Raw genomic sequence first — 72089 nt, 5'->3', positions numbered from 1 at the left:
GCCCGAGCACTGCATTCCTTGATTTAAAAAGTACCAGTCTGGGACATCGTTCTGTGCCACTTTGCAGTATGCTTTGGGTTTCTTTACAGAACACTACACTGCAACTTTTGTCCATGTAAAGTGACGTTTAAAATGTTGATTCTCTTTAGCTGAGCCTAGAGCTTTGGGTTATTTAGAAGTAATTATTTGAAAGGAAATATCAAAATATTTTGAGGATTACATCTACTATATTGCTTTCCAAGACCATTAGAAAGATAAAAAAATATTTATTTTAAATATAGGACTACAGTATTTTTTTTTTTTTTAGAGCCAGATTTTTAAAGCCATTTAGGTGCCTACTTCCTATTGATTTCAGTGGGAGATAGATACCTCAATTAACTTTAAAAATCTGGCCCTGGATGCACTGCATTTCCCAACTATAATAAGCCTTTATTCTTTATATGAATTGCCAATTTATTTTTAAGAGAAGATGAAGTTATTTTGCATTCTAAGACCTGGATCCAGCAAAGCACTTAGGTGCATGCCTATTTTGACTTCAATGGGATGACTCACATGCTTAAAATGAAGCACCTGCTTAAACACTTTGCAGGACTGGAGTTTAAGGGGCTAGCTTTACTAGACAAGGACATCCTAGCAGTGCTGCTGCATGAATCATTGGCTTCAGGGTTTGTGCCTGTAATTGTAGTTGTCACACCCCAAATCTCCAGATTTGGGTTCGTGTTGATCACTGAACAAACGTAGAGTAATTTCCCTGGGCAACCACAGCAATTACTTACATGGAAAAACAACGAGGAGTCCTTGTGTCCTTCTTTTGGTAACCCTCAGTGGGATCAGAGGGTAATGGCCTGTAGAATGTGGTGTCAGAGAGTTGCCTAGCAGCCTCTCGTTCATATTCTGACCTATTCATAATGACTACAGCTCCTTTGTCAGCCTTTTTGATTATAATGTCAGAGTTGTTTCTGAGGCTGTGGATGGTGTTGTGTTCTGCACAGCTGAGGTTATGGGGCAAGTGATGCTGCTTTTCCACAATTTCAGCCTGTGCACATCGGCAGAAGCAATCTTTGCAGAAGTCTAGTCTGTTGTTTCGACCTTCAGGAGGAGTCCACGCAGAATCCTTCTATTTGTAGCTTTGGTAGGAAGGTTTCTGTGGGTTAGTGTGCTGTTCAGTGGTGTGTTGGAAATATTCCTTGAGTTGGAGATGGCAAAAGTAGGATTCTAGGTCACCACAGAACTGAATCCTGTTCATGGGGCAGAAGGAGAGGCCCCAAGATAGTACAGACTCTTCTGCTGGGCTAAGAGTATAGCTGGATAGATTAACAATATTGTTGGGTGACTTAAGGGAACCACTTGGGAGACAGGCCAGTCCTTGCTTACAGACAGCCCCCCAACCTGAAGCAAATACTCACCAGCAACTACACACCACACAACAGAAACACTAACCCAGGAACCAATCCCTGCAACAAACCCCGTTGCCAACTCTGTCCATATATCTATTCAAGGGACACCATCATAGGACCTAACCACATCAGCCACACCATCAGGGGCTTGTTCACCTGCATATCTACCAATGTGATATATGCCATCATGTGCCAGCAATGCCCCTCTGCCATGTACATTGGCCAAACCGGACAGTCTCTACACAAAAGAATAAATGGACACAAATCAGACATCAAGAATTGTAACATTCAAAAACCAGTAGGAGAGCACTTCAATCTCCCTGAACACTCAATAACAGACTTAAAAGTGGCAATTCTTCAACAACAAAAAAACTTCAAAAAGAGACTTCAAAGATAAACTGCAGAACAGAAATTAATTTGCAAACTGGACACCATCAAATTAGGCCTGAATAAAGACTGAGAGTGGATGGGTCACTACAAAAAGTAATTTTCCCCTCTGCTGATACTCACACCTTCTTGTCAACTGTTGGAAATGGGTGACGTCCACCTAGATTGCATTGGCCTCACTGGCACTACAAAAGTAATTTTCACTCTCTTGATATTCACCCCTTCTTGTCAAATGTTGAGAATAGGCCACTTCCACCGTAATTGAATTGGCCTTGTTGGCACTGACCTCCCCACTTGGTAAGGCAACTCCCATCTTTTCATGTGCTGTAATATTTATACAGCTTACTGTATTTTTCACTCCACGCAGCTGACGAAGTGGGTTTTAGCCCACGAAAGCTTATGCCCAAATACATTTGTTAGTCTCTAAGGTGCCACAAGGACTCCTCGTTGTTTTTTATGATACAGACTAACGCGGCTACCCCTGAAACCTTTTTACATTGAAAAGTAATATCAGGAAAGGATTACTTGTATTTCAATAGTCTTCAATGTAATAATTCACTCTCCCCGCAAAATAGGGACAAAGCACTTCCCACGTTGTCTATTTTGGCTTTTCATTTAATCTTCCCCTGCCCTCCTCATCATGTGTTATCCCCTGGACTTCTAACAGCAACCAGAACAACAGCAGGTATTCCATGGACTGCAGACTGGAAACCAGTGGTCTAGAGATTGGATAGGACTCTGGAGTCCGTTCGGGAGGGATGGAAGCTGGGTGCTGAGTCTTATCTTCAGCCGGGGTGCCAATGCACTTAAGACCAATTTTCATAACATCAGAGCCAAGATTGATCTCAAATTCAGCCAGAAGACTGACTGCACCTCGCCAGGCTATATTGCGTTGCTTATTTATTGGCTTTTTTCCACCTCGACTGTTTTTATTATTATTTTAAATAATTAGCTATTTCCATTCTATTTTTCCCCCCCACAAAGTGAATGCTCAATGGATTTCATTGTGCAGGTCATTTGATTCAACAGGGGACAAATTTTGCTTGTTAGACATAGTTCAAAAGGGACAATGCCAGTCTAAATGTATCAGGTTTGGCAGCTTACAAATCAATTCTTTCTGTTAGATAGCCTGCTGTCTTGACCAATTGGGAAACAGATTATATCAGATAACTGCACTTTTAATTAGCTGATTGTGACAGTCAAGGTTTGAAGGAAAAAAAGAAAATCAATTGGAAGCCGCCAAACTTGGCCAGCTGAGTACACAGGGGCTTTATTGAATTTTACACGTCGTCCTGAAGTGATGCTTTAGTCTGTTGGGCTCCAACAACGGGACCTGTCTTACACAGAATTGACCATTCTGGAGACCGAAGGTTATTTCAGGAGCAAGGGTAGCCAAGTGTTTGTTATCAGTGACCTGTGCCAATGTCCATCATGAAAAGTTGAGGAGATGCTTTAAGACATATCAGCCAGTGTCCTATTGTCTGTGATAATGCAGTTATAATTTTACCTTTCCATATTAATGGTTTTATGACAAGATAATTCTGCCAACCAGAATAGCCTGCCTAAAGAATAAGATTTGCAGGTTACTGTCTTAGGTTCTGATTTTCCTCTGTCTTGCACCTCATGTTATCATTTACATCTGCCCAAAGTGGATCTAAAATGCAACTGCATCAGAAGTGTTTTACACCACTATGCCCTGGTATAAAAGACAACACAAGGTGAAGACAGAGGAGAATCAGGCTGTTGGGCTCTAAGCATATTGTGTTAGATTCTCAGGACCAGTCAAGCTTGGATCATCATAGAATCCAAGAAGGGTGCAGAAGCGTGTTTACAGTCCCTCACTTAGGAGGCTGGATCAGCTGCATGCTCAATTTAGAGCAGCCTCAAACCTCATGGCTGCTCTAAGTTGTGTAGGGCTGACACAAACTTTAAAAATCAGTTCCTGCAGCTGAGCACCACAGGAGCACAACAGCATTGCCCTGATATGCCAGTGGAGGTGAAGTAACTTGTTATGCCAGCTCTACACCACCAGAGGATTTCCCTACACCATTCTCAACTAGCTTATGCAGAACTAGTTGTGCCAAGGATCTGGCCCATCCTTTCCACTTCTCATAGGGCTCAATCCTGCAAGATTAGGGGAACATTCTGGCCCTGATCCAGAAAGTATTTACACACATGCTTAATGTTAATCCTGTGAATACTCCCATTGAATCTAATGTTGATTTGCATGTTGGAGGTAAGCATATTCTTTAAGTTTTTGTTGGATCTGGACCAGAATGCTAAGCACCTTGCAGGATCAAGCCCATAATTGCTAATTACTTAACTAACATTAATTGTGTCTAATAACTTTTGCATCTTTAAAACATCTTATATTTGCATTGTAAAGGATTCAGTAAGGGGCTAAATCCTGCCATCTGTTATACATCAGCTTCCCCATTGGATTTTAATGCTCAATTTGCTAACCTCTGAGGAAAGGCTGTTTAGCATTGAGCTCTTTTTAACTCATTGCATTTGATGATCATTTAATACTTTCTTTTTATTCTGTTTCTCCTTTTTAGAAAGCTGTCCTATCATGAGTATAAAGCAAAACATATATTCTTTCATCATAAATACAAATGCTGATTGCCACTTTGGTGCATACTGTGAACTGCCCTTGATATTTGGTATCCAGTAGCTCTGCGTGCAGGTTTCTATTTTGTCTGGTCTTGCTTTGCCTTTCATTGATTAGCTGGGTACAGAAACAGAACTTCTTTGTCACTTCACTGGAAGCTGTCTGGATGGCTACAAAGTGTATCATAGATCAATTCTACTCAGAGGACTGATTGCAACAAAGTCAATAGCAGAGCACGAAAGCACATACGGTATTACAGGAGCAGGAATGAAAGAGAAAAGCAGCACTTTAAAAAAAAATCCAGCTGAAGCCAAGGTTTGTCAAATATACCATGTTTCAGTACAAGGCCATGTTCCCTGCTTTCATCTGCATCATCTTGTTTTTTTGATGTGCTATCATTTAACAAGACCAGTAACAATCTAAAAGCATCATTAGAGTACTTTTTAGGGACATGATCTCTGGCAGTTCATAGGGCATCAACTTGCTTAAGCAAAGCTGATTTGTCCAGTTAACCTTGCTGGGCTGTTGCTCTGCACATCCTTCTGGGATGACACTCTGGGTTTATATACTCGCAGTTCACAGATTTCTCTTCCTCCCTGCAAACCTTACTTTCTCCCAGTATATTGTTATGATTATGGACTCATTCCAGAACTGTTCCTAAAATACTAATGTAAATACCACGGCTGGAATTAATTAAATATATAAAGCAAATAATGTGAATAGGCAACTAATTTTTGTTGTATTTTTGCACATAGGCTAGCACGGGGGGCCTGGCTTCTGGGCACTACTCTAACCCATACTATTAACACTACTGTTATTATATACACTTCTCTTTCTCCCTCCAGTCCACATGCCCTAGAAATAGCAAATTTCGTCTACACCCATCACCTTGAATAGTTAAAAAGAAGGGGAGGAAAGCAGAGACAGGCTGAAAGGAGAAAAAAGGTCCATACAGCTGGATGGAGGTTGAGGTTTTTTGTTTCGTTTTGAAGGTTTTAGTTTTGTGTGTTGTGAACTTTCTGTGTTTTCTTTTTGCAAGTAGCTGGAGAATCACTGAGGATCCATTATATCACTGGAGATCACAAATAGCTGCTGAGTCGATCCCATACCTACATGGTTGTACAGCAGGCACTCCTGGAGAGCTTGCAAATGTTTGCTGTAACCAAGATACAAAAGAAAATGTTCTGTGATACTTTCAAGCAGAGAAGCTGTACCCAAATATTTTTCTGTTACGAGGCAAATGGAAGAAAGCAAAGCTGTGGCCCCATGAGACACATTGTGACCTGCAAGTAGGTTTATAGCGTGAATGCCAGGGACCTTGAGGATTTAAGGCTTTCATACACAAGCTCAAGGCCTGTCTATAACGCAGATAGAAGATGAATACCATCCAATTACCCAACTGTGTATGCAGGAGGGTATCCTTCCTGTACAGCACGCATTGATGCTCATATTTAGAGACCAACATATTTTCAGTGCAAAAAAAAAAAAATCTATCAAAACAAGCAGTAGACAAACACTACAAGCCAATTGCTAAAAATGGACTATGATGAGTCTCCATTCAATAGCTCATGATTTAGAAAAGTGTTCACCTTGAAACAGTCAATATGTGCCCTACCCATGGATATTTAACAGAATACCTCACTTATAGATTAATTAACTGTACAAACAATTAACTGCGCTCATATGTAAAGACTGAATATCCTCTAGATGGCTTCAATTAAAATACTCTATCGTTCTCCATAAGTTAATGTTGTGAGATGAACAGCTCCACGGATTATGAAGAAATCCTTTATGCATCATTTTATAAATGTCACCAAGTGCAGATCCTCACTGATATATATATGCATTTCTAACTGAAAAGTTGCTGAAGGAATACATGTATAAAATATAAAAGAAAATAATACACTTGGTGGCTGTTGAAGCTCAGAAGCATGAGATACATACTGATCTACAGTAAAAACCTTTCACTCATTTTCTGGAAGGCAAATGAGGTTCAAATTAAAGATTTTAGCCTTCTGTGCCTTTAGCCTTTACTAAGATAACAGCTCTGGAGCTATACTAGCATGAAGGTAACATCTGTAATGTTATTCCTCCAAAAAGTGTAATATCCAATATTATTTCTAATGAAATACTTAAAGACTGGTTTAAAGTGGTTTTCCCCCAGCCATGCTTCATCTAGTCTATCCTTAGGTATGGCAAAGCTCTGCCCTGGGGGAATTGAGAGAAAGGTGGCTGTACATCACATCTACATTCCCTGCCCTGATCTGGGGATTAACCAGAGTTGGTTCAGTCTTCAAAATAAGTTAATATGCTGCTTGAACTCATGCTTGGCTGCATTAGTCCCAAAGGCGTCATTGCAGTAGAGAGAACTCACCGGAGTGCAGTGATGCTCCGACTCTGCTCCCTCACTCTGTCATGCTCCCAACACACACCACTACACTAGGACGGGGTGACATTGGCCTACTTATACTGGCCCAGTGCCATGCAGGGATTCTCATATGATAAGGGAATTCTCAGATGGTTAGCTAAGCTGGCTTTGCAGCTACTTTGCACAGCCTGATTGATGCAATGCAGCCACAGTGGGGGCCAAAATATCCTTGGTGTTTCTTTGTAGCTAATGAACACTAATCTGGTATTATACATATAACACAAAAAACCCTCTTAACGATTTAATATGAAGTTAAATAGACACAGAATGCTAAGACAGAGCATCCTAAGGGCAATGTTAGAACACTGCCACAGGTCAGTGAATTCTCTGACTGGGGGCACCACAGTAGTGGATGGACCAGGGAAAGGTGCAGAAGTGCACCTAAGGTTATTACCCCCAAATTCTAGTGTGTGGAACAAAGGAGAAGGCTTGCAGATTCAGCAGTGGGAGGAGGGGGGCATTTCCTTGGGAGTGGTGTTGCTAAAGGTGCAAAAGAAGACTTTTACTGAAATAATGGGGGACATGGATCAGTGTTCATGATGCATTCCCTATCAGTACCTGGCCAAAGCCGGAGAAGCTAATGATCCAACCAGCAGACCAAATTTGGTGATGAATCTTGGTCCTAACCCTAACCCTAACCCTGAGGCACGTAGCACTAATGCTAAGAAAAAGACTGAAATAACATCTTAGATTACTCCTCCCCCACCCCAACAGAATACCAGCTTAATTCAGGGCTGCTTCTGTGAACGGAATCTCAAACCACCAGAACCAAGGGCTCTTGCAACACCAAACTTCTTGGAGATTTTTCCAAAGTTTCATTTGAGAAATGTTTTTCCCTTGCTGTTTTTACATTTTTTTCTTCTTGTTGTTTTCCACACACAAAAAATCTTGATGTTTTTGCTGCCTTTGGGTGTTACAGAAGACTCAGAAATGTCCAAAACAACATAATTTGTTGCTTCTTTTTAAAGGAGGCAACACACTTGGGTGAGAATGCCCTCAGGGCTAAAGTTTGTCTCCAAGTGAGCAAGCTGAACCACTAATGCACAAAAGGTTTTGTTGTTGTTGTTTTCCCCATCTTTAGCCATGCTGGGTATATCGCCCAAGAAGTAATAAGAACTGATTTGTTCTAAAAATTTTTGCAAATATGTAACAGCAGTAGTTTTAAATTTTGTTTTAACTTAAAATTAATTGAGTTGTGCGTTCTTAACGTCTGTTAACATCTGAAAGGTTTAATTACATAAAATATTGCAAATCCCAATTTCAGGACAAGAAATTTGTGAAATTTAAAATATAACCAAGTACACCTTTTTCTTTTCCTTTTTTCTATATGTTTAAACTATAATAAGGTTTTCCTTTGTCATTGTGATTTTATGAACAAATATCAAATCATAGGAGGAGTTAGTTATTAAAAGAGAGGGAATATGTTGTGATAATTGGCCCTATAAATTTACCCTAGTTGTGAGTTCAACTCTAAAAAGTATGTAAAATTTTGTGAGGCATCTCAATTATCTGTAATAACAAATGTTGATGTGAAACAGTATGAAAGGGAGATAGAAAAACTGAATTAGTCTAAATAAAAAAGCCTAGGTATAACTCAAGGACGGTATTAAGATCATGCTTGGAAAACAAGAAAATGTGGGTCTAGAAATCAGTGAACCAAAACTGGTGTTCAGAAACTAAGCCTCATTGGTAGACAAAATAATGAGGAGATGGTTGAGAATTTAAAGGTGGAAGACAGCTTGGGTGAAAGTGATCATGAAATGATAGAGTTCATGATTCTAAGCAATGGTAGAAGGCTGACTTTAGAAAACTCAGAGAACTGGTAGGTAAGATCCCAGGGGAAGCAAGTCTATGGAAAAAAAAGAGTTCAGGAGCATTGGCAATTTTTAAGAGACTATATTAAGGGCAAAAGCGCAAACTAACCCAATGCACAGGAAAGATAGGAAGTAAGATACGAGACCACTCTGGCTTACCCAAGAGATATTCAATGACCTGGAACTCAAAAGAGAGTCTTACAAAAAAGTGGAAACTAGGTAAATGACAAAGGATTAGTTTGAATAAAACCTACAAGCATGCAGGGGCAGGCACAAAATGAGATTAAACTAGCTAGGGACACAAAGGGTAACAATTAGAAGCAAGAGGAAGATCAAGGATATGATAGGTCCATTACTCACTGAGGAGGGAAGAGAATAAAAGAAAACACAGCAATGGCCAAAATGTTAGATGCCTTTCTTATTTCAGTTTTCAGCAAAAAAAGGTCAGCAGTGATTGGACAACTAATACAGTGAACATCCATTTAAATGGTGTAGGATCTTAGGCTAAAATAGAGAAAGAACAAGTTAAGAATAACTTAGGCCTTGTCTACACTACGAGAGTACTTCGATTTTAGTTAATTCGACTATGTGGAATCGATATTACTAAGTCGAACGTGTGTGTCCACACTAAGGACAGTAATTCGACTTTGTGAGACTTTGTGAGTCCACACTAACGGGGCAAGCGTCGACATTGGAAGCGGTGCACTGTGGGCAGCTATCCCACAGTTCCCGCAGTCCCCCCCTGCCCATTGGAATTCTGGGTCGAGCCCCAAATGCCTTCTGGGTAAAAAAATGTGTCGAGGGTGCTTTTGGGCGCCTGTCGTCATCCGTCCGTCACTCAAGCCCTCCCTCCCTCCCTCCCTGAAAGCGCCGGCGGGAAATCAGTTCGCGCGCTTTTCTGATTACTGACAGCGCGGACGCCACAGCAGTGCGAGCATGGATCCCGCTGCGACCATCGCTGCAGTTGTGGCAGTTCTCAACGCCTCGCAGCTTCTCCTCCACCTGTACCAGAGGCAGCTGCAGATCAATCATGAGAGGAGGCTACGGCACTACCGTGACGGCATGAAGTCGGACACTAGCTCCGACCTCTCTGAGAACATGAGACCCAGCGCCCAGGACATCTCGCTGTCACTGGGTCTTGTTGATACTGTTGAACGGCGATTCTGGGCCCGTGAAACCAGCACGGAATGGTGGGACCGCATAGTGCTGCAGGTCTGGGATGAATCCCAGTGGCTGCGCAACTTTCGCATGCGGAAGGGGACTTTCCTCGAACTGTGTGAGTTGCTGTCCCCTGCCCTGAAGCGAAAGGACACCCGGATGCGGGCAGCCCTGACTGTCCAGAAGCGAGTGGCCATAGCCCTCTGGAAGCTCGCAACGCCAGACAGCTACCGGTCCGTCGCTAACCAGTTTGGCGTGGGCAAGTCTACCGTGGGGGTTGCTGTTATGCAAGTAGCCAGGGCAATCGTCAAGCTACTGCTATCTAAGGTAGTGACCCTGGGAAACGTGGAGCTCATCAGAGATGGCTTTGCCGAGATGGGATTCCCAAACTGCGGTGGGGCTATAGATGGGACTCACATCCCTATCCTGGCACCGGACCACCAGGCTAGCCAGTACATCAACCGGAAGGGCTACTTTTCCATGGTGCTGCAAGCACTGGTGGACCATCGGGGACGTTTTACCAATATCTACGTTGGATGGCCTGGCAAGGTTCATGACGCTAGGGTGTTCAGGAACTCTGGTCTGTGTAGACGGCTGCAGGAAGGTATTTACTTCCCGGACCACAAAGTAACTGTTGGGGATGTGGAGATGCCTACAGTCATCCTCGGGGACCCTGCATACCCGCTAATGCCCTGGCTCATGAAGCCCTACACTGGCGCACTGGACTCAGGGAAAGAACTATTCAACTACCGGCTCAGCAAGTGCAGAATGGTGGTGGAGTGTGCTTTTGGCCGTCTCAAGGGCAGATGGAGAAGCCTACTCACTCGCTGTGATCTCAGCGAGACCAATATCCCCATTGTGATAGCTGCTTGCTGTGTGCTCCACAATTTGTGTGAGAGCAAGGGGGAGACCTATATGTCGGGGTGGGAGGTTGAGGCAAATAGCCTGGCTTCTGATTACGTCCAGCCAGACAGCAGGGCGATTAGAAGATCACAGCGGGACGCACTGTGCATCAGGGAGGCTTTGAAAGCCAGGTTCCTGACTGAACAGGGTCTCCAGTGACTTTTTACTTTGTGGACAGAGATGCTGAACCTGCCCCCGTTTCTTTACCCAGTTACTGTTGACTATCCTTCCAAGTTACATACCCCCTTCCCCACCTTCCCAACAAATAAAATCTGTTCTGTTCTGTTAATGAAGAAGGTTCTCTTTTTTACTGTTTTCGCGGGAATGTTTTAAACCGGGGACGCAGACTGTGGCGGGGGGCGGGCTTAGTGTTTTGATGCAAATGATGCTTCTAAAGTCCGGGAATGACAGGCTCCGCAGTGCTGGATTGGTTTTTTCAACGCAGCCTGCCAGCAGTCCTGGGCGGGACTGGATGTATGTGTCGGCCAAGTGACTTTCTGGCAGGGGGCGGAGGGTAACAGATCCCCTGCTGCGTGGCTCTGTGATCCAGGATAAGGACCGCGGCATAGGATCTCTAACTGCCCTCCCCCGACACAAAGTCACAGATCAATCCCCCTCGCACCCCAGAACAAGAAAACCGCCTCCCAGACTGACCAGGGTAACTGGTGACTGTGCTGTGTATGTGTCCTGATGCTGGACCTGCCCCCGCCTCTGTAGCGTGCTACAGGTGACTGTCCTGTCCAAGTAACAAACCCCTTCCCCCCCTTCAGACAGAATCCCCTCCAAAAGACACTCTCGGAAACAGTACTTAACAGAAACCGATGTTTTATTACGAACCGCACATGAAAAGGGGGGGGGGGAAGGAAACTTGGACATGGGCTAGTGTGAGATGGGTAGGAAAGGACTTTTCAAACTTTGTGGAACGAGAGCCTTCCAGTGCTGCAGCAGTGTGCAGGGGCCGACTGAAAGTTTTAACGGCCCTTGCCGCCCCTCCTTCTTTGTACTTTTGGTGAGGGGGGTGTGGGACTTGGTGGCGGGGGAGGGCGGTTAGAGATAGACAGCAGCAGTGCTCTGTCCTCCTGCCTCCGGTCTTGCAGAACATCCACTAGGCGCCGGAGCGTCTCCGTTTGCTCCCTCATTAGTCCAAGCAGGGTTTGAGTAGCCTGCTGGTCCTCCTGGCGCCACCTCTCCTCCCGTTCCATGACTGCTCTGTGCATTTGTGACAAGTTCTCCCTCCACTGTGTCGTCTGGGCTGCCTGCTCTCGTGAGCACTCCATAAGTTCATAAAACATGTCTTCACGAGTTTTTCTCTTCCTTCTTCTAATCTGCGCTAGCCTCTGGGAGTGTGATGCCAGGCTGGGTTGGGAGACAGTCGCAGATGTGTCTGTTGGAATGGGAAAAAGGGAGTAAATTCCTGAGACAGATAAATGAAGTTGCTAACAAAGAGCATAGTCTTTCTCTGTGAACAACACCATGCACTGCACCTTTCACATGCGCACTCAGGACAAGGTCGAATTTTCGGCCCTCGCCTTATGTGTCTGGGGTCCTGCAGTTGCGATCAGAGAAGCGTTGCAAGACACCTCTACTTCTGCTGCGGGAAAACATGGTAAGCCGTAGACTTGTGGCAGCTTAAACATGTAATAGTAGCACTGGGCTCCTTTCGCACTGAATGCAAGGCCACTCTCTGCTGGCAGCAATCAGGGAAGCATGAGCTCTGCCCCTGTCCCACCACCTCGCGGCTGTCCCCGGGAAAGATCCCTGTATGCTGCCCCTCTGCCGCCTCCACCGCGTGGCTGTAAAGCAGTCCAAATACTAACATTCCCCTCCCTAATTTAAAGCAGGGCGTCATGTGTGACATAACCCTCATGAGGATCTCGGAGACCGAGAGGGGAAGGATGCTGCGTGAATGCATGCAGAGGCCTGGGCCATATGCCGCCATGCTGTGCCGCGCACTGATCCCCGACTACCTCATGGACTCATGGCGTGGGAACGTGTGCTACCACGGGGGACCAAACAAGATTGCCCTGCCGTTGAACCTCGTGCGCATGCTGGAGCGGTACCTCCAGGAGAGCTATGCGGAGCTATCACAGGAGGACTGTCTGTCCATTCCCGGGCACATTGACCGCCTTTTCCTTTAAGTTGAGCATAACGGACTACAGAGTGGAGGGGCTGTGTTGTGGACTAATCATGAATATCCGGACAGTACTTGATTTTCTATACATAGTTAGTAGAAAAAAGTTTACTAAGCCAACTAAATCATGAACAACAAATTACTGATATAGTTATTATTCCTGTTTTGTTATTAATAAAAGTTTCTATGTTTAACTGAGTGACTGAAAAGCCCATTCTTAACAATATAAATATTCCACTTATGTTAAAATGAAATGTTTAGATGTTTAAAGCACTCACTGCTTGATCCTTCCCCTGATTCGGTGTCCGGGGTAAGGGCTGTGGACGGTTGGTAGGGGATCTCGGTAAGGGTGATGAAGAGCTCCTGGCTGTCGTTGAAATCAGCGGTGCAAGCGCTGTCGACTGCCTCGTCCTCCTCATCTCCTTCCTCATCTTCCCCGTCACCTAACATTTCCGAGGAGGAACCGGCCGTGGACAATATCCCATCCTCGGAGTCCACGGTCAGTGGTGGGGTAGTGGTGGCGGCCGCACCTAGGATGGAATGCAGTGCCTCGTAGAAACGTGATGTGTGGGGCTGGGATCCGGAGCGTCGGTTTGCCTCTTTGGTTTTTTGGTAGCCTTGTCTCAGCTCCTTGATTTTCACGCGGCACTGCGTTGCATCCCGGCTGTATCCTCTCTCTGCCATGGCTTTAGAGATCTTCTCATAGATCTTTGCATTCCTTCTTTTGGAGCGCAGCTCTGAAAGCACGGACTCATCGCCCCACACAGCGATGAGATCCAAGACCTCCCGATCAGTCCATGCTGGGGCCCTCTTTCTATTAGATTGCACGGCCAACTCTGCTGGAGAGCTCTGCATCGTTGCCAGTGCTGCTGAGCTCTCCACGCTGTCCAAACAGAAAATGAGATTCAAACTGGCCAGACAGGAAAAGGAATTCAAATTTTCCCGGGGCTTTTCCTGTGTGGCTGGTCAGAGCATCCGAGCTCGAAGTGCTGTCCAGAGCGTCAACAGAGTGGTGCACTGTGGGATAGCTCCCGGAGCTATTACCGTCGATTTCCATCCACACCTAGCCTAATTCGATATTGCCATTTCGAATTTAGCGCTACTCCTCTCGTTTTCGAGGATTACAGAAGTCGAATTTAAAAGAGCTCTATTTCGAACTAAGTAGCTTCCTGGTGTGGACGGGTGCAGGGTTAATTCGATGTAACGGCGCTAAATTCGATATAAGCTCCTAGTGTAGACCAGGCCTTAGACAAGTTAAAAGTCTTAAAATCAGCAGGGTCTAACGAAATACATCTTAGAACATTTAAGGAACTGGCTGGAGAGATCTGAGTCATTAGTGATTATCATTGAGAACTTGCGGAGGATGGGAAAGATCCCAGAGACTAGAAAAGTGCAAATATATTACCTATCTATAAAAAGGGGAATAAGGACAACCCACGGAATTAGAGACCAGTCAGCTTAACTTCGGTACCCAGAAAGATAATGGAGGAAATAATCAAACAATCAAACCCAGAAGATAAGGTGATAAGTAACAGTGAACATGGATTTGTCAAGAACAAATGATGTCAATTCAACCTAATATCCTTTGTGTAGGTAGGCAGGAAGCAATAGATGTGATATATCTCGACTTTAGTAAAGCTTTTGATATTGTCTCACATGGCCTTCTCATAAGCAAACTAGAGAAATATAGCTTAGATGAACCTGTTATAAGGTAGGGGCACAACTGGTTGGAGAACCATATTCAGAGAATAGTCATCAATGGTTCACACTGATATTGAATAGAGCCAGACCCAGTGCAGATCTCTGTGGGACCTCATTCAATATGCCCTTCCACTCAAACTGGTTTAAAGGTCTAGAAAATATGACCTATGAGGAAAGATGAAAAAAATTCGGTTTGTTTACTCTGGAGAAGAAAAGACTGAGGGGGACATCATAATAGTCTTCAAGTATGTAAATGGGTGCTATACAGAGGCGGGTTATAAATTATTCCCCTTATATACTGAGGACAGGAGATGTAGTAATGGGCTTAAATTTCAGCAAGGGAGATTTAGGTTAGAAATTAGGAAAATCTTCTTAACTGTAAGGGTAATTAAGCACTGGAACAAATTTCCTAGGGAGATGGTGGAATCTCTGTCACTGGAGGTTTTTAAGAACAGGTTAGACAAACACCTGCCAGTGATGGTCTAGATAATACTTAGTCCTGCCTCAGTGTAGGCGACTGGACTAGAAAACGTATCAAGATCCCTTCCAGTCCTACATTTCTATGATTCTATCATAGGCTATACCACGCATCACTCCTTTTTGGGGTCTTTAAAGAAAGAGACTTTGTGGGGGCGGAGAAGATATGGAAGAATGCACATAAGCAACTGGAGTGAACTTCACCATCGTGGCTACCACCCTCACCATTTTCTGGGACTCTGGGCCTTCGTCACCCTGATCCTGAGTTGTCCTGACCAGATGGAGCTAAAGAGAAAGGGACCCCAATAATATCATCGCCCCTACCAGCCCCATCTGAATCCCAAACATCACCTGAGATGACTTGGGATTGGCCTTTAACAGCAGCAACAGCTCCAGCTCAGCTCAACTAGCTCCTTCTTTTTTACCCAAAAAGCCAGATATTTACCATCTTTGATACCATCGAAGAGCCTGTCAGACAAGGGGTTTTGTCCTTCTAAAACTCTCTCCAGGGAAAGGGAAAAGGAACAAGTGTTGTCGTTAAAACAACAGCCTTACTTAATACTTTACATTTCAAATGTTTTAACTATGTTTCCTTCTTTTCTTTATCTTTATTAAAGGGTTTTAAAGGATTTTCATAGGCACTTGCCATGCTACTAAGCAGGCTGAGAAATGTGTATACCAAACCCTGAACCTTGTTTAGCACTGTTTAATGTTGGACACTGACTGGGTTATGTTAACACTTTTGGCCCATATATTTCATCGGAATTAATACAATAGCGCATGTGAAGGAAATTTTACCCTACATCTTTTTTTAAAATTGCCATTTCAGGAAATAAATTTGCTGAGAGTAGCTAAGTGTTCATTTTATATTGCATTAGCCTTTTATTTAAATCCATCTTCTGTGTGCCTTGTCTCAATTCATATACCAGAACACAAACTGCAAGGTGCCAGTTCATATTGGGAAGCTTGTAATAAACGAAACCCCAAAGTGCAATAACAGAGTAGTTTCAAGGCAAGCTTAGATGACTCTGTATCAACGGGGCTCTAAAAAACAGCTAGTGAGAGCACAAAAGGGAAAAATTAGCAACTGTAAATCAGACACAGCAGTGCCTATGTAATTACTTTCATAGCAGCTGATCTATAGGAAAACCTGCAGCCCAAGTAACAGAATCTTGGACGTGATTCAAAGTGGAGAGAGCCTGGTTCAATTTTCTTAACCTTTGTCAACTAATTTATATAAGTTTAGCTGAATCTCACTGTCTCCTGTGGATATATGAGAAAGATGTGTCAAGTCCTGACATACACGCCACGTGGGCAAACATAGAGCTCTGCCAAAGACAATCACTGTGATACATAATACGTTCCTCTTAGCTCCCTGGCCTCTGATGAAATTCTAATTAAAGACAGTTTCTGTAGGAAATTACTGTTCTATGGTAATTTTGTCACTGCTGAGCAATGCTGGTGAGCAATGCTTGGGAGAACCCAGAATGTTTAAGTCAGAAAGGTGTATGACCTTTAAAATTATCTTAGCAAGACGAGCACAAGAAAATGGGGTGTTTAGCCATGTGATATCTGGGGACCCTTGGGCAGTGGTATATGCATAACACAGACTGCAGTAGTTTCTAAATGCCTTTCATCTCTGAAAGGTCGAAATGGAAAGTATTTGTGTCTCTACTTATCTGCATTACAGTGAAAATAGTCACACTACATGCAGAAAAAGAAAGCAACAAGCCCCTCAGTGCTACCAAAGGAACTGTTTTTTTTTCATTAGACAAACAAACTATTTTTCAGAGTGAAAAGGAACAGAGCAAAAAGGGAAACACCACTGGTCATCCCATGAACATCACCTTGACAATGTAGCTGACTAAAGTTGTCCAAAATGAACGCTTCAGTTAAAACAACAACTGCAGTTACTTCTTCTTGTCCTTAGGGGCTTAAATCATGACTGTAAAATGAACAATAATACATCACCAACTTTATTTTGGAATATGTTTAGACAAATGCCAAATAAATCATATTAGAAACTGACTCTCACTCGAAAGCCTCAGAGGTAAATCAATGCCTATCTGCACCCTTTTGTAGGACAATTTACCAACAAAGCATTGTGCTAGTCTTTATCAAGTGTTACAGTTCATTAACTCACTTCCTTCTCTTTGAATCTCAGAGATTTGAATGGTTTTAAAATTAGAATATGCAGTATAACAATACCCAGTCTGAAAAAGTCATAGAGCTAACTAAATGGAACTGCGCTTCTGGGTAATTCAATGTCAAGAGGAAATTGAATGAGACCATGGCAGCTTCATCGTTTCACTTGAGAAGCAATACCTTGCTGGACACTTTGATTGTGCTCTGAGCTATAATTCACAAAGACAACTGAACAAAGACAACTGCCACTGGACACCTCTCAAACATATTGCAATGTCTCCCTGTCTTTATATTTAAATAGCATTCACATATAATAGATAATAAGAATAATCTATGGGAGAAAATTCACTCACTAAACAAACCTGTCAAAAATGATGCTTTTCCCATTTGAGTTAGTTTTTCGGTCCAAATACTCTCAGGCCTTTCTTGGAGCATCCAGAATGACACTGTCATTCCTTATGTGAATGCCACCATTCTCCTGATGGCCATTGACTTCTGGGGCAGAAGAAGGCATCCTCTCATCCCACCACCCAGTCAGTGAGATTCAGGCTAAATGGAATAGATTTAAGGTACACCTAGGAAGGGCTGAGACCTTCTCCACTCTATCCACCCATTCACTAAATTGTTTTCTATCTATCTGCATGTGTTGTTCTGACAGTCTTGCTGTGTGTTAGTCTTACTGAGGGGTGTTTTTAGCAACTGAGAATGGAAAATCAGACCTCAAAGATAGTTGACCTTCTGCTTGAGGCTATCTAGTTAATGGGAACCTCCAGGCCTATGTCTCCTTGGCTGAAGTGCAGGTGAAGGACCCTCCAAACTATTTAAGTCCTGTGGTTTCCCTCTATGTGGTGTACCTGTCAGCAGAGCAACTACATTACAGGGCTGGTTATGTCCGTCTAGTGGCTCTAGTGGCCCATAAGCATAAGAGCCAACTAGGACAACTCCCAGGCACAGAAGGGCTGAGCTGCTGTCTGTGCTACAGTTTAGCAAGATGACTTGGTTTCCCCATTAGCCCTGCTAAGTTCACTGAACAAAGCCCCACTACTCACTTCTGCCAACAGTAACAGATGCAGCAGAAGATCCTGTGTACGATCAAGAAACACCACAGCAACAGGAAGATGTAGATCTTATGCAGCAAGAGCAATTCATGAGTACAACAGGTTTGACTGTGACTGACATTGGAATTATTGACAAGAGCACTGCTGCCCAAATGCAATCTTTTCTTCAAATTAGTTGTTTTGAAATTCCAAATAACATTCCACAAGATGCTGATAATCATGCTTTCCCTACTCGTCTGCTGACAAAAACTCTTCCAAATGGTGAGACCTGCACAAGAGACTGGTTATGCTGGAGTACGGAAAAATAATCTCTGTACTGCACTCGGCTTCATTTTGAACAAAAGTGCTGCAAATGCATCAGTTCTCTTTGATCAATCAGGATGGAGCATCAACAGAGGTTGGAGGAAGTTGAAAGACAAAATACCGTCACATGAGAGTTCAACATCACACAAAGAAAACTATGTTGCATGGAAATCAGCCAGTAGGGCAGCATCAGCTGAAAGTTTAGTTGAGAATTTACTCTTCACTGAACTCTCTACAGAAAGTAATAACTGGAAAAAACTTCTTGAGAGCATCCTGAATGTCATCCTTTTTCTTTCTGAGCGGGGATTGGTTTTCTTTGGTTCCAGTCAACGTATTGGTGATTGTGCAAATGGAAACTTTGTAGGCATAGTTGAGCTACTCAGCAAATATGACCCATTTTATCAGAGCATGTTAAATGTGTTCGAGAATTGCAAGAGAGTCAAAAGTGCATGCAAGTCCATTATCTTTCCACACACATACAAAATGAGTTTATTGAGCTATGTGGGTCATTCGTACAAACAACAATTCTTGATGAGATTCAAAATGCCAAGAATTTTTCAATCATTGTTGATGCCAATCCAGATTGTTCTCACAAGGAACAGACTATTATGGTTATTTGATATGTTAAGATTGTAGACAGATTAAAATTTTCAATTGAAGAAAGGTTTATTTTGTTTGATAATTTCACGAGAAAAACTGGAAAAGAAATTGCTGCTCGAGTACTAGCAATTCTAGAAGGTTTTAAGTTAGATTTTCAAGTCTGCATTGGTCAAGCCTATAACAATGGATCTAATATGGCTCAGAAGTACAAAGGTGTACAAGGTGTTCTGCTTGAGCATAATTCAAACTGTATTTTTCTAGCTGTGGAAACCACACACTAAACCTTGTAGGTGTTGACTGTGCTGAATCATGCAAGGAGGCAATTACTTACTTTGGAACCGTTCAGCAAATGTACAATCGCTTCACTAGCAGTCCACAAAGGTGGGAGATTCTGAAGCAATATCTTCCTATTTCACTGCATGGGATGTCCACAACTAGATGCTCTGCACAGATTGATGGTGTTTAACCAGTTGTGCAGCATTTGAATTCAGTGAGAAAGGCTTTAAATGAGCTTGAATCTCTCAATCTCACTGCACAAGCTCGAACTGAACTTCAGTCTATTCAGAAACACATGTCCAAATTTGAAAGCATTCTGATGTCATCTTTGTGGATGAAGCTACTTACAATGATCCACCAAACTAATCTGGTAATTGAAGCACACAATGCTACACTTGATGTTGAGATTGACAACTTTGAAAGTCTTATCAATGACATTCAACAGATTCGTGAACAATGGGATGCGATCCTGACTGAGTCCAAATTAGTAGTGCAGAATATTAGCATTTCATCTGAGTTCTCCACCAATCACAATTTACCTACTGAATCCGATACTGAGCAGCATTGTAAGATCAATGTCTTCCTTGTCATCATTGACTCTATTCAATCAGGTCTTACACGTCAATTTGAGTCACTGCAACTAATTTGTACCCTTTTGGGGTTTCTTTGGCAGTTCAACAGACTGAGTAATGAAGATCTACTTTTTGCAGATGAACAGTTTCAGCATCAGTACAACAAAGAAATCTCAAAAGATCTCAGTGATGAGGTCATCTTCCTCAAACAAAGATATTCCACGAATTTTAAATTGGATTGCAAGCCAAAGGAATTGCTTCAAGAAATACTCGAACTTGGACTCTCTGGGGTGTTTCCTAATATCACAACTGCATTGCGTATTTTTGTCAGTTTGCCTGCATCAGAGGCTTCAGGTGAATGCACCTTCAACGTGTTGAAGAAGGTAAAGAATTATCACCATTCAACTATGGGACAAGAGCATTTGAATGGGCTCGCCATGCTTAATATCAATTGTGACATTGCACGAAAGCTAGATTTTTCCTCAATAATTAGTGCATTTCCCCAGAAAAAGGCTAGAAAAACATTTGTTAAATAAAAAAATATTCAAATTGTGTCACTCCTTTTTTGGTGCCTTACTTTGTTTTCATGTGTGGTCATTTTTTTTTTATTATGGCTAGGGGCCTCAAAAGCTGGAAGTGGCCCCAGCTCTCTGGACCTCTGAGAGGGCCTGCAGACATGCCACATACAGTGTTCTCAAAAAGAAAAAATAGACTTTCCCATACCAGACTCATATGCAAAAAATCAACCAGTTAGCTCTAACAATATGCTATCTTAGGGCTCAACTGTGACTTTGTTATGAAACCAGAGCAAGGGACAGTGCATTCTGACATCTGGGTTTCCCTTTGTTCCATGGTCTACTTCTCCCACCATTGGCCTGCATGGGTGGATTGGGGCTAAAGTAGCAGCCCTGCAGAGGCTGCTCTCTTCTTTGTGTTACTATCTGTGATCCAGCCAAAGCAAGAGAGTGCCTTATGCTTCCTTACTCCCTTGCACAACCATGTAAGTAGGGTCACCACAACCTGGCCCTTAAAGAACAGATATTTAAAATGATTGTTGGAACACTATCCAAGTATCTATCACTTTTGCATATTGCAATAGATCTACCATCCTAGTTTTGGTATGGCCAGGAGGATCTGAATTTTGAAAGTGGGTTATTTTATTATCAAGAGAAAAACAAAGTGATACTTTTTTTTTTTTTTTTTACTATAATGTATTGGCAAGTAAACACCCTCTTGAGAAGACATATTAGTTGCCAGAAGCAAAGTGCAGTTTATAACTCACAGGGGCAGCACACTTTCAGAATTCAGGAAGAACAGCTGTGTTCAAATCTTCCAGCCAGACCATGTTCCCCTTATAGGTGTGTGTGCTTTTATTCCTCTCCAAACACATTTTAGCCCCTCCCCTGAGGTGTGGCTCAAGTCTGTTAATCTTACTGGCTTCTCTCCACTCCTCACATGGGTTTGGTTCAGGGTTCTTTATTTTGGCACCCCATGCCTCCACCCAAGGTGACTCCTGTCTGTGCCTGGGACAGAAGGGGTGCTGTCCCTTTTGAAAATAATTAATCCTAGTGTTCTATTTACAAGGACTGTAACTCAGTACGTGAACAATACATTAATACAAGCTCCAACCAATTAACAAAGGGGATTTTATTGGGGACAGGAAATCAAGGCTCTAGGGAAGGAAAGGATTTAGATTAACTAAAACACTAAAACATCAATGATATAACAAATTCCCCACCTCCCGGCATTCCCCACTATACACAGATGCCCTGTTTCCTCTCTAGCACCTTTCCAGGCAGGTGGGGCATTGAGGATAAGTCCTGCAATGAGTGCTGAAGAGCTGTGAATGTTGGCCAGCTGACACAAAAAAGAGAGGCGCTCCCTGACAGCGTCTTCTTCTCTGAGAGGGACAGGATCCTCTCCTGGCTCCCTTGTCTGGAGTTCTATGGATGTATTGGCTGGCTCTAGCTTGCCTATGCTGCCCCCTTGCTGCCCAGCTTGCTGATCTCTGCTGGGATGGCACTCCCCAAACACATACTAAATACCACAATAATTCAAAGTCTCCCCTTGTGTGGGGAATGGGTGTTGATCAGAGACTTCCCAGGCTGTGTTGCTCCTCTCCAAGCTCCAAACCACTCAAACAGACCAAAAGTGCAACCAAAAGCAATCCCTTTGTCTCTGGGACAGTGTGTCCCCTCCCACTGAGGGACTGAGCAGTCCTGGCTCCTCATTAGCCCCGCAAACTCTTTATATAAATCACTCTATCAGAAGATCCCTATTGGCTTTTGTAGGTGTTGCTGCTCTATCCTGTCCTGCCCTGGGCCCCAAACTTGCTGGGAAATGGTGTCCACTGTTTCTGAAGTCCAGAATATAGGACCCCTGTGGCTGTGTATTCACACCCCAGCCCAAAACGGGGGGTGACAGGAGGTACGCAGACACCACCATTAAGTCCGCTTGTCCATCTCTGACCTCGCCACATGGTCTAAGGACCAGCATAAAGTTAATAACCCTGGTGCCCAGGACAGTGTGGCCTAGCTGCTAGAGTTAATAGTGCTGCCCTTCGATTCAGGACAGCGTGACCTAGTAGCCAGAGTCAATAGTGTAGCCCTTTGGTGCACGGCACAGTGGCCTAGTAGCCGCCAGCACCTGAGGGACCACCAGCAATGGTGGCTGGCGGGCCAGGTACGGGGGTCCGGGCCCACCCAACTCAACCGGGCCCCGAACCAGGGCCCTGGCAATGGTGGAGCGGTCCATCACTGGCTCAGTGGGGAATCCCACCGAAACACAATGAGCTTACCTGGGTGGGAAATACCACTCCGTCACCCTTCCTGGGTCACTTCCTACTGTTGTCTCTAGTGTGGCAGTCCAGGAGGCTTTGGGGTATCCAGGCTTCAGTCACTTCACGGAACTCTGCTGGTTGCAGGGTTCCAAGCTGACCCATGGCAGAGGCCATAGACAGTCCTCAATGGGAGCTTCCAGCACAGGTCCTTCCCCTCCAGCATCCATCCCTGAATGATCTGGGCTTCCTCCCTTTATACTCCTGCAGCATCTGGAGCATGCCCAGTCCAGTTTAGGGGGCGGGACTTCTACTGTCCATACTGTAGGTTTAATTCCGTCTTGGCTAGTGCGGAGTCTGTACTCTCTGTCACAACCCCTAAAGGCTCATTTCAGCATTCCAGGAGCTAGCAAACTCCAAAGGGGGTATACACATTATAATAATTTGTTAAAAGCATATGCCTGGATTGTGACTTGAGATTATCATCTTCATATAGATCTGTCTATTTTGCAAAACAAAAAGAAGCCTATTATACTTCAGTTTAGACATTGGTGACCCTGCTTCTTCCCCTCTTCACTACATAAGTTGTATGTCACTTTAACTCCGTTGATTTCAGTTAAGTTACATCAGGCTACAACTGCCATACTGTAGTGTAGAATCAGGCCTAACTTTCTGCTGTTACCCTCCTATCAAGTTCAAAGGTATCTATCCAAATATTTATAGAACCATCATTACTCTAGTGCAGGGGTTGGCAACCTTTCAGAACTGCTGTGCCGAGTCTTCATTTATTCACTCTAATTTAAGGTTCCGCGTGCCAGTAATACATCTTAATGATTTTAGAAGGTCTCTTTCTAAAAGTCTATAATATATAACTAAACTATTGTTGTATGTAAAGTAAATAAGGTTTTAAAAATGTTTAAGAAGTTTCATTTAAAATTAAATTAAAATGCAGAGCCCCCCGGACCAGTGGCCAGGACCCGGACAGTGTGAGTGCCACTGAAAATCAGCTCGCGTGCCGCCTTCGGCACGCGTGCCATAGGTTGCCTACTGCTGCTCTAATGCCTGAGCACCTCAATATCTTCAGTGAGTTTTATATTCACAACACTACCATGAGAATAGGACATAATACCCCATTTTTCAGGTGGGAAACTGAGGCACAGAAAGACTAAACAACATGCCCAGAGAGGAATTCTGTAGCTCAGGCAGGACCTGGATATTTGAGTCCAAGTTCAGTGCCCTTTCCACTGGACCATCCTTCCTTCCTGTTAGCCTTACAAATTAATCCAACACAGTACCAAGCTAGGTATATCTGCAACAGGAGGTGGAGAGATGGTGAATTAATATTTTTTTCCAGAAACACTGCTAGCTATATAGAGAGCCCTCAAGAAATGTTGAATAGCACAAAATCGTTTTCCATGTTATAACTGCTGGAAAAAAATATGTCACATAGAAGTTAGGATATTATTATAGCAGCAAATGTTGAGACAAATATAAAGTTTCATTAAAGGATAAGACATTGATATGATTAAGAATAGCATCTACTCTTCCACTCTCTAAGGAAAAAATATCAATTCAAACTACATCTCCCAAGAGGCACTGTGGGAGCTCCATAGGACACGGATTAATGTGGAACTGACCTGAAATGTTTTCACATTTCTAAACTGAAAATTGTCAGAACTTTCCATTGTGTGAAACATTTTGATATTTTGACTTTTTATCCTGATTCTGGATTAATTACAAATTTTGAAATATCGGAATCTCCCATGTGACAGAAATTCCAATTGTCAACCAGCTCTATTATTTAGCGTGTTTTGGAGTACATTTCTTCTAGGCATCCAAAAATTGAGATTCCCCAAGTCACTAGCCATATTGGAGAGTCTTTTTTAAAATATATGTTTTATGTTATATATTTTATTTATTTAGCTTATTATTTAAATATTATTTAATATTGTATCCATCATTTACATAGTAAAATATTTCCTTCTAGCCATGGTAACTTTTCATATTCAAAGCTACAGTTAAAGGAAAGGAGATTAAGATAAAGTAAAGCTTTGTGTTTTAAATAGTGCCAGGAAAAACAAGGTCCCAGCTTGATATAATCAAAGTTTTGTGGGAGGTGGAGGGGGAAAAAAAACATTCTTACAAGTTTGCAACTGGGAAATCCTGCAAAATGTAGCTTTTCCTTGTAAGACTTCAAATGAAATCAGCATGTGGCAGGACCATGTAAACTTCTTGGGTTACAAAGATTTAAGAAAGGGTTCCCTCCTGCAGATTCAACTAGCAAAGGGCACCCGTAATCCCCAAACTATCTCATCCTTGAACAATGAAAACCTTTAGGGACTGGGACAGTTTGAAGCCCAGCAATTTTCTAGCTTTAAGTTCTAAGTATAGAAATCAGAGCCTGAGGCTAGCAGCGCTGTGCTCCAGTTGATATCAGACCAGTGGTGGCTTCAATTATATTTTGAACATGTAAAATTCACATGCACAGAATCTTCAGCTCTATCCACATGTCCAGGTGAAAATGTAATCTTTTCAAGTCATTTCCCGTTTAAACACCCCACTGTAAATTAAAGAACAAGCTTCTTAATAGGCACACGTGACATATTTGGAAATGGAGCTGATGCCATTATTTTAAAATTGTTCTTACAGGCAGCAGTTGAAGTGGGAGAATAAGTCAGCACATTGTACACTTGCAAAGAGGTCTTTGAGTTTTCATTCAGGAAAATTCATGACATGTTAGAAGAGTGATAATTATTATTATCTGTTTCATATTCACCTGTGTGTGTGGGTGCAAGGGCTGGGGCCATAGAGAGCGATAGAAAAGGAGAGACAGCAGTCCAACAACTAAAGGAATAGAAAAAAAAAAAACCTATTGAATTTTTTCATATAATGTCCATCATACAGTCCTTATTGACACAAAGCCATTATGAACAATGGGAGTTTTGCCAAGGTAACTGAGGTAAGATGGGACCCATAATTTGAAAAATATAGAATACTATAAACTATGGGAACAGTCCAACCAGCTGCTTTTACTTGAAAAATTGCCCAATTATTTGCTTGAAAACTACAAATTCTAGCTTGGTCCCAGAATTTTCTGACTTTCATCTGTCACACTGTCATATAAGCCAGTCCAGAATTAAAATCCATATCCCCTTAGCATCCCAGGAAAGAATTGTCAGCCAGAACTCTTGTTGTGATGGATGATGCTACTGACAGCTGCCAGAAAACACAACTAAATTGCTCAACAGATTCCTTGAAGGAATATACAGTAATACATATTATAGAAAACGAACAAATATATTTTATATATCTTTCTGCTTATCAGTTTGTACTTGTACACTTCATTCTTTTGTACTAGTCTTCTAAAACCATTGTCTCCAGAGCTACTTATTCAGAATTCACTGGGGGGACTGATAAATACAAAGTTGAACTAATAAAGGTTAGATTTAATATACACGACCCAATCCTCAGGTGGTCTAAGTTGGCATAATTTCATTGATAGAAATATATTGACTTCCACCAACTGAAGTTCTGGTCATTATTCCCTACAGTGTCATCAATTCAGTATTATGTCTCCATTTGAGGAATTTCATTCCTTCTAAGTCTGGTCAAGAAGGAAAATGAGTCAGCAAGCCCACACTGTTTTAAAGTGTCCACCATCTTTGCGTGTGTGAATTTCTGGATGCCCAACTGGCTTGTGCTTGATTTTCAGAGGTGCTGAGCAGCCACTGCTCCCATGGAGTTCAAATGGACTTGTGGGCCCTTTCTGCAAATTTGGCCCAAATATTTGCACATGTGAGTACATTTACTGAGATGAATACTCCCATTGAATCACTGGACCAAGACATAAGAATAAGTGTTCGCAGAATCCCATAATTTGGCAATTATGAATGCATGGTCTGAATGAACATTTGGATGCAAACTCTCCCAAAACTACTAGTAGCTGAAGGTACTATGGATCAGTTCCTCAAGCATTGCAAATTGGTTCCACTGGCTTCATTTTTACATCAGTTTACATTCTGACCTGATCTATTTCTAGACATGTAAATAAGATGGAAATCCCTTTCCACTAAATATTTTGTATTTTTGAACCGTTTGTCCCTGAACTGGGAATAGGATAAAAAAAACTGTTCTGGGGGAACTCATATGGATTTTTTTCAGCTTTTTGTCTGCCCTCTTGGAAGGTTCTTGTCAATTTTACTTTCAGTCCTAACAAAAAATTGACAAGAGACTTCCAGGCACGTAGCAGGAGATCCATCATTTTGATTTTCCTAACAGAAAGTTGTACTTTTTTTCTGCAAAACTAAGACTAAGTAAACTAAGTTATATTTTTGCATCAGAAAATCAGTCTGACAAAAAATTTCTGAGGGTTTCCTGTTTTGGATTTGATCTATCATTTCCCAAGTTTAATATTTCTATTTATTTTATTTTATTATGTATCTTTTGCCCAAAGCTGTGGTAGATGTCATTGGTTTGACATGATTTCAAATATTTGAATTTAAACTTCACCTAGAGTTTTGGAAGCTGAGGATCATGTCACATTCACTGGAAAATATATCCCTAGATTCAAAATAAGATCTCACAGCTGACAATTGATTGTGGTGTAATGATGGTTTTGACACTTTTAATGTACACATTCTTTGAACTTATTCCCTTACTTGTGGAGGGATGTAAAATATTTTGCACTCTTTTATTGAAGTAGGTCAGTTTTTCAGAGATGGCATATACATTTCCACCTATAATGTTATGTGCTCAAAAGTGAACCATTTGCAGATACAAATGGTACTTTTATGGAGAAAGTGTGGGTAATTTTAATGGATCAGAACAAAGTCTATGCACCCCTTAGGTCCAATTTTGGTGATGTACAAGCATGAATGTCATCTTCAGTTAGTAGTAGTAGTAGTAGTAGTAGTAGTAGCACCTACTGATCCCAGCCAAAAAGGGGTCCCAAACTGTGTGTGCCAGGTAACATAATTTATTATATGTTTCCTGTTGTGCTCAGCATGATACAATCAACCTGGTTGACACCTTTAGGTTCTAACACAAGAGTTAATACATAATCAATCAATAAATAATTGTGGTAGGAACTCTGCAAACACATAATCAGAGACAATCTGTCTCAAAGAGTTTACTATCTATATAGACAAAGGGAGACCAAGAATAAGAGGGCACACAGATAAAAAGGTCATACAACAGGTCAATGGCAGAGCCAAGAACCAATAGCAGAGCCAGGTTTCCTAACTCCAGTCCAATGCCCTATCCAGCACAGCCTCTAATTAAGAACATAGCTACCCATTTTACTAATGTACATGCTATTTACATGTACAAAAATGTGGCCTGATTGTGGTTTCTTTGAAAATCTGGGCCAGTATTTTATATTTACCATAGTATATGTATCTGCAGCACACAGCCACCTTTGAAATTAATTTCATTTGACAGCTACATCTTGGCAGCCATGATATATTTTAAACATTCTAAAGCTGTTTATTTTAGTGCCTGTTAATTTTAGCACTAAAAAGGCAACCCCACATTTATTTTACATTATTTTTACACTCCCAGCAGGTTTCTGTTCTTCCTTGTTGATAGACATATTTGCAGTCAGATAATTGTTGATGGTTTTCCAAATCAATGAATAAAGTGAAAAATAATATTTTCTTTCTATGGAATATATACTAAAACCCCAATCCTAAATTAATGCAAATTTAAGGTTGCACAATAAAAATGTTAAAAAGTCAGTAAAGATAAAATCACTGCAACATTAACTGCACAGAAACAGACATCTTAATGCCTGTTTTTCTTTTAAACCTGCAGTTTAAGATATATTTCTAGTTACATTATTAAAAGCAGACTACAAAATAATCAGTATGTGCAATGGAGACAAAGAAATATTGTTGTAATATTGGGAAACTTACCTATTATGTTTTCTGACTTTTAAAATTTTAACTGAGCAACCTTAATGATGCTTTAAAACCAATTTTTGCAAAGTTTTTAGAATTTGAATTCCATGTTGCTTAAAAAAGAGAAAACGAAGAAAAATTAAAATTGCTTGTTCTTAATAATGTTAGTGCTTAAGGCATATAGCCTGTAATCACATGGTGTGAGCATTTAAATAGTTATATATAGACACATAGGTGCACCGTCTTTAGTAGAGCTGGGAGGGAAATGGTTTTCCCAGCCTGTCAATTTTTTTTAAATAGATTTTCAACAATTTGTGAATTGCAAATCCAAAAAATTCAGATTGGGTCAATAATTTCAAAATGTTTGGTGTCAATTTTGACCTTTTGAATAATTAATTTAAATTTCTAAATGAAAAGTCATGTTGAACAAAAGGCAGATTTCATTTTGAAAATGTTAAAAAAAAACACATTTTGACAATTTCAAAACTTTTTTTCACTTTCTTTTCCAAAAAGGGGAAATTCATTAAAAGTGAATGCAAACAAACAGTTTCCTGCTAACAGTTACGGTTTTGATGAATTAGCATTTTGCAATGAAAAACATAGTTGAAAATTTCCTGACCAGCTCTACTTTTGAGTGAGATTATTCCTTAAGAGCATTGAATATCAGTGCTCTGTGTCCTCTGTGGTCTTTCTAATAACTTGCACATTTATTTTAAGGTCATAATCCTGTTCTTCATGGCCCTCCCTGGCCTCCTGGAAGATCCTTCCAACTTTGATCCACCATGATAGATGCCCTTATTAGGGACACAGGACCTGAAAATGCCACAGGCAATGTATTTCTGATATTGGAACTCCTACCTGAAGAAATTAAAATTGGCCACAAACAACTCATTTTCATAGCCCAGAACAAAACCATATAACAGGGAGTGCAGATAAGTAGTTAAAAATCAAGTTTAAGTGAAGAAGACCTATGACTTCATTAATTATACATTTCTCTAGTCTAGTCTTGTCTAATCTGTAGCAATTATAGATTAAATTACATATCACTAGATATGGTGCTGCTCTCTTCTTCCTCTCCCACCCAAATTTTGAGTGTTTGTTCAGAATTTGAAAAAAAAATTGGACCAGGTCTGATTTTTGAGTGATACAAAGTTAATTTGGATTAATAACAAGTCATCCCTTCTTATAGCTTGTTAGTGATTTTATGCTAAGGTTAATTAAATCTCATTACATTATGAAGCTGATTTGGTTTAGTAATTAAAAGTAAATCCACAATCCTCTTTTGTACCAAATTAACAGAACTTTATTATTATTATGATTGAAACATAAAATTTTAGAAAAGAGCACAAATGATTTGCAGCATTTATACATTTATGCATCACACATTTCCATTTCATATAAACCCTTGTAAATATTTTAAACAATTCATTCTGTATTTTTCACTAGTTTTTCATAATTGTTTAGCCTGATCAATCTTGACAGCTTGAACATGAAATTGTAGGCTCAAGGGACAGTTTATCTTTAGCATTTGGCTTTTTCAAGATAAGGAACAGATATGTATTTCCTGAGTTGATGTTTTACATGTTCTTCATACACAATATTGATACAGTGTGTGTTTTCCGTGAATCTGAGGGTGATTGTGCATGTGTATGTATGTATATAATAAAGGCAGAAATTTGTTGGATGATTCCCAAATGACAGACTCTAGAAGGAATGGATCACTGGTAAATAAGCTTTTATATTTTATATTTAATACAGTCAAGGTAGGACCCATTTCTTGGGTTATTTAGCATCTCATTTCAATTACATGATGTCATTTAATAAAACAAAAACTGATTTTTTTTCACAATAAAGTACCAATGTAATTGCAAGACAGTTGTGCTGAAATATGTATTCCACTGAAATTAGTACATCAAAGAGATCATAAACAGCTTTGGCAAGAACATTTACTGCTGTCCATGTTTGGTCATTAGTTTATTTCACTTGGGTAACAGATAAAGGTAGTTAAGAGCTTATGTAACAAAAGATAATGGTAGGGAAATGTTTAAAAGTAAGTGATCATCAAAGACCAAGCAATATATTTCCTATGAAATAGTTATTTCTTTTAGGTTTCCTTGTAAAATGCTGTTTCTATAGTTACCTCTGTTGAAATATGGTATTGTTAACACTTATCAGCATGCAACTTTTCAAACTGTGATAGATTTGTGACTAAGAGCTGCAACTCTTTACTAACATGAGTACTCTCATTGAAAACACTGCAGATTTCAATGGTACTTTTCACGTGAGTAAGAATGATACTCAGGAGTTAATGTTATGAATATAAAATAATTATGATAAAGGTCTGAGGCTTTCTTGGGATGCCCAGGACTGTGAGTGACCTTGTTAACCACCTGCCTTACAGCAAGAGGAAGTTTTGCTTGTGCTTCACAAGCTGTCAGCTCCTTGACACCACCAGGCTGGCAGCCACCCAAACAATCTCCTTAGGGCCCTGCCAGCCATTACTTTGCCTTGCAGGTTAACAGGAGGTACACCCCAGTCCCTGAGCCCTTTCAAAGTATTCCTCTGCAGTATCCATCCCTTAAACACTAGAAACTCACAAAAATTGACTGGCAAGCTGAAACAGTGCACATACCAGCTTGTTTGGTTCAACTGAGGATCAGCTTCAATATCACATGAGAGCACTGAAATATATTTATGGTGAAAACAGTCATAAGTTTATTATCAAAGGCTAAGATTTAAGAGATGTGAATAAAGATAATGATGGAAACAGAAATGGTTACTGTGATGTTGCAGCCTATAAGGCTTCATGAAAATATGCTTATGAATGTATATATGACATAACTGGAATATGTTTTATGTTACATATGCCATGTAACATATCTATGTAAAGGTTATGATCTACTGAATATATTCATCCTATTTGTATGCATGTGTCATTATTGTATTCGAAGTTATGAAGATTGGCTGTATACTGGTTTGATTTTAAATAGCCTTAGTAAGGCATTTGATCAGCTTCTTTAGAAAGGAATTTGCAAGTTAAGTGCCCAATCAAGAAGCACTTAACAGACAATGGATCTTGGAAGTTTCCAATCCACATAAGTCTACATGAGGACGTTCAGGGTAGCAAGTGAACCATGGCTGCCACCTGTAAGTTCTGAGTCATGCATGGACATGTGACTTGCCCATGTGACTCCAAAAACTCCATCTTGTAGCTGGAATTCTACACCCGGAGAGGGAGGGGTATCCACCCAAGAGAAAGTCTATTTAAACCCCTGGGAGACCCCTCTATTTTGTCTTCAGCTGGCTCAAGAGATAGCCTCTCCACCCGCAAAGATACCTGAAAGAAACTGGAACAAAGGACAGTAACTACAGGGGGTGTGAGTGACTGCTGGACCCAGACTAGAAGGAGACTAGTCTGTAAAAGGAAGCTTACTGGAACACCTCTGAGGGTGAGGTTTTATCTGTATTCAGTTTTCTTACTGTATTAGGCATAGACTTGCGTGTTTTATTTTATTTTGCTTGGTAATTCACTTTGTTCTATCAATTACTACTTGGAACCACTTAAAGCCTACTTTCTGTATTTATTAAAATCACTTTTTACTTATTATTTAACCCAGAGTATGTATTAATACCTGGGGGGTCAAACAGCTGTGCATATCTCTCTATCAGTGTTCTAGAGGGTGAACAATTTATGAGTTTTATACAGGGTAAAACAGATTTGGGGTTTGGACCCCATTGGGAGTTGGGCATCTGAATGTTAAAGACAAGAACAATTCTTAAGCTGCTTTCAGTTACGTCTGCAGCTTTGGGGCATGTGGTTCAGACCCTGGGTCTGGGTTGGAGCAGACTGATGTGTCTGGCTCAATAAGTCAGGGTGCTGGAGTCCCAAGAAGGCAGGGGAAGCAGGGGCAGAAGTAGTCTTGGCACATCAGCTGGCAGCCCCAAGGGGGTTTCTGTGAACCAACCCATCACAGTTACATATAAAACAAAAAGTATAACACCCTTCCTAGAGTCTAATGTTAAAGTTAACAGGCTAAAACCATTGTCTAATGTAGTTTATTTCACCTAAACCAATCTCCCACTGTCTACATACAACGAGCTGGGAGCCATCCTTTGCGTGACTGCAAAAAATATTGTCCTTTTTGCTTCCTCAGTGAAGGATAAAACAGGTGTCCTTTTGCCATCTTCTTATAGCCCCCAAATTCATTGTTTTGTTCCAGTACACAGAATGACCCCTCTGGTTTATTCCCTAGAGTTCTAGCTCCATGTTGCCCTCACATCCACTTATAGTTGAATTTTAACTACCTATCTGCACTCCCTATTCTAAAGAATCTGCAAAAAGTTAGGTTTGGGTCTGGGCTATGAAAATGAACTGTCTGTGGCTTATTCTGTAGTAATAGTTCAAGCATCATAAATATCTTGACTCCGGCTCCTGAAACCCCTGTGCTCTATACTCTCCCATATTTGATCCTGTATAAATTTAAAGTTAGGTTTTTTTATTATAAAGTTCTATGAACCATTGTATTCCTATCATGAATCCTGGCCCTCTGTTACATCTGGGGTCCAGAAATGGGGTCCGTTGAGGCATTTACTTTTAAATTAGGCTTATTTAGGCTTGACAGTTTTTTTACAGGCAGTTTTGTCAACAAAAACCTTACACAGTTATCTTGATGAGACTTATATTCATTTTGGCTCCACACTGAATTAGCTTCAATGCAAACTACTTCCCCATATTTTCCAAAGAATAGCTCTAGCCACCTAGGATTTCTGTTATAAATTAAGTTGAAAGAGTGCATGTAAATAGTTTGAAATCCATACTGATCCTGTGCCTTTCAGGGAATTGCATGGTCAGCAATTCTAAGATCCCACTTTGTGCATAATTAACCTTGGTGGAGGTTAATTACAGCTACCCACAAACCTTCATTGCAATCAAGCAGAGAGTAAAACCATTCTGAACAGTTTAATTATTTTAAGAAAAATAATTATACAGTCAATGTAGTAGTCTCTCCACAATATAGTTGGAACAGGCTTCTGAAATCTCCATTCTGAAAAACCTGATCTATCTCACAAATATTGTGCCTAGAGAACTCCATAAAATACATTATTAATTGAGGGAGATAAACTTTACATATTTGTAATTTCTGGTAGAAATCCAGGCAGCTATTTGAACATTGCAGAGGAGGAAAGAAAAAGGTGATGCTGAAATCTGAGCATTTGAAAGGAAAGTTCATGAAAACTGGTTTGTGATCATACAGTAGTTCTCTTGCCCCAAGGTGCACTTGTAATTATGTTACATAGGGTAGGTCTACACTTACCCGGTAGTTCGGCGGCGAGCGATCGAACTTCTGGGTTCGACTTATCGCGTCTTGTCTGGACGCGATAAGTCGAACCAGGAAGTGCTCGCCGTCGACTGCGGTACTCCAGCTAGACGAGAGGAGTACCGCGGAGTCGGCGGGGGACCCTGCCTGCCGCGTGTGGACCGAGGTAAGTTCGAACTAAGGTACTTCGAACTTCAGCTACGTTATTCACATAGCTGAAGTTGCGTACCTTAGTTCGAATTAGGGGGTTAGTGTAGACCTGCCCATATACAAACTACTGCCTTCCTGCATTCTTCAGAAAAAGAACTTGCTGAATATTGAAATTTCATACTCAGGAATAAATATTTACTAGGAGGGTTCTGGTTCAATTCAATTGTATTCACGTCCCTTAGTATTCAAGAATATATGAAGCTTCAGAGGGAACATGGATAATTTGCTTGAAAACATATATTCCATGTGAAATACATGTATTCAACCTATTAGTGTTCTTTATAAAGCCTTGTTCAGATCAGGTAACACAAATAATTGTTACTTGGGTGACTAATTTTAACGTTTAAAGATAGAAACCAACATGACAAATGCTCCACTAAGATGCTCTATATACAATTATTCACATATAAGGCCAATTTTCCCCCCACAAAATCTGGGACTTCTTCGTGAATACTTTGTGAACCAAAAAAAAAAAAAAAAAAAAAAAAAAAAAAGCCATTCCTTGCTTAATTTAGAATTTTTCAAATATTAGTTGACCAGCTCTATTCACAACCATATGCAAAACACACCACAGTTAGGAGTCATTAGGAATTACACCTCTACCCCAATATAACGCGACCCGATATAACACGATTTTGGATATAACGCAGTAAAGCAGTGCTCGGGGGGGTGGGCTGCGCACTCTGGCGGATCAAAGCAAGTTCAATATAACGAGGTTTCACCTATAATGTGGTAAGATTTTTTGGCTCCCGAGGACAGTGTTATATCGGGATAGAGGTGTAAAGAGATAAAGTTTGTTTTGCCTCCGGTTTTGGGTGCCTAAGAAAGTGCTGAGCAGATTCTCTTTGAAAATCAGGCCCCTTTAAGATGTCTCAAGTTATATATACAAATGTAGAGGCATCTAAAATCTCTAGTCCTATTTGAAACTTCATCTAAGAACCTGTGGAGGGCTGAGAAATACCTAAAGGGCTTCAGGTGAGATGCTCCAGAGGACCTCAGCAATGGAGACCCCAAAGAAGGGTACCAAAAGCTCACTGAGACGCGATATATCGATCCCCGATAAATAGATCGCTACCCGCCGATACGGCGGGTAGTCTGGACGTACCCTAATTCCACACAGAAAGCACAAGCCCTCTGTCAAGGCTGTATCCCCACTTTGAACTTTAGGGTACAAATGTAGGGGCCTGCATGAAAACTTCTAAGCTTATCTACCAGCTTAGCTCTGGTCCGCTACCACCATCTCAAGAATTCCCTCCCTGGGAAGCCTTGAGAAACCTTTCACCATTTCCCTGGTGAATACAGATCCAAACCCCTTGGATCTTAAAACAAGGAGAAATTGACCCTTCCCCCCTCCTTCCTTTCACCAACTCCTGGTGAATACAGATCCAACTCCCTTGGATCTAAAAACAAGGAAAAATCAATCAGGTTCTTAAAAAGAAGGCTTTTAATTAAAGAAAAAGGTAAAAATCATCTCTGTAAAATCAGTATGGAAAATAACTTTACAGGGTAATCAAACTTAAAGAGCTCAGAGGACCCCCCCTCTAGTCTCAGGTTCAAAGTACAGCAAACAAAGATAAACACTCTAGTAAAAGGTACATTTACAAGTTGAGAAAACAAAGTAATACTAAGATGCCTTGCCTGGCTTTTTACTTACAAGTTTGAAATATGAGAGACTTGTTTAGAAAGATGGGGAGAACCTGGATTGATGTCTGGTCCCTCTCAGTCCCAAGAGCGAACGACCCCTTAAACAAAGAGCACAAACAAAAGCCTTTCCCCCGCCAAGATTTGAAAGTATCTTGTCCCCTTATTGGTCCTTTGGGTCAGGTGTCAGCCAGGTTACCCGAGCTTCTTAACCCTTTATAGTTATGACACGCCCCCCAAATCACAGATAGTGTTGGACGTCCGGTTCCACACTGGCTGTGATTTCTTCCTGGAGCTCTAGGCTATTATGTTTGCCAGCTCCCAATTCACATGATGAAATAGAGGAGCAAGAATTCTTCATATTTGTCTGTGCAGCATGGAAAGAGAAATAACTTTCTCTACCCATAAAAAGAGTCTGGTGTGGGGGAGGTGAAGTGCAAACCTTCACTCACTAAAAATATAGAATGTAACTGGAAAAATAAATGGAAGTTAAAGCCTTTCCCCTATCCATTAACTACAATCACAGCAAATCCAGAATCTCCTGGCCCCTGGAATATATGAACTCAGATCTAGCAGTCTGGAAGCAGCAGGAAATTGTCTTCTATCATTTATATTAAAAAGGGAATATTATTACACTGAAGCAACTGCAGTCTTCCTGTGGCTCTTCCAATTTGCCAGGGTATCAGTATCTTCAGCTATGCTACCAACTTTTGAATAATATAGTTTAGACCATTAATGGATATAGAAAATATCCTTTCAGAACTATTTGAAGGAAAGGAGCATATGATTCAGTTATGTTCAATTTGATATGATATTTCAAAATACATTCCAGTACATACTGACTTGGGAAATAATTTGAATAGATTTCATTCAATGAAGGAATTAGATGTTTTTTTTGGGAAATACCTTGACACACACTGCAATAGAAGTATAATGAATGAAGATTCAAAACATATGTCTGTATAGGTCTTGTTACACAGTATATAAATTACACTCATTTAATAGCAGCATAATGCAAGCTTGCTGGAGGGAATGTGGAGTAGGAAATATTAGCCACCTCTGGTGGAGCTATCCAAAAATTAGATAATGTTGGAATGGTGTTAAGGAAACGAGACACTGAATTACTAAAGAAACTTGCTCCTGTAGATATGTCTCCATGTTTATTAGCTTGCTGTCTTGGTGCCTTGCTATCAGGGATGGATAAAAAAAAGTAGAAAAAGTTGCAGTGTTTATTGTGCGGGCTGTGTGATCACTCTTATTCCTCACTGAAACAAAATATTGGACTTCATTATTGCCAAAATAGTTTGTAAAGAGGTGACCCAAACAGTATCCTAATGCGAGAGGGCAAGATGATCACCGGAATCTGGTAGTGAGATTCAGCTGGCCAGACCAGTTCAATGTAGCCCAATTCATTAATGTATAAAATGTATCTGATGTGTATCATATAAAACAGAGGTTCTCAATCTGGGGGGAGCACAGAATGTATTCTGGGGGGGGGCACGTGAGACACTTGGGGGAGGGGGGAACTTACTGCACACATTTTATCCACAACAATGAATAACTACCAAAGCTGATTCCTTCAGACATATCAGGTCCTCAGATGGCGCTGTTCATTTGACTCTGATGGAGCTAATAGGCATTGATGGACATAATCTTCATTAATTTATCTAATTCTTTTTAGAACTCTGTGACACTGAGACAGCAAGGGTTAAGCAACCAACAGGCTAGTTGACCTAAAAGCAACCCCTTAAGGACATATTCAAAGAGTATTGAAAAGGTAAACAGGACTATTCCTTATAGATAATTATAAAAGCCATGTTAAGAACTGGAATTATGGACATGTAGACCTATGTTGTTAGAGAATTAAAAATAGATTCTGATTATATTTTTCTGTGTTTACCTATATCTTTTTAGATTTAACAATGTGATTTAATTGACTTGTAGATGCTAAATTTCTGTTCCTGTCTATAATGTTTCATTACCATATTCTATTGATTCAGAGATCAAAAGGGGATATTGTCATTTAGATGGGACTTGTGGTGTAATAATATTACAAGCCCCCATCACAGCAAATTATATATTACTGTTTTATCTCCTACATTATATGTATTTATTATATGTTACGTTAGAATAACAAGTTTCCTGCCCTTTTGTTTGCTATATATCATCTTTGGAAACACTGTAAATTCTTCCTCTTCAAAAAAGCCTTTTCACCATAAAATTGACACCCATAACACTGACTCTTCCTTATACCCAGTAAACCCCTAGCCAGAGAATATTAACAACATCTAAAAAACTGAAAGACAAAGCCTCAATGCTTCTGGGCTTCTTTGAAAACTCAATCTGCATGTCAAGGGTAGATTATTACTACTGTACAGTAATTAGTTAATTATAAGATGATAGGAACAAACTAATAGTACATTTATAAAGAAACATCTGGTCTTTTTAACCTGACTGTTAACTTTGTAAAACAGGATAATTAGCAAAAAAAAGGTGAGCTGGTATATATCCTGACCTGACTTTTAGTACGAGCCCACACAAATTCTTAAGGAAAGTAAATCACAGAGCAAAGGACAAAGCCTTGGCATGGATTAAAATCTTTTAAAGCATATGAATAGTCATAGGCCCTGTTTCAGGAAAACACTTAAGCAATACTGAAACCCATTCATATCTGGGACAGCACGTAAGCACATGGTTAAAATTAAACTCATGCTTACGTGTTGTCCTGAATTGGGTTATAACAAAAATCCGCTCCCTTGGTGAAGATAGTTTGATAGAGAATTTGCCCTGGAGGTCAATAATGGGAGCAGAATGTAGTAGTATATTAGTGCCTAGGAGCCCCTATAAAAAGTGAGAGATCCATTGGGCTAGGCATTGTTCAGACATGTAACAGAACCCCTGCCCCCAAAAGCTCACAATCTATCTGACCGACAGACACAATAAAACTGACAACTGATGTGGAGGTAGTCAGCAGCAGGAGTGTTGCATAATTACTATGGATACATACTGAAGGATACATGTAACTTCCCAATAGGTCGTCAAGTATCTAGAGCTACATTCAACATCTCTGACCTATGAAACATATTTATCCTCCACAATTCACTGAACGTGCAACATTTCACCGATAAGTGAACATTACATAAACATTTGGGTGTAAAGTGTTCTTTTTGAAATTGATTTTATTTCTCTAAAGAAAGGGTAATCCCTGGGGGCATTGCTGTAATGAAATTAAAATGAATCTGAATAAAACTTATTTTTTTTACTACATTTAGTAGGCATGCCCTATGAAATAAAAGGAATCAGGGGTTATAACAAGAGAGAAATCTGATATATTAGGAAAACAAACCCAATTTTGATTAAGAAGAAAAACTTTTTCTGTGAAGAATACACAGAATAAAATTTAACATCTCATAATTATTCTGAATGAGCAAAAACTTAATATTTTCCAAGTGATGGCCGGTGAATTTTCCTGAACAGTTTAGGAAACAATTTATAAAACAGAACATACTTGTTAGGTTATGAGGAAGATGTTAACATTTATATTCAACTTGCTTTTTCATTTGGACCATTTTTTAAAAAAATCCTCATAATTTTTTTGGTACCCAACATGAGACATCTTAAAGGGACCTGATTTTCAGAAAGTGCTGAGCACCAGTCCTGTGAAAACCAAATTTCTTTAAGGTATCTCACACTGGGCACCCAAAAATTAAAGCAGGCAAAATCACTACCCCTTTTTCATAATCATGGCCTTGGTCTTGATTAGAATCCTATTACATCCACTTCAGCAGTAACACTCACTTTCATATTGAAGCCTTGCAAGGAGAATAAGGGTTTCTGAGAAAAATCAGAAGACTAAGTCCTAAAGTCCTAAAAATGTTCCAAAATTAGTGTAATGCTTATCAATTTTACTCTGACTGAAAGACCATTTCAGCAGAAAAATTGAACAGTTGATGAACACAGGTGAACTTTAAATAATTACAGCAATATTTTTCGAATGGGACTGTGAAGGAGAAAAAAATGCCTAAAAATATATATGAAATGATAGGGAATCCAGGAAAATGTGTACAATTTTATTGTAATGGCAAAGTGATTGTGACCTTTCTTTACAACAGTTCCATTTCCATCAGTGCACTTTATAGACTGCTGAAAGGCTTTTTGTTCAGTTCTCTTCATGGGAATATTGGGCCAGGTTGTGCAATATGGCACTGAATGGATGTACAGGAGGTAGGTTTGGCAAGGAACCTCTTCCCTCTGGTGTGTCTTGTGCATCTCTTCACTCCCTTCTACACAGGTCTCTATCCAAATTGTGTAACTGAGCCCTGTGTGGGAAGGAAGGGCCAGATCACTCCTCCATGAGGGAAATGGTGTGGAGTGGGGGAGGGACACCGAGAGAAGAACATGAGGCCATTTTGAAGAACTTTTCACAAAGTCATTGCAGCAGGGAACATGCTTATCCCCTACCCAAGCATGTGTGGGCAGCAGTTCCAATCTGGAACCCACAGTTCCTCAGAATCCCCTGGAGATGGAAGGCCATTCAATCATAAAATGGGGTCTCCTAATATGCTTTCTAGTTTCTTGGGAACATGGAAGAGACGCAGAGTGTTAATTCCAGTTTAGGCGATGTTTGCTTTCCACCTGATTGATCATGGGCTTGTTTGCTCCTTCTAATTTGATCATCCTTGACACCAGTAATTCTGTTCCTCTAACATCTCCCTCTTTAGTCCCCTCTCTGCTGAGAGGCCTACAAGCAATTGGCCAACCAAGGATAATTTTTGTGTGCAGCAGCTGAGGACAGCTGATTTTATTAATTAAAAAAATTCAGATGATTTAGAACTAACACATTGTGCACAAGACAAACCTTTGTAACTACACAATCTCATTTCCTTTACATCTCTCCCCCTTTCTTCCTATTCCTTGTCTTAATCATTTGTAAGCTTTTAGCACCACATAGCATACAGGAGCCCTGACTGGAGCCTGTGGACATTACCAGAATGCAATAATCAATAATAATATTGTCTAAGGGATCAGCCACAGGTGTCTGGTAACTGCTGATAATGAGGGGGGCCCTCATCACCACCACAGCCACGGTCAACTTCCTGGTGACTGCCAAGGCAACCTCCAGCAACAGCCTCTTGACCACGTCACCTCCCACCCTGACCATGGCACCCTGGGCGGTCACCCACATCGTCCACTCTTACAACTGGCCCTGCCAGGATCAGCCGTAGGGGAAATGGTGCCCTTGGCGAACTTGTATTTCGGTGCTCTGGCCCCCGCTGCCTCCCCTGACACCCCACCCATCACCCCTGGCCTTTGCCCTTGCCATGTATGCTACCCAACTTAGAAAAATCTGTTACAGTATTAGCATATTAAAACGGTGAGTATTTATAAAGAGCAGACATGAATCTTTAAACTATATTTTATATAAATCATATGCAAAAACAAATAATTGAATTTTACTGCATAAGCTTGTACGAACTTCTTCAGCATGGAGTACTGTCAGCTAACTCACCAGCATTTAGGGCTTGATTCAAAACCTGTTTAGTAAACGGAAAGACTCCCATTGTCTTCAGTGGATTTTGGATCAGACCTGTAGTTCTTACAATAAAATGATCATCATTTTTCTGTATTAAATAGTAATAGCATTTTGTTATTCTTGGAAAATAGTGACCTTTCTTTTCCCATGAAACATCATTCTTTTATGAACTCATTTCTGAAGAATAGACACCGTCCAACCTGAGGGGTTTGCAGTGCACATTTCACAGATGCACCCGTAGAAGGCTGTGTAGATGAAGAACCCTTCAATGTTAGACAAATAGTAAGAGGTAACATATTCTGGCAGGATGATTTAAAAGGCAGTCATCATCATTTGTCACTTCTTTCTGCTGACAGCAATGATGGCCTAGCCCATTAATGGATTGGCTATTATGTTTGCCAGCTCCCAATTCACATGATGAAATAGAGGAGCAAGAATTCTTCATATTTGTCTGTGCAGCATGGAAAGGATAATGTGTTAGTTTTCTTTAAAGCTGCTGTTTCACCTCCCTTACTAAATTTGCTAGCCATTCTCCAGCGGTGAAGCCTTGTGAACTTCTTTCTTGCTGAGAATTAAGCTTTTAGGATTCAACAATAGTCAGGGAAGTAAATAAGCCTTATGACAAAAATTACTGAGCAGCAAGGTTATATAGATCTTTTTGTATGCCTTTTAACAGCCCTACAGGAAGTCATTGAGATTACACCCTATAGCTTCTGAATCAACTGGCTTCATTTACATTTTATCTAATTTTCTCCAATTCTGTCTTGGTACTTATCACCATAATTGCCTTGTAATGAGTTTTGACAACTCCTTTAAGGGGGAGGGGAGGGTGGTAGAGAGGCTGCTGCAGACATACTTTCTTGTAAAGCTGCCACTCTAAGATGGTATGATAATCATTGTGTGAAAATTCAGGTTCCCAGTAAAGAACCCCAAAACAGCATCTAGTTTATCTACCAAAATGACTTTTCTGGGGGGTTAAGCTATGTGTTAATCACCTAGAATGATCCATCTTCAATCAGTTTGGTGCACAATAAAAATATTCTTAAAACGTTGCCCACTAAAGGAAAAGTAGAGCTGTGGTTCTCAAACAGTGGGGCACTCCCCCTGGGGGGTGGGGTGGGGGGTTGGGGCAGGGAGGGAATACCATTCTTCCAGTCCTGCTCTATCCCCAGACCAGCTCCACCTCCAACCCAATTCTGTCACCAGGCCTGCTCCACTCCAGGCCCATTTCTGCCCTCACTCCCTCTCTGCCCTCCGACCACCTTTGACCCCAGATGCAGCTCCACTCCACCCCCTGCTCTGCCCCCAGCCCAGCTCTACCTTCATTCCCTCTCTGCCCACAGACCAGCTCCACCTCTAGCTTCAGCTCCTCCCCCATCCTCAGTTCTGTCCCCACCTCTGCCTTCAGCCCAAGCTCCGCTGCTGAAGAAGCTTTGGCTGTGCAGTAATGGAAGGGGTGTGTGTGGACAGATTCTGTTACTGGTAAGGGTAGGCATGAATGAAAAGGTTTGAGCACCACTGGCTTAGAGGTATTGACTGGCATTTTCCAGCTACAGTAGAATTAAAAGCATGAGGAAGAAAAGTGATACAAAACTTAATATTAATAGGATGCATTAGGGCTAAAGAATTGTTAAATAACATTGGAGAAAGATTTTGTCAAAACAATAAATTGTCCAATAAGCAGAAATGTGGAGAACATGTTCAATAACTCTAGTCTGGCTGAACACAGTGTGGCTGAATAATTCTGGAACCTAGACATTTAAATTGAGGTGGGCTAGTTTCCAGACGGGGCAGAGCCATCCTCTAGATTCTGTGACAATTTCCTTAGCTGAAGTCTTCTGTGTTGTACTGTAAGTAGTGTTGCTTCTGCTATTTCCTACTTTTCAGACACTACCATTTCACAATACCATATAACTGTTGTTGTTGTTTTAAAGCCTGCAACTGCCACGTGGTCTAAGGATACGGTACACTACATGAAATATTTGCCCTATCAGTTTTCCTAACCAGTACGAATTAAGGCCCCAGTCTTCCAAAGCTTTATACACTTGCCATATGATTTTTGTAGAATGAGACTCTAAACCCATATGTTTCTGATTTAATTCAAATTCTTATATTTTTCTACATGATAATGTATTGTTTTTAGACATTACATACCCCACATTTTAAGGGAATAAGAAAAAAAATCACTTAACCTGCCTTAAACATGAAGTGTAGTTTAGGCCTGTGTATCACAAAGGCATATGCATGCACTCAGCTTTGAGTAAAGTCCATTTCTTATTTACACAGGAGACCCCTTTCTTATTTCAATAGGACAATTCACATTAATAAAGTTTAGCATATGTTGTTGTCAGCAGATTTGGTAATTACTGGCATATTCTGAAATCTCTTCTGCCATTTATTTTCCTTTTCTTTAGTGAGACAGCATAGGCATGTAGTCATCTGAAGAAGGACAACAATTAATAATCACATATTCCCACTTAAAACGGGAATGCCGCAATCCTACAAAAATTTACACAGGTGTTTAACTTTAAGCATGAGTAATCCCATTTAATTTAATGGGGCTACTTGTGTGCTTAAAGTAAGTGCATACATAAGTCTTTGCAGGACTGAGTCCTAACTGTTCCCCTGCACACACACACAGATTAAAAAAATAGATTAATAGATTCCAAGGCCAGAAGGGATCATTGTGATCATCTAGTCTGATCTCCTGTATAATACAGGCAATAGAAATCCCCCAAAATAATCCCTAGTCCAGAGCTTTTAGAAAAAAAAAATCCAATCTTGATTTCAAAATTGTCAATGATGGAGAATCCACCATGACCCTTGCTACATAGTTCCAGTTGTTAGTGACTCTCACTGTTGAAAATGTACACTCTATTTCCAGTCTGAATTTGTCTAACTTCAACTTCCAGCCATTGGATCATATGATACCTTTCTCTGCTAGACTGAAGAGCCCTTTATTAAATATTTGTTCCTCGTGTAGGTACTTATAGACTGTAATCGAATCACCCCTTAACCTTCTTTTTGTTAGACTCAAGAAGCTCATTCTATTTAGAATATTACTATAAGGCATTTTTTAACCCTTTAATCATTCTCATGGCTCTTCTCTGAATCCTTTCCAATTCATAAACATCCTTCCTGAATTGTGGACACCAGAACTGGACACAGTATTTCAGTGGCTGTACCAGTGCCAAATACAGAGATAAAATAACCTAAGCACTCCTCTTAAGATTTCCCTGTTTATGGACCCAAGGAAGGCATTAGCACTGTTGGCCACAGCATCACACTGGGAGCCCATGTTCAGCTATTTATCCACCGTGACCCCCAAATATTTTTTCAGAGTCATTACATATCAGGATAGAGTCCTGCATCCTGTTAGTATGGCCTTACATTCTTTGTTCCTAGATGTATACATTTACATTTAGGCCATATTAAAACACATATTGTTTGTGTGTGACCATCTTACCAAATGATCCAGATTGCTCTGCATCAGTGACCTGTCCTCTTCATTAACTACTATTCCCCCAATGTTATCTGTCAAGTTGAGGCTTAGTAAAGAAACCCCCCATGTTGGATGCAACACTTTTTTGAGTTAGGAAATTGTCATCTATAATATTTAGAAATTCCAAGGATGTTTTAGTACTGGCAGCATAAGACCTCCAGCATAGGTCACTCAAATTGAAGTCCCCTGTTATTACCCCAAGGGGATATGCTTCAGAGAGAAAATACTTGAGAAATGGTAGAGGGAAAGATAGAAAAGGAAAGCCCCTTTTCTCAGAAGAGCAGACTCGGCTCCCTTCCGTGTCTGTCACCGGTGGATTTAGCTTACAATAAGGGTGTCCCTCCCTCCCTGTGTGATGTAATAAAAATAAAGAAAAGACAAGGTAATATGGTGCAAACAAAGGTAAGTGTATTAAGGATAAAGGTACAGAAAACTGGGGGAAATGGGGGAGGGGGGGAGACACAAGCTTAACCATACAGTGATTCAGTGACTGGTTTTAGGAGCTTGAAGCTCAGATCCACAAAACCTCCCTTGGCATTCAGAAAAACAATAAATGAAACCCCAATACAGAAACCTTTCCTATGATTTAGGCGCAGTGGACACAGTGTACAGGTGAAAAGCCCAGGACCTTCTACTCTCTGGCTGATTTAGAGCCTTCGAGGAGGACTACTGGGGAGTCCCGACAACTGTTGTATTTCTTCTCAGGCGGGGAGACCCTCTGGGATGATGGACACCAGGAAAGCAGGACCCTCCACAGGTAAAGTGGATTCAGTTCACTGTGGCGGTGATAGTGATGACAGGCCTCTCCTTCCTCAACCTCACTGCGGGATAGATGGTACTCTTCTCTCTAGCTCTGGAGCGTTAGGAAGACCTGACCGTACACGCGCTGCCGCTGGAATGGACAGCCCTGTGCAGGCTCTGAGCAAGATCTTATATAATCTCTAAGGCGGGAAAAGCTGGTTCAGTCCAGTTTGAGCCAGAGGACTCCAGTGTCTAAGTTGTAAACAAGTTTTTATACTAAGATGGAGTCCAAGGGTCATAGTTCATATACTCCATATTAAATTCTATTGAAGCCAGTGATTTACTTAATATTACTTCAAAAATACATTATTAAAATACCTAATTGAACATATTAAACAACACCAACATTTTTTTATACCTAACACAGCTTTCCTCCCCTCCCCCCTACACGTTATAGATAGGTATTTAAGAAGCCAGTCATCCTGCTCCTTCGTGTGATTTGGAAGTCTGTAGCACACACCCATTAATATCCCATATTGTGTTTTAACTGTTAGGACAGTGATCCATAAACATTCAAGATCATTTTCTTCTGAGTTATCAGTGACACAGGTAATGCCATTTTTAACTTAGAATCCCGCTTCCCCTCCCCCTTTCATAGAAATCATAGAATCATATGACTGGTAGGGACCTCAAGAGGTCGTCTAGTCCAGTCCCCTGCACTCATGGCAGGACTCAGTATTATCTAGACTATCCCTGACAGATGTTTGTCTAACCTGCTCTTAAAAATCTCCAATGATGGAGATTCCACAACCTCCCTAGGCAATTTATTCCAGTGCTTAACCACCCTGACAGTTAGGAAGTTTTTCCTAATGTCCAACCTAAACCTCCCTTGCTGAAATTTAAGCTCATTGTTTCTTGTCCTATCCTCTGAGGTTAAGAACAATATTTTTTCTCCTTCCTCCTTGTAACAACCTTTTACATATTTGAAAACTGTTATCATGTCCCCTTTCAGTCTTCTCTTCTCCAGACTAAACAAACTCAATTTTTTCAATCTTCCCTCATAGGTCACGTTTTCATTTTTGTCGCTCTTCTCCACACAATACTCCAGTTGAGGCCTAATCAGAGTGGAGTAGAGCAGAAGAATTACCTCTCATGTCTTGCTTACAACACTCCTGCTAATTCATCCCAGAATGATGTTCGCTTTTTTTGCAACAGTGTTACACTGTTAACTCATATTTAGCTTGTGGTCCACTATGACCCCCAGATCCCTTTCCGCAGTATTCCTTCCTAGACAGACATTTCCCATTTTGTATGTGTGCAACTGATTGTTCCTTCCTAAGTGGAGTACTTTACATTTGTCCTTATTGAATTTTATCCTATTTACTTCAGATCATTTCTCTAGTTTGTCCAGATCCTGAATTTTAATCCTATCCTCAAAAGCACTTGCAACCGCTCCCAACTTGGTGTCATCCACAAACTTTATAAGTGTACTCTGTATGCCATTATCTAAATCATTGATGAAGATATTGAACAGAACTGGACCCAGAACTGATCCCTGCGGGACCCCACTCGTTATTCCCTTCCAGCATGACTGTGAACCTCTGATAACTACTCTCTGGGGAGGGTTTTCCAACCAGTTTTGCACCCACCTTATAGTAGCTTTGCCTACTCATTTCCTCCTAAATAGGTTATAACCATTGATTTTAGTGTGATTATCCCACCAGGCTTCAGGAATACCAACTAGATCAAATTTATGCTCATAAATGAACACTTCCACTTCCTCTTGTTTGTTACCTACACTGCCAACATTGGTGTATAAGCAATTAACGAACTTTTTTTCTTCATGTCCTTTGGTTTCTTGATTAATTTTGTTCTCAGCATCTCAGTTTTGTTCTAAATGAGTGCTCCTGACTACTCTAGCCAGCCTGTCTCTGAGTTCTCTTTCCCCACAGAAAGTGGACCAATGTTCCACAAAACCCAAACCCTCCACCCTTTACCGAGCTAGTAATTTACTTCCTGTATCTTCTGCCTTCTGTCTTCCTTCACTTGGATAGGAAGATTCTCAGAGAAGATCAATTACATGGTTCAGAAAAAGGAAGATAAAAACAGATATCAAGTCAGGCCCAGATTTTTGAAGTTATTTAGGTGTTGCTCCTCTCAGCATTGCAAGACCTAAGGCACAGATGCTCAAAAATATTTATGGACCTAAGTCCCATTGAAATTAATAGGAGACTGGTGCTTAAATCCATTTAAAGATTTGGCCATAAGGCACTTTGGCACCTAAGTCCCATTCACTTTCAATGAGACTTCCTGGTCTACACTAGGAGGTTATGTCGAATTTAGCAGCGTTAAATTGAATTAACCCTGCACCCGTCCACACAACAAAGCTATTTAGTTCGACATAGAGGTCTCTTAAATTCGATTTCTGTACTCCTCCCCAACGAGGGGAGTAGTGCTAAATTCGACATGGCCATGTCGAATTAGGCTAGGTGTGGATGGAAATCGACGCTAATAGCTCCGGGAGCTATCCCATAGTGCACCACTCTGTTGACGCTCTGGACAGCAGTCTGAGCTCGGATGCTCTGACCAGCCACACAGGAAAAGCCCCAGGAAAATTTGAATTCCTTTTCCTGTCTGAGCAGTTTGAATCTCATTTCCTGTTTGGACATCGTGGCGAGCTCAGCAGCACTGGCAACGATGCAGAGCTCTCCAGCAGAGGTGACCATGCAATCCCAGAATAGAAAGAGGGCCCCAGCATGGACTGATCGGGAAGTCTTGGATCTGATCGCTGTGTGGGGTGATGAGTCCGTGCTTTCGGAGCTGCGCTCGAAAAGACGGAACGCAAAGATCTACGAGAAGATCTCAAAAGCCATGACAGAGAGAGGATACAGCCGGGATGCAACGCAGTGCCGCGTGAAAATCAAGGAGCTGAGACAAGGCTACCAGAAGACCAAAGAGGCAAACGGACGCTCCGGATCCCAGCCCCAGACATGCCGTTTCTACGAGGCACTGCATTCCATTTTAGGTGCGGCCGCCACCACTACCCCACCACTGACCGTGGACTCTGAGGATGGGATATTGTCGAGGGCCGCTTCCTCGGAGATGTTAGCAGACGGGGAAGATGAGGAAGGAGATGAAGAGGACGAGGCAGTCGACAGCACTTACAACGCTGATTTCCCTGACAGCCAGGATCTCTTCATCACCCTTACAGAGATCCCCTACCAACCGTCCCCAGGCGTTAACCTGGAGCCAGAATCAGGGGAAGGATCAGTCGGTAAGTGTTTAAAACATGTAAACATTTATTTTGAACAGAACAGGAATATTAACAATATTAACAATGGGTTTTTCATGATTAGTTTGCCCTAGGCGCTTAACATTTTAGTCCTTGGCAGTGCAACTACTGCAAAAGAATCAAACAATGTCCGGTTTATGATGATTAGTTTGCCCTAGGTGCTCTACTTTTTAGTCCTTGCCAGTGCAGCTACTGGAAAAGAAGGTCTATATGTCCAGGGATAGAGCTAAAATCCTCATGGGACATCTCCACGAAGCTCTCCTGGAGGTAATTGGAAAGCCTTTGCATGAGGTTTCTGGGGAGAGCGGCCTTATTGGGTCCTCCGTGGTAGGAAACTTTTCCACACCAGGCTATCATCAAGTACTCCGGGATCATTGCCTTGCAGAGCATGGCGGCATACGGCCCTGGTTTTTGCTGGCTTTCACGCAGCATGCGGTCTTTCTCTGTCCCAGAAATCCTCAGCAGAGTGATGTCGCTCATGGTGACCTGCTTTGAATTAGGGGAATGTTACTGTTGGGACTGCTTGCCTGTTCCTTTACAGAACTGTAACCGGCGGTTTACAGCCACGCGGTGGAGGCGGGAGAGGGGCAGCATACAGGGATCTTTCCCAGGGACAGCCGCGAGGGGGAGGGACAGGGGAAGAATTCATGCTTGCCGGATTGCCGGCAGCAGGAACTGGCCAACGCTAGGAGCATTGCTTTGAATGTGAAAGGAGGGCACTGCTATAATTTAAGTTTTAAGCAGCCAAAAGTCTATGGCTTACCATGTCAGCCTGCTACCCGAATTCCGCTGTCCTGCCCCGCTTGTCTGATCTCCAGTGCAAGACCCCAGGCACTGAAGGCGAAGGCTGAAAATTCGACCTTGTCCTGAGTGCGCATGTGATAGGTGCTGTGCATAGTCTTCTTCACACAGAAAGACTATGTTCATTGTTCACAAAAAATTATCTTTATGAGGAATTCACGCCCTTTTTCCCATCCCACAGCTATGACTGTCTCCTGACCTACCCTGGCATCCCCCTCCCAGAGGCTGGCGCAGATTAGGCGTAGAAAGAAAAGGACACGGGACGACATGTTCTCAGAACTTATGGGCTGCTCCCGAGCCGAGGCGGCCCAGCAGACCCAGTGGAGGGAGAACATGTCCCAAATCCATCAATCACACATTGAACGGGAGGAGAGGTGGCGTCAGGAAGACCAGCAGGCGACTCAAACGCTGCTTGGACTAATGAGGGAGCAAACGGACACGCTCCGGCGCCTTGTGGATGTTCTGCAGGACCGGAGGCAGGAGGACAGAGCCCCGCTGCAGTCTCTCTCTAACCGCCCTCCCCCGTCACAAAGTCCCATACCCCCCTCACCCAAAGTTCCAAGAAGGAGGGGCGGCAGGGGCCGTGAAAACTGTCACTCCACCCCTGCAGACTGCTCGAGTACCAGAAGACTCTCATTCCCCAAAATTTGATAAGTCCTTTCCTTCCCGCCTCACCCAAGACCCCGTCCCAGTTTCATCCCCTAACTGTGTAGTTGCTAATAAAAAATATGTTTCTGTTAATTACTGTTTCCGTCATGTTCTTTTACAGGAGAGTGTGTTTGAACGGTGGAAGGGGGTTGGTAATTGGAGAGGACAGTCACCTTTACCAGGGTACAGACACGGGGGCAGGTTCAGCAGCAGGTCACACACACATTGCAGTCACTAGGCACCCTGGTCAGTCTGGGAGGTGGTTTTCATGTTCTGTGTGGGGGTGGGCTATGTGACTTTGTGGCGGGGGAGGGCGGTTAGAGATCTTATGCAGCGGTCCTTATCCTGGATCACAGAGCCACGCAGCAGGGGATCTGTAACCGTCCTCCCCTGCCACAAAGTCACATAGCTCCCACACACAGAGTCCCGAAAAGGAGGGGTGGCAGGCTCCGTTGAAACAACCAGTCCACTACTGCGGACCGCTCTAGGAGCAGGAGCCTGTCATTCCTCGAGTTTATAAGCGTTCTTTCCATCACTACGCCCGCTCCCCACCACAGTCTGCGTCCCAGTTTCAACCCTTTACCGCGAAACCCGTAATAAAGACAACGGTGTTCATTAACAAAGTTCCATGTATTTTATTTTTAAACGTGTGTTGGAAGGGGGGGGGATGGGGTGAACGGGGTATGTAGCTGCAGAGGATAGTCAACAAACTGGGTAAAGAAATGGGGGCAGGTTCAGCTTCTCTTTAAACAAAGTTAATAGTCACAGGTTAATCTGCTCACTGAGGAACCTAGCTTTCAAAGCCTCCCGGATGCACAGCGCATCCCGCTGGGCTCTTCTAATCGCACGGCTGTCTGGCTGAGCGTAATCAGCAGCCAGGCTATTTGCCTCAACCTCCCACCCCGCCATAAAGGTCTCCCCCTTGCTCTCACAGAGATTGTGGAGCACACAGCAAGCTGCAATAACAATGGGGATATTGGTTTCGCTGAGATCAGAGTGAGTCAGTAAGCTTCTCCATCTCCCCTTGAGACGTCCAAAAGCACACTCCACCACCATTCTGCACTTGCTGAGACGGTAGTTGAAGAGTTCTTTTTCAGTGTCCAGGGCGCCTGTATAGGGCTTCATGAGCCAGGGCATTAGCGGGTAGGCTGGGTCCCCGAGGATCACTATAGGCATCTCCACATCCCCAACAGTTATTTTGTGGTCCGGGAAGTAAATACCTTCCTGCAGCCGTCTAAACAGACCAGAGTTCCTGAAAACACGAGCGTCATGAACCTTGCCCGGCCATCCGATGCTGATGTTTGTAAAACGTCCCCTATGGTCCACCAGTGCTTGCAGCACCATTGAAAAGTAGCCCTTTTGGTTAATGTACTGGCTGGCCTGGTGGTCCGGTCACAGGATAGGGATGTGAGTTCCATCTATAGCCCCACCGCAGTTTGGGAATCCCATCGCGGCGAAGCCATCTATGATGATCTGCATGTTTCCAAGGGTCACTACCTTTGACAGCAGTAGCTCAACGATTGCGTTGGCTACTTGCATCACAGCAACCCCCACGGTAGATTTGCCCACGCCAAAGTGGTTCGCGACTGACCGGTAGCTGTCTGGCGTTGCAAGCTTCCAGAGGGCTATGGCCACTCGCTTCTGGACAGTCAGGGCTGCTCGCATCCGGGTGTCCTTGCGCTTCAGGGCAGGGGACAGCAGCTCACAAAGTTCCAGGAAAGTTCCCTTCCGCATCCGAAAGTTTCGCAGCCACTGTGATTCATCCCAGACCTGCAGCACTATGCAGTCCCACCAGTCCGTGCTTGTTTCCTGGGCCCAGAATCACCATTCCACAGCATCAACATGACCCATTGCCACCATGGTGTTCACGGCGCGGGGTCCCATGCTTTGCGAGAGGTCTGTGCCACTCTCAGACTTCATGTCCTCACCGCGATGCCGTAACCTCCTCGCCCGTTTTCTCAGCATCTGCCTCTGGAAAAGGTGGACGATAAGGTGCAAGGTGTTGACAACGGCCATAACTGCAGCGATGGTCGCAGCGGGCTCCATGCTCGCAGTGCTGTGGTGTCCGCGCTGTCACTCACCAGAAAAGCGCGCGAAATGAAATGATTGCCCGCCGGCGCTTTCAGGGAGGGAGGGTGGGAGTGACGGTTGGATGACGACAGTTACCCAAAACCACCCTCGACACATTTTTTTCCCCAGCAGGCATTGGGGGCTCGACCCAGAATTCCAATGGGCAGCGGGGTCTGCGGGAACTGTGGGATAGCTGCCCACAGTGCACCGCTTCCGATGTCGACGCTTGCCCCATTAGTGTGGACTCACAAAGTCGAATTACTGCCCTTAGTGTGGATACACACGTTCGACTTCGTAATATCGATTCCACATATTCGATTTAAGTAAAATCGAACTACTCTCGTAGTGTAGACATACCTTTAAGTCTCCTAAGTATCTAAGTCACTTTTGAAAATGGGACTTAGCTGTCTAAATCATGTAGGCCTTGCAACGCTGAGAAAAGCAATGCCTAGATATCTTTAAATATTTGGGCCTGAATTCATACTTGTTTTTATCCCCTTCTTCACTAACCATAGTCCATGTTACCATGACTTTTTCCTATTAGAAGAATTATTGAAATACATAAATACGTTTAAAAATCTGGACTTTTCCAGACACAAAAAATAATTTGTATATGGATTGTTTATCTGTTTTCTCCTATTTGCATTAAGTTTCTGTTTCAGATGCACCATTAAATGCCTATATAACTTCATTTGTTCACATAATGTAAACCTGCACACTAAATGGTCTAGAACAATAGGATGAGAAGAGGTGATTACACGATATACAGCACAGGTTTGGAGACATAAAGATCTACATTGTTTACAGTGGCTTAATTAATATTGTGATAAAATATACAGATGGTGCCCTGGTGCTTAATGTACTGGAAAAAGGTACCTGGTATTCTGACAAACTTCATGCCCTGCAGAAAGGTAAGACTATACACTGACACCATAATAACATGTCACTAAAACAGCATCCAAGTGGGATGCAAAATCATCTTTACTTCCAAGATGGGAATTAATTCCTGAATTAGATATTGATAGAATTTATCTTTGGGGTTAAATTTGTTGCAGCCTTTTGTTCAGTAGAAATGCAGCATGTGACAAAGGGCTGACTATGAGCACTCCTGAGAGTCAATAATAAAAAGGCTGATATAAGAAATAACAAATCACTGGAAACAAAGTATCAAAGGTGTAAAAGACCCGCACCCCCCATTTTCCTTTCGGAATTCAACCAGTTTGATTTTTTTCAGCTATATTTTCTTGATGGCGTTGATAGAATCCTGATAACCTCCCTTAGCTAAGGAGGCAAAAGAACTAATTGCTTTTTGTTCACTATCTTGGCTGATGGGTGAGAAGCTAAAACCCAATTTATCCAGTAATTGCTACATTCATGAAAAACAGCATCAAAGCCTTGATGCGTTTTACTGTTGTCTCTTGGGATGGCTCATGTCTAATTCTTATGCTGATATGGCTCATAATATAGTTCTCTGACTCTCCTATTTGCTCTTGCAATTACAAGGTTTCTTATTCCATTGTGCATATTCCTCTGAACTAAGATTAGCTTAACTGAGCTTCCTTTGAAAACTTGCCTACCCATCAAATGCATCAGCCCTAATGCATTCTGTAGCCACGCAAAATCAATGAACATCACAATTTTCTGCTTCCTGCAATGATCAATAGTATTCACATAATGGGTGGAAAAATTTTAATCATGACAGCCCAGCATCTAGTGGGCATAAATCTTCCCTGCATTATAACCTCTCCATTTCCCATAGTGTGAATTTGCAGGTATTGAATAATATTTATGCAGCAGATACATTATGAAAAGCAATACAATTAGAACTTCACACTTCAGTGATGATAGGTTTAGATCCCAGAGGCCTGTTTCCTAGACAATGCATTGGCTTCCATATTTCAAATTTAAAATCTGTATGAATGAGAGGTTATTTGTGCAGAAATTATGATTCATTTGGATCAGACTTGACTGGGTTCTGGAAAAAATGTGACTTTGTCTGAATTTGTAATAAATAAATACAAAACTGGAAAATTATATTCCAGAAAGTCATTCCCCCCAAATATTGAGCCTTTCCCTGGCACACCTTGCTTCCCCTCCACTGTGCTGACTTATCTGCCTGGGGAGATGGAGTCAAGTCCCCTCCCACTCCCACTTTTGCCCATCTAGTCCCTGCCCATCTTCATGGAAGGGGGAATAGCAACACTCCAGTGTGGCTTCTCTCATGCCTGTTGTGTGTTTGAATTGAACAATAATTTGAGATTCTCAAATAACAGGCTCAAATGACATTATTTAATCAAAGATTATCAATTAGAGATTAATACAGCACTATACAGAACACAAAAAGAACAGGTACATTACCTTACTCCAAGGGTAGTAAAGAGCTGTCCTATGTGTCTTTCTCCCCTGTACCTGGTGGCATGCTGGCAAGTCTGCACTCCCCAGTGTAACTTTCAAAACCTCTGTCTTTTATAGGGTCTGAGAAAAAAACCTCCTTTTTGGAGGAAAAGTTGCTTTCCCATAATCAAATTCACTCTGTTTTCTGTTTCTGACATTTTCATTTTACCTAATTACTTATGAAATTTCTTTTATGGTATCTTTAGGTTACATGATTGATAAGCTAAAGGGAATTTTAATCCAGAGATTATTACTGACAGCTGTGACAACCGACAGTTCTTAATGGGTTAAAGATAATCTTTCAATTAATCCTTATTTCATCCATTACAGAAAACATCTGCAATACAAAGTACTTATCAATCATAGAACATAACTGAATCATAGGCATCCCTTTTCAGTCTTGTTTATACGTACTTCTATAGATACTTTTCATCAGTTTGAGCGGTCCTTTCCCTAGACATATAGATTCCCACGGACTTGGAGGCACCAGCAATAATGAAGTACAGGCCAATACTTGATCGCATGAAGTTCTTAAATACAGGTCTCTTACAGGTAAAGAACCAGCATTCTGGCCTTAGAATTCAAACACACTCTTTGCTAATATCATAAAGATTCTGGGAGGATAGTTAATATGAAAATGAATTTAATATGCAACAAAAAGGGGACAAAAAAGTTGATATTTAGTAACAGGTACTAACATGCCCATCCCCCACCTTCTGACCTGTGATGCATAAGATGTTTCCTTTCTCCCCTGGTTGGTCAGCTCATGATTGGGTCCCAAATGAATAAATAGTTACAATAAATATTCAGATTAGCAGGGAAAAGGTATCTTATTCTTCTACAAGGAATAGCTTTAAAAATAAATGTAACCCTAAGAATCTCTGAAATGTCAGAGATTAATCAATGTTTGAGATTTAAAAACAATTTACACAAGTGAAAACTGCCTCATCTATTGTGAAGACTCAAACATTTTTCGCACTCAAATTAAGTGGTTGCTCTCTTATTTTAACCAATGGTGTAGAAAAATTAAAACTGAAAAATCTCTCTGATGCAGTGTTGCTAGTCCTGGAACCCACAAGGGGAGAGGAAATTTTTGATTTAATCCTAAATGGAGCACAGAGTCCAGTCCAAGAGATATCTATAGCTAAACTGTTAGGTAATAGTGACCATAATGTAATTAAACTTATTATCCTAGTACAGGCAAGAATACAAAAATACAAAAAAAAAATAGTAACATTTAACTTTTAAAAGGGGAAGAACACAAGAATGAGGACACTAATTAGATGGAAATTAAAAAGATCAATCACAGGGGTAAAATGTCTGCAAGTAGCATGGAGATTCCTTAAAAATACCACAATAGACTAAATGTATACCCTAATTAAAAAAAAAAAAAAACAGTAGGAGGAGGCAAAGAATGCCACCATGACTAAACAACAAAGTAATCAAGGCAGTTAGAGGCAAAAGGCATTCTTTAAAATTTGGAAGTCAAATCTTAGTGAGGAAAATAGGAAGGAGCAGAAACTCTGCAAAGTAAAGTGTAAAAGTATAATAAGGCAGACCAAGAAAAAATGTGAGAAGCAACTTGCTAAAGATGCAAAAACTAATAGTATTCTTTTAAAGTACAACAGAATCTGAAAGCCTCCCAAACAGTTAGTGGGACCACTTGACAACAAAGGTATTAAAGGAGCACTCAAGGAAGACAAGGCCGTTGTGGAGAAGCTAAATGAATTATTTGCATTGGTCTTCACTGCAGAGGAAGCTATTCCTTTTGAGCAACAGATCTGAAGTACTGTCCCAAATTGATGTGTCAATAGATGAGGTTTTAGAACAAACTGATAAACTAAACCATAATAAGTGACGAGGACCAGATGGTATTCACCTAGGGGTTCTGAAGGAACACACATATGAAGTTGCAGAACTATGAAAAGGAGTATGTAAAATATCATTGAAATCAGCTTCTGTATCAGATGACTGAAAGATAGTTAATGTATATGTAATATTTAAAAGGGGCTCCAGATGAGATTGTGCCAATTTCATGCCAATGAGCCTAACTACAGTACTGGGCAAATTGGTAGAAACTATAGTAAGGAAAAGAATGATTATGTTTATCCAGGACTGGCTCTAGGCACCAGCAAAGCAAGCACATGCTTGGTGCGGCACATTTCCATGTGGCGGGTTTGCATTCCCACCTGACCTGCTGCTGAGAGGCACAGCAGGCAGGCGAGCAGCAGCGTGGGGGAGGGAAGAGACCTGAGCTGCAGGGGGCAATTAGACGACCAGCTGTCGGAGCCAGTTGATTGCTCCAGAGCAGGGGGAGCCCCTCCTCCACCCTGCTCCACATGTGCAGCCGTTGCTGTTCCTGTCCCCCCTCCCCCCAGCCCTCCATTCATCCCTGGAGTCACCGCTGACACTCCAGACTGGGAGAGTCCTCCTGTCTGCTCTGTGGGGGGGAGGGGTGGGTACTGATTAATGGTAGGGTGTCCCCCTGCCCCCACCCGTGTACCCGATTTCCACTAAGCTGGGGTGATGGGACAGGAGGAATTTGTGTGTGCTGCTGCCTTTCTGGGTCCGGAGTTGCTGGCAGCTGCTTGAGTCTGAACCATACATAGCTTTATCTGAGTTGAGTTAATAAGTCCTAAAACTTCTCCTCTAAAAGTATTTGAATTTATAGCAAGAAATGATTTTTTCACTCCAAACACTGCTATAGCATTACACATTCTTTTAACATTACCAGTATCAGTGTTTGTAATTGTGATTTTGTTAAAATTAAATGAGTACACTAGTAGGAAATTGATTTATTTCACTAACTACAAATTCTTTGTTTTCATTTTTTTTAATTTTAAACAGTCAAAACAAAACAAAAAAACATTGCAAAGTGCAAACATGTGTAAAAGCCAAAAAAGGGGGGCGGGGGGGGGGCGGCCAAAACATTTTTTAGTTGGGGCGGCAAAAAACCTAGAGCCGTCCCTGTGTTTATCTGTGTCTCTGATATGTTGGGGAAGAGTTAACATAGCTTTTCTAAAGGGAAGTCTTGCCTCATCAATCTATTAGAATTCTTTGAAGGAGTCAAACAAACATGGATAAAGTGATCCAGTCAATATAGTATGTAGATTTTTAGAAAGTCTTTGACAAGGTCTCTCACCGAAGGTTCTTAAGGAAACTAAGTAGCCATGGGATAAGAGGGAAGGTACTCTGATGGATCAGTAAGTGGTTGAAAGAGAGGAAACAAAGGGTCTGAATAAATGGTCAGCTTTCTCAATGAAGAGAGGTGAACAGAGAGGTCCCCCACAGATAGGGTGACCAGATGTCTCGATTTTATAGGGACAGTCCCAATTTTTGGGTCTTTTTATTATATAGGCTCCTATTACCCCCCACCCCCATCCCAATTTTTCAAACTTGCTGTCTGGTCACCCTACCCACAGAGCTGTACTCTTTAACACAGTCATTAATGATCAGTAAAAGGGGGTGAACAGTGAAGTGGCAAAGTTTGCAGACAATACAAAATTATTCAAGATACTTAACTCTAAAGCAGACTGAGAGGAGTTACAAAGAGATCTCAGTAAACTGGATGACTGGGCAACAAAATGGCAGACGAAATTCAACGTTGGTAAGTGCAAAATAATGCACACTGGAAAAAAATAATCCAAACTCTATATACACAGTTGTGGGTTCTAAATTAGCTGTTACCACCCAAGAACAAGATCTTGGCGTCACTGTGGAAAATTCTTTGAAAACATCTGCTCGCTGTGCAGCAGAAAGCAAAAAGGCTAACAGTATGTTAGGAACTACTAGGAAAGGGAGAGAAAATAAGACAAAAAAATATCATATTGCCTCTATACAAATCAATGGTGCACCCACACCTTCAATACTGTGTCCAGATCTGGTTGCCCCATCTCAAAAAGAATATAGTGGAACTGGAAAATGTTCAGAGAAGGGCAACAATGATGATCAAAGGCTTTTATGTAAGGAGAGACTACAAAAAATTAGGTCTGTTCAGATTAGAAAAGAGAGATGATCTGATAGAGGTCTATAAAATCATGAATGGAGTGGAAAAAGAGGTGTATTTACCTTTTCCCATGATAAAAAAAACAGGGGTTACCCAATGAAATTAACAGACAGTAAGTTTAAGTGTCCAGTTTTGGGCAACATACTTTAAGAGAGATGTGGACAAACTAGAGAGAGTCCAGAAGAGAGCAACAGAAATATAAGAAAGTGTTTTTTGTTTTGTTTCTAGTGACTAAAAAGTAATTTTAACAAGTTACAATCTTTGTGTAAGCAGCTTCTTACAATCAGGATTCCAATGACTCTTTCTTTTCAGACCAAAAGGATCCACTTTTCACTAGCTCAGAGGGTGCTATACCTATCATCCCCTCAGTGATGAATAACTAAAAGGTCTTTAATTACTCAAAGTTCATTGTCTCTTCCTCAAGAGCCAGGAAGTCTTCGTTGGGTGCAGACTCTGTCCTTTGGCAAGATCGTTAAACATTCTTCTCCCGGGCTTGTTTTGCTTGATGGCTTTGTTTACTTTATATGTAAATGTACTTCCATTCTGCAAGTTGGCCATGAGGGGTTCTTGGGGTCATAACTGCTATTTACTGTTGCACCTTGGACTCCTGAATTACAATGATGACTACATTAAGTACAACAGCATAGAGTGAATAGTTAAGTAGGATGTTTCTTACATACAATGAACTGAGAACATTTAAAAGTGCTTCCTTAAGCTGAACTTTACAGCCAGCCTTTGTGACTTTGTTACATGCCTCAAACAGAATTATCAACACCCATTGTCTTACATATGGCCAGATCCAATCCCCAGTGAAGCCAATGAAGCTTCCATTATCTTCAATGGGCTTTAGATCAGGCCACAATAGACAGATTGTTTAAAATGATTGCAGGACAAGGCTTCCAGGTCATGCTTGGTGTCTGCTGGGGTTTAGTGAAATAAAAGCATATTCTACTTTCTCGGTGAGGTATGGAGAATATTGAAATTAAGATATTTCAATTTTACTCCACTCTAAAATATGCTGGATTGGTATTGCAAAATGAGTTTTATATGTAATATAAAAAACAAGAATAGTTACTAGTCTTGTGTGACTAGAACATGAGAGCCATGAAATTTCATCGTTTCTAATATTTATTCCTAAAGCCAAGCCACCTATGAAGAAGTCCAGGGAGTATTTAAGATATCTGATCATTTTTGTTCAGGAACTGATCCTTTGAGCCATTTAATTATTGTTGTTAGAAAATACACTGTCTTGGAATAATAATTGGGAACATACAAACTATTAAGTGTGAAAGATTAATATTCTTATTGCATTTAACAAAACTGTTGAAAATATATTTGCTCGTGACATTGCTGCAGGAAGGTTAGTGCCTTTTTAAACATAGTGTGATTTGAGTGGTGAGCTTGGAGACAGAAATGAGAAGTTAAAACACAAATCAAATATTATATAAAATAAAGCAACCAGTGTGGAGAGAGAGAAAGAGAGACTATGAGTAGACTTGTTTCCGAAAACAATATTTTTCAGTTTTGCCTGCAAAACATTAAAAAAGTATGACTGATAGATTTAGTACAGAGCTTCCTAAATGTGAAAGTCCCTTTAAACTAAGCCAAAGAGAGAGAGAGAAAACCTATGAATAAATAAGATCAGAGTAAAAAAGGAAATTCTTGTAAGAAGCAACCTATCAGATCTGGGTGAGTGCAAAAATCCTGGAATTGTTTCATACTAAAGAATTAACTTTGGATCAAGGAGAAAATAATAAAGCTGCTCCTTGAAAAATAGACATTATGGGTTCTTTATTGCTAGGGTGAGACACAAAGTATTAATGAGGCAGCCACTGGCTGCAACTCCACTCCACTGAAACATTCCTTACCAAGGTCATCAATCACTTCCGCCTGGCCAAGTCTTAACACACTCTTTGCCAGTCGGATGCTACTTTTGACACAGTTGATCATTGCCTCCTATGGTTTCATGATTCTGTGATCTTCTGCTTTGTCTTCAAGCTGTTCAGCAATGGCTTCTCTTCTTTTCTCTCTCTTTTCAGACTCTGTGAGCAACCCTTAAGGTTCTGCCCTTGATCCTCTAGATTTCAATAGCATTATCCCTATTTACCCTGGTGTAACAGAGCAGAATGTGGGCCACTATATATATATACACTTTTGTAACTATACTATATGGGTATATGAAGGGATTGGCTCGCTGCTGACACCTCCTTGTGGAGTGGCAGCTCTCTCTCCACTGGGGTCTGCCGCCATCGGCTACTCCTCCTTTGTACTGTAATAGCCTGCCTCTTCCTGTGACTTGGCCCTCCAGCCAGGTCACTTCGAAGTCTCTCCCCTTCTGGGGTAGCCTATAAACAAAAAGACAGGGGAATTGCCACAAAAGTATGTCTAAAACACTCTCAGGGTGTTTCAGGATTAAGCCCTCCCTTCCCTCAGGGAGGGACGTTCAGGCAGTGGTGACAGGAAAGCTCTTGACTTGTCTCAGCCTCTTTCTCACAAGCTGAGGGTTGAAGCTCTGTTCTTTTCTCTGGTCTGCCCACAAGTGAGCTCTTCTGCTTCCTATTAACTCCTCCAGCTTGGACATGTCTTGCAGGTGTGGCAGGGTGGGGCTGGCTGAGCTCAGAGCAGCTCCTTAACCCCTTGTTCTCCAGTGTGAGGTTTCTATACCCCATCAGAGGGAATGTGTCAGCTATTTTGGGGCATAAGTAAGTATAAAAATAAGACAAATAGGTAACTACATTTTTATTATTCAATTTTGTTAGTGCTACATTTTTCTGTTATATTGTTCATATGATTAAGATGTATATATTTCTGCATTTTGAGGTATATTGGTATTAAAAAAATAAATTGTTCCTATTCTGGGGATATTAAATAGACACTATTATGTTCCAGAATATTACAATATTTTATCATTCCCAAAACATATGTAGCATCATGCCATCCGCTCTCTCACTTCTCCAGACCTGTTGCCTACCCTGATTCTCTCCTCTATTATCCTGCTAGATCAATAGAGGCTAAAGAGAATGCATTATTGCTGCAGCAATCTGCCTCTTAAATGTACCAACTCTGGTGGCAAGTACATGACCCCAAGAGAGAAAATGTTCTGTGTCCTGGTGTTGGTAGTGTTAGGGTTCTGCTGTGTAATTAGCTCACAGAGGAGACTGGGATAAACCACCATGTGATCCCTTTTAGAACACATTGCAAGACTCTCTCTTTTTATTAAGTTTCCCCATCAGAAAAAAGGGAAATGAAAATATATTTCATCTATGAGAATTATTCAATAAGTGTGACTGTTGAAGTAGTGTAAAAGATGCCTCTGTATGTATGTGTATATATGTATGTATACACACAGACAGACACACACACCTTTTACATTACTTCAGTCAAGACTGTTGAATATATGTATATATAGTGTAATATATTGTGTAAATGATGCATCTATGTATATGTGTGGGTATGTATGTAGATTAGGGGTCGACAACGTTTGGCACGTGGCTCGCCAGGGTAAGCACCCTGGCGGGCCAGGCCAGTTTATTTACCTGCTGACGAGGAAGGTTCGGCCGATCGCGGCCCCCACTGGCCGCGGTTCGCTGTCCCGAGCCAATGGGGGTGTCGAGAAGCCGCGGCCAGCACATCCCTTGCCCACGCCGCTTCTCGCCGCCCCCATTGGCCCAGGATGGTGAACCACGGCCAGTGGGGGCCGCGATCGGCCGAACCTGCCACATCAGCAGGTAAATAAACTGTCCCGGCCCTCCAGGGTGCTTACCCTGGCGAGCCGCATGCCAAACGTTGCCGACCCCTGACGTAGATAGATCTATATCTATACCTAGATGCATCGTTTACATTAATTCAATGGACATGCTTACAAAATATATATATATAATATCTGTTGGTTTGCTGGCCCTTGGAGGAGCTGTGCACCATGGAAGAGCTTGCCAGGGACACAGACCAAGCCATATCATGTGACCAACACTGGAAAAAACCTGTGATAGTGGTTGCAGGACACAAGAATAATCAGAAGACTTCAATTGCAACACTGTAACTTGCTACTTATGTGCATTCAGGAGAAAAAAAGAGTGGGGATTGTCTTTTCTGCCCCCGCATTGTTATGGAATGTTTTCCTAATTAAGCTGTGTTAACTTGTATTATAACTTGCTGTGGTGGTGTGCGCGCCCACGTGTGAACACACACACACAATCAATTGATACAGATACGGTGCTGGTTTTATTAAGAGCCAATGGAATATCTAAGTAGAGCACAAAGCTTTTAAATGAGATCATAGAATATCACGGTTGGAAGGGACCTCAGGAGATCATCTAGTCCAACCCCCTGCTCAAAGCAGGACCAATCCCCAATTAAATCATCCAACAGATTTTTGCCCCATATCCCTAAATGGCCCTCTCAAGGATTGAACTCACAACCCTGGGTTTAGCAGGCCAATGCTCAAACCACTGAGCTATCCCCCTTTATACTTATTTTTTTAAAGTTAGTCTGGAAAAAATGAGAGAGAATCTCAGGCCTGGTCTACACTAACCCCCAAATTCGAACTAAGGTACGCAACTTCAGCTACGTGAATAACGTAGCTGAAGTCGACATACCTTAGTTCGAACTTACCGCGGTTCAGACGCGGTCCACACGCGGCAGGCAGGCTCCCCGTCGACTCCGCGGTACTCCTCTCGCCGAGCTGGAGTACCGCAGTCGACGGCGAGCGCTTCCGGGATCGATTTATCGCGTCCAGACCAGACGCGATAAATCGAACCCGGAAGTTCGATTGCCAGCTGTCGAACTAGCGCGGTAGTGTAGACCTGGCCTCAGTGAAAGATGTTTAGTAATTCTATTGTTGAGAAGCTAAACAAATAAATAAAGTTTTTGGTACTTCTCAAGCTCTCCTTTATTAAGTGTCTTAGTGTGTGTGTGTGTGTGTGTGTGTGTGTGTGTTTCTCTTCTGTATGCTGCAAGTCTTTTTCTTTATGGTCTCAGTGTAAGCTGCTTATTCACTGTGACACTTTGCATTCCTTCCTATCTTGATGTTCTTCTACTTTCCAAAGAACTAATAAAATTAAATATTTTTTTGTAAAAAAGTGTGTCTAAAACAATGAAACAAAATCAAAGATCTATTTTCCTCCCATATTCATTGCTGGAATATGGAGCGCCAAGCTGCCTCATCCAACTGCCAAACATGGAAATTGGTATAGGAAAGATGTCATGGGGACTCACTGAGCAATGAATTCATCCTATATCCTAGTGCAAAGAATGGACTCTTCACTGTCTCGGCTCTGAAAGAAAGCAGTCAGCGGGGACGAGGGCTGAGCAGCTAAGTCCACCAAAAAGGACCTTTACTGGGGCTTATGTGGAAGATTCAAGAATGCCCCTGTCATAGTCACAGGTGACAGGCTTGGCTTCTTTCACCTCTTTCAAGGGTGGAACCCTGCAGACCGACCACTCTTGGACTGGATCTCTGGGTTGCAGCTCTCATTTCCCAGACATTTAAACACAACAGACCAGCTATACTTGGCCCCTGCAAGAAAACTTCTTGTTAGGAGCCTGTGATCAGCAGCTCATTAGAGCAACTCAAGACAGATTTGTCTAAACAAACATTGTTTATACAGAACAATGTATCTAAGAAGCAGGAATAAGGCCTATGGTGCTAGCCCATTGGGGACCCTAAGCAGGAATATTTTGGGGGCCCCCCAATACATACTAATAATTAATAGGTGCCCCCCTTGAGCTTTTCGGGGCCCTAAGCAATTGCTTAGACTGGTTATGCCTAGTGCCGGCTCTACATATAAAATCAGTTCTTAACTACATTTTATTCTTTCCCTGCAAATTTTAGGTAAATTCAGACATACCAACTCCTGGGCTCAGAATAACAGACAGTCCCCACATCATCTTCTCTGTCTCTTTCTTTCCCAGAGTCTTATCTCCAGTGCCTGCTGCCCCGCTCAATCTCCCTCAGCCTGGAATTGTAGTGGTATAGTATCTCTTTTGATCTCAGGTTCAGATCTGGAAAGAATGACCCTTGCTAGTCCAGTTGGAGCCAGGCAGGTGGGTATTTCCCAGTTAATAGCTTCTCCATTGTTTCCTAAAGGACCTTGGTATTGCCTCTAATGGCACTTTATCTTTGCCTTATCCCCCTAACAGCCTGCATTGATTTAACTCCTTGCAGTCAGATGGGATAACAAGAAATATATAAACAGACGTGCGCATTATGTTCATAACAATAATACAGCTAACTCCCTCATCCTCCATAGCCCCCCTTCAGAGGACTGCCCTGGCCATTCATGTCAATTGCTTGAGTGTCGGTAGCAGCTGTTCCTGTGGTCGTGTAGTGACAAGTTCGTCTTCACGCTGGGAACCTTTGGAAAGGAATTACACCAGCTACATAGCTGTAGCTTTGTTAATTCAGTGGGAGACTTGTAATGGTGGAGAGGATTAGGTATGATACGAAAAAGAGCAAGGGATCTGCTGGCCTCTCTCCTGCGGAGCAGCTCTTCAACAACCCAGTAAAAAGCTGGCGAGGATGGTGGTTTTATGTTCTTCTATAGTTTATGAAATCTGCTGTGGAGCTTTCATTTGCAAACTGCAAAGCTTGTGGAGCCTGGAGGTATATGGGTGGGTGCTGCTTGTTTGCTGCTTTGCTGCAGACAAAATAGCTTGATTCCAGTTTCTCAAACCTGTCAAACTCAGATGAACAAGGGTTACATTTTTAAAACATGTAAAATAAATCACCCAGCTCTAGTTGCAATACTTAATCTCCCATGAACGCATTCTATGAAAGATTGGTTTATGGGCACACTCCAACACCATCCCTCTGAAAGCTGCTCAGGCTTCTCAATACCCATACATCTCCTACAGTTTACACAGCCTTCCAACAGATCCAATGCCCGCTGAGATCAATGGAAGTACCTTTGAAACGTCTACCTATTTTCCTTGTTAACTCACCAGCTCATGGTGAATGAGCTCACTTCCTTGTGAAAATCCTTTCTATAGGCTTCTAATCCTAATGGTGAATTTCCTATAGATGCACCATCAGAGGTTGCTAAGAGCAGAACTTAACTAAAGTTAGGAGGCAGTGTTGCCTGGTGGATAGTGTGCTGGACCAGCACTCAGGAGACTTGGCTTCTAGTCCTGCTCCACCTCTGGACTACCAGATGATTTTGTGTAAATCTCTTAACCGCTGTGTCTTAGCTTCCCCATCTGTAAAATGGGGATAATAATACAAACCCTCTTTTGAGATCTACAGTTGAGTAGTGATGGAAGTTTCAGTGGATATACCCCAGCTGAGAATCTGGCCCAATGTGTTAGGGCATGTCTAGCTTTACAGATTTACACCCCAGCTTGCCACACACAAACTGTTCATTTAGATCTTCTGCTAGATATTTCAAAAATCATATAAAATAAAAATCTTCTACCAAGCGTATGTATCTTTTGACAAAACTCCATTATTATAAAGCATGACAGATCATGCTGAGAAAAACGTTAACTCAAGAAATTTTTACAACTGTAGCCCATGATTCCTTCACAAACTGACTTCATTTTGTACCGATTTCTTCATTATTAAAACTACTCAATGAGTGGTTTCATGTGGACATACGTCATCCTGTGGATTGTTTGTGAACTAACAGTAGCAGCTGAAATAATTGATTAGAGTCCTTGCTATTTGTAATGTACCATCCACACTGTCTAATTGGTCACCTGTCATTGTTTCCACCCTGATGGTTCAAGTCCACAAAGAACTTTCAAGATGGCTTTGAGAACACTTCTGCTGCAAATTCTTGTGTGAATGCCTTCCTTTCTGCAAGCAGTTTTGCAACACAAAACCCCTTCTATGAATACTCATAAAAAGCAAAGAAATAGGGTCAGCGCAAATATTGTTGATATGAATTTGTGTGGGGAGTTGGTTTGCAATAAATGCTTATTCTTTATTTTTAGCAACGACTGACTGCAGGCACCTTGAACAGAGCTAGGCTATATGGATTTCCTATGCTGCTGCATCTCCATATGAGAACCTGGGGAGGGTCAATTTCCAAATTAGCACTGGTTTCTTGGGCTACTCACATGTGTAAATGCTAACCTGTGTAGGGACACACTATGTAGCCCAGGAATGGTACAAATCCTGTAAAATTTTCACAAATCCAATTTGATGAACATATATGGAGAAATGTCACCATATGAGAGAAATGAGATCTGTAGTTGAAAAGCACTATGTAAGAGCCAATTATTATGATTATACGTATTTTTAAAATAATTAAGTAGAATTTTTTTAAATGTATATTGTAGGGACACAGTAGGACACAAGAACATTTCTCTATTACACACACATATATATAAATGCCAATTAGTAATAACTGCACTTACAAAGTTGTATGTCCTCTGTAACAACTTGAACTTCCCCATTACAGCCTGCTACTACTTGGCTTGTTAAATAATGTATAATGCTTTGGCTACAACAACCATCTTAAAAAAGATGATACACGACTGCCTTTTTCCCTATTCAATTGCATCCATGTTAAAAGAGTGTTTCATGGAGTAAGTATTGTTAACACAACAGTTTCCTGAACATGAAGAAAACTCAATTCCATCATGATAAAAATAAGGGCTTGACTTACTATCATGAGCATGAAGTCTTGCTTCACTCTCAAAAATCAATCATTTATATTACGCAATACCAGAGGTTGCATCCAGGGAAGGGTGCTAGTGTGCAAGGCACTGTACAAATACATAGTAAATGATGGTGGCTGCTGCAAAAACCTTACAATTTAAGACTCCTTTTGTCATTACAATAAATTAGAACACCAGCTCTGGCTGTGATAATAAGATAGCATCCTGAGGTTCCTGGAAGGAGGGGTCTTACAGCGAGTCATCCTGTTCACTGTGTGTTAGAAGAAAATCGGCAAAAATGACTGAATAGATCAATTTCTGACTGTCACTGCTAGAAGAGGATGAGGTAATATATTAACTACCTTCATGATAGGTTGCTGTATCAACAGCAAGTCCTAAGAGAGAGAATTCTAGGACACCATTATGTTGTCACTGGTGCTTTTCATTGCACTTTTTTCCCTCTTTGGGCATCTTCCTGAGTTAATGAGATGATCTATAGGAAGAAATTCAATTATGTCAATTTGCAAATCATTTCAGATGTGACTGTCATGCCTAGAATGGTCGAATTTTTTTTTTCACAAAATGTTGAAAAAAATGTTTGTTTTTTATCAGAATTTCCTGCGAATATTTTCCATTTTGTAATGAAAAATGGAAACTGAAAACCCCCAAAATATTTTCATTTAAAAAAAAAAAAAAAACTTTTTTGCAAATATATATATATATATATATTTGTTAAACATTTTCAGTTTTCAAAATCAGTTTTTGAAAATCAAAAATTGAAATCTTTTCCTGAAAAACAAATATTTGCACCAAAATTCATTTTTTTTTTATTTCTGGTTTTCCGGTGGGGGGAGGGGGAAAACCAGAAAATTTAATCAAAATTTCCCATGAAAAGCCATTTTTTGACAAAAATATTAAATAATAAAAAAGCCAAACAGATTTATTCATATTACAAAGTATGTCTAGTACCCAGGAATATGTCATTGGTTCCTCTTTATGTGATGTTTCTTTGCAGGTGAGTTGAGGAACGGAAAGCTGTGCATTGGTTGGCTACTGAGCAAGTAATGACGCTTAGCTGCAATATTCATGTTATTTGTGATGCTATTTTGTTATCTGAGAGACTTCTCTAATGACTATTTCTGATTTGCAGGAAACAGTGCTTATCATAACTGCATGAATAATTCAGTATTAATCTGAAAAAAATGACTCTCTTGATAGAGTATCTCTAAACAGATTGCAATTGTCTAAAATGTATTCAATGATTTTCATTAACTGTGCATTGTTTATGGATAGTTATCTGCAAGTGTTTAATAGTTTTTAATAATCTGCACACGGCCCGTCAGGGTAATTCGCTGTTGGGCCACGAGACAGTTTGTTTACATGGACCATCTGCAGGCACGGCCGCCCGCCACTCCCAGTGGCCACAGTTCACTGTTCCCGGCCAATGGGAGCTGCGGGAAGCAGCAGCCAGCACATCCCTGTGGCCCGTGTTACTTCCTGCAGCTCCCATTGGCCGGGAACAGTGAATCTCGGCCACTGGGAGTTGTGGACAGCCCATGTAAACAAACTTTCTCGTGGCCCGCCAGCTAATTACCCAGACGAGCCACATGTGGCCTGTCGGCTGCAGATTGCCCACAACTGGTCTATATGGACCAGTTAGTGGACAACATGTTAGTGTACTTTAGAAATAACACCCCCTAGGGTGCAATGTCACACTGTGTAGACAATCCTGTATTATCAGTCATCACCAAGCACTTATCATTCTCCAATCTATTTCACTCTCTCCTCTCTGAATCTACAACTCACCAAAAGTGTCCCTATTTTTTCTCTTCACTGGGGCAATGAGCCAATCAAAAATGTTTATAAGTAATCCTAACGAATTGGAAAGCAATATCTTTTTCATAAACCTCTCCTGACCAATTGAGCAAACCAGTTGAGTTCAGACTGTTAAACTGAGCCTGGAGATGCTTGTTCAGCTCTGATACTTTATATTTTCATAACTCTAGCAGATCATCTATAAATAGCCTTTGAGGAACATAGCTATTTTGGCATAATGGGATTCATGTTTAATATGGGGAATGACTTCCTTTCCCTTAGGACCTCAATTAAAATGTTTAGACGAAATTAAAGCTGCATCCTAGAAAGATGCTGTGATGAGCTCAATATTTAAACAAACTCCAAATGTCTGACAGCAAATGGTTCCCTGCAATCAAGCTCTAAAAAGGGAGATAACACAATTGTTTATTATTTACAACATATGCTGATAAAATGACAAAATATGGGCAGTTAAGCAACAACATTATGGAAGTTTACAGAAAAGTGTAATTTCTGAAAGAGACTGACATTTCCCTCTTCAGAAAAACAAATTAGTAGCTGTCTGAGGCAAGTTTGAGGCATGTTTTCATTATTAACTAGCATCACGCTAATAGCTGATTAACTTTGGCGAGACAGATTTTCATGAACAGAGCAGTTAAATAAATATTGCTGTCTGTCTGCCTATCATTGTGAAAGAAACATTTTAATCATAGTGTCTTCTATGGTAGGACTAGAGTATTGGCTACAGCTGAGCTGCCCTTGTGCAGAATCCAAGGGAGGGACTAAGATAGTTGCATGTTATCTTTACACGTACCTCTGGCTAACCTGTCGGCCAGTACGGGGCTAGCTCAGCCCTTGGCTAAAGTTAGAGCAACATAGGGCAGCTCTAATTTGTGCCTGAATTCAATAGCTTCCCAAAGGCTATCCTGTATGCAATTTAGTTGTAGCTGTTTCAGTATCAGGATGTTAGACAGACAACATAGGTGAGGTAATATTTTTTATTAGACCAACTTCTTTTGGTGAGAGGCACAAGCTTGTTTGCCTATCTAGACCTTATTCCAGGATTAGGGCCTTAATAATCAAATCATGGGGGGGGGGGGGAACAATACAACATGACTTACATGACTAATTACAACACAAATAGCAACCAGCACTCAGATGATCTTTAGCTCCCAGAATAGCTCTGTTGGGAGACAAGTTGGGTGTTCCACTCACCAACAGAAGTTGGTCAAATAAAAGGTATTACCACACCCAACTTGTCTCTCTAAAGGACTATTTTGGCAGCTGGAGATCATTTGAGTGCGAGGGTGCTGTGACCAGAGTATGTGCTGGTTTCTATTTCTGTTGAAATTAGTCCTCTAAGTCATGTTGTATTGTTTTTGTTCCATGATTTAATTATTAAGGTCCCAATCCTGGAATAAGGTCTAGATAGGCAGACACCTACACCCACAAGAAAATTAACTGAACTGAGGGGGCTTTAACATTGATTAGAACAGGGTTCAAAAAAGAACTAGAAAAGTTCATGGAGAATAGATTGATCAATGACCATTAGCCAGGATAGGCAGGGATGGTGTCCCTAGCCTCTGTTTGTCAGAAGCTGGGAATGGGTGACAGGGGATGGATCACTTGATGATTACCTGTTCTGTTCATTCCCTCTGGAGCACCTGGCATTGGCCACTGTCGAAAGACAGGATACCGGGCTAGATGGACCTTTGGTCTGACCCAGTATGGCCATTCTTATGGCTGCACAGAACTCATTAGGATTGAGACCTAAAAGATTTTAAAAATAGGATAATGATGAAAGATGAATATAGACAAACCAAAACATAATAAAATGAATTTTCAGAAAAATAATCATTTACACTAAAATGTATTAAATTGTTTGGATTTCATGAATAGTAAATGGTCACTCAAAAACTCATGGTGAATAAATAATAGGATCTCTCTAACCATAATAAACATATATTGGATATTTATTCACAAAAATTATTTTAAAAAGCCCACTAACTATCTCTAGTTTTGAACTGGCATCTGGAAAGTCATCAGTGGGCTCATAATGCTTGATGTAATACATCAAACCTATTAATGCTCTTTCATTACATCTTCTAAAGGGCAGCATCTTAAACTATGATATTATGTAGACATTTTTATCTTTGCTTTATTTTATTAGAATTATCTAAATTTCCTTGTTTGGAACTGGCCTTTAAAATGATGGTTGGTAGAAAGCACGACTCTTAACCTCTCCCAGAAAAAGATATAACCAATAAAAGGTGACAATGACTCTAGAGAGCTACAAATACCTTGGAGGCAGAGTTTTACGATGCACTAAAAGACACTGAAGAATTTCCAAGACCTACCTACCCTCAGTGACTGAAAACTCCCACTCAACAAATAAAACCTTCATTAAAAGACAGACAGACAGACAGATACACACCTTATGAGTTCATATTATGGAAACTAATAAACTAGAGTTCATATAAGTAAAAGATGATAAAATGCCATTCATAAAACATAAGTAATTTGTTAGAAACCTTAACTTGAATTCAATATTTAAAAATTATCACAAATAAAATGTCATTATTTAGGAAGTCTCTTCAAATGAATCTGTATGAACATTCTAAGATCAATGCATCACTGCCTGCATTTAGCTGGTACCAGGGAGAGCAGCTACTTTTCTAATTTCGAAGTATCATACCTGCCCCCGAAACATATCAGAACTTCCATGAATGTAATATAAAATATGATGCATGCATTATGTTACATAACTAATTTAATATATTAAATAAATAAGCTAATAAGATGTTAGAATGCATAAAGAATGGGACGGGGAATAATATGGTTCTCAAAGTGGGGGGTTGCGAGGTTATTAAGTGGGAGGTCGCGAGC

This window comes from Emys orbicularis, chromosome 11 (assembly GCF_028017835.1).
Source record: "Emys orbicularis isolate rEmyOrb1 chromosome 11, rEmyOrb1.hap1, whole genome shotgun sequence".
NCBI lineage: Eukaryota > Metazoa > Chordata > Testudines > Emydidae > Emys > Emys orbicularis.
This window is presented reverse-complemented; position numbering follows the sequence as displayed.